Source organism: Amblyomma mixtum, chromosome 5, assembly GCF_055824585.1.
Source record: "Amblyomma mixtum isolate Tamu chromosome 5, ASM5582458v1, whole genome shotgun sequence".
NCBI lineage: Eukaryota > Metazoa > Arthropoda > Arachnida > Ixodida > Ixodidae > Amblyomma > Amblyomma mixtum.
This window is the reverse complement of record NC_143016.1, coordinates 185,340,260-185,411,803: the sequence shown is the minus strand read 5'-3', so window position 1 is coordinate 185,411,803 and position 71,544 is coordinate 185,340,260. Positions and strand designations below refer to the sequence as shown.

At 47.1% G+C, this 71,544-nt stretch overlaps 2 protein-coding genes across 4 annotated transcripts; one reads left to right on the top strand and one right to left on the bottom strand.

Annotated features, from left to right (window-relative positions):
* Positions 1-54,465: 54,465 nt before the first annotated feature.
* Positions 54,466-61,310, top strand: LOC149345107 (uncharacterized). 2 transcript variants are annotated; one of them, XM_089546435.1, is made up of 2 exons: positions 54,466-54,828; positions 59,378-61,310. In XM_089546435.1, the coding sequence occupies exons 1-2, from the start codon at positions 54,603-54,605 to the stop codon at positions 60,715-60,717; spliced, it is 1,566 nt and encodes a 521-aa protein (XP_089402561.1). In that variant the 5' UTR covers positions 54,466-54,602; the 3' UTR covers positions 60,718-61,310. The 2 variants fall into 2 exon arrangements, with proteins under 2 accessions (XP_089402561.1, XP_089402562.1); XM_089546436.1 differs by lacking the exon at positions 54,466-54,828 and having other exon boundaries at positions 59,309-61,310.
* Positions 61,311-61,316: 6 nt separating this feature from the next.
* Positions 61,317-68,280, bottom strand: LOC149345106 (uncharacterized). 2 transcript variants are annotated; one of them, XM_089546433.1, is made up of 4 exons: positions 67,699-68,280; positions 66,786-66,915; positions 66,578-66,712; positions 61,317-66,435 (listed from the first exon to the last, which is right to left on the bottom strand). In XM_089546433.1, the coding sequence occupies exons 1-4, from the start codon at positions 68,124-68,126 to the stop codon at positions 65,416-65,418; spliced, it is 1,713 nt and encodes a 570-aa protein (XP_089402559.1). In that variant the 5' UTR covers positions 68,127-68,280; the 3' UTR covers positions 61,317-65,415. The 2 variants fall into 2 exon arrangements, with proteins under 2 accessions (XP_089402559.1, XP_089402560.1); XM_089546434.1 differs by lacking the exon at positions 61,317-66,435 and having other exon boundaries at positions 66,560-66,712.
* Positions 68,281-71,544: the final 3,264 nt, after the last annotated feature.

The window sequence follows — 71,544 nt, the reverse complement described above, 5'->3', positions numbered from 1 at the left end:
TGATCCAAACCAGTTTGCAGCATCTGGCTGTCTTTTCTGCAACTTGCTAATGAAATATTGTTCAGTAAAAGAATTATTGCACTAATAATTGCTTTCGCTCAACATGATTTATGCGGTTTAACATCCCAAAGCGACTCAGGCTATGAGAGACGCCGTAGTGAAGGGCTCCGGAAATTTCGACCACCTGGGGTTCTTTAACGTGCACTGACATCCCACAGTACACGGGTGCCTTGCGTTTCCGCTGTGGCCGGAATCGAACCCGCTTCTTTCGGGTCAGCTGCCGAGCGCCAAACCGCTCAGCCACTGCGGAGGCCCTTATTGCTCAACACGACTGATTAAAAACAAAATCCCCAACACTTTTCTTGTGTGTCGGTGACATGTCGCTTCCTTTATATGTATGTCATGGCAAGCCGCTAATTTCCCTTTCCATGTCTGCTCTGGGTAATTCATGTGATTTTTGACAACACGGGAGAGATAGGGTCAACTATACTGGACTTCTTGTAAGTCGCAACCAAAGATCCCTGTCAGGTGCTTCTTGATTGCTTCGTGGGTGTACCCGTAGTCCACTGCTTTGTACCCACTTGGTTCGAAGACCAAGCCTAGCTGGTCCTTGTTCTCGCTGGCAAGCATCTGCTTCCACTGCACTGCACTCAGTTCCACCACAGAGTTCAAAGGCACTTTGGCGCACTACCATGTGGTGTGGTAGAGTGGGGGTTTGCCCCCGCACCATGGGCGTTTGTCCTTGTATTGTGTTGGGCACTTGTATTGTGTTGGGCACATTTTACTTCGTCTGTTTAGGCACAGGTACGCATCGGCTCGGAGTCTTTTTTTTTGTGAAGTTCCAGATACCTTTCCTGCTCCCTTTGTAATAATCCAGAATGTCTGTTGTGTATTTTGCCGGCATTGGGTTCAGGTTGCCCTTCGGGTCTTGCAGATGTTGCGGCTTGCTGCATATCCTCATGCAGTGTCATAAGCCCTTTGGTTGCCTCTGACCTCTGCATGTCCTGGCATCCATACCAGCACATGGCTGGTTTTCAATTTTGATTCTCTGATTTCTGTATTTCTTCCCGCTTGCCAGCCTACCATACCATTGAGGTAGTTCAGCATGCTTGCTTGGAGTCCGTTAGTACCGTCAGGAGTGTCCCTTCTGATGCCGTCAACTATGGCCATTGCGAGGCAACTTCCTTTGCTTTGGTTATGCTGGCTCCCTTGATGGTTGCACTTGGCACTTGCATTTGGTATTTCACTACTGCTGCAACTGCTTAGGCCCCTTTTGGGTACTCGCTGCATCCATGTGTGCGGTGCCTTTGCTTTTCCCATGCAACCTCTGTAGTTCCTCTGCTCGTGCCGTTCTCCTCTCTTTATGGAGCTTCGGGTCTATGTGCTTGGGCGCAGTCATGACCCTGAGCAGACACGTGTTCATCTTTCAGGTTCCTCATATAGTATTCTCCTTCTCCTGTCCCCATCCCAAGTTTGGTTAGGAGAGCCCTTCCTGTACTCGTTTGCATCACCCGTTGCCTCTGCATTGCTTATAGTTTTTTTGTAACTGCTTAAAAGTGTTGTGCACATCCAGGGCCATTCATTTATCATTGGGGGTGTTTTGTGGTATTTTGAGCACATTTTTGTCCACATTGTGTGTTACGGTCTCTTCCTGCTTTACCTTGGTCTTTCGAGTTCCTGATACAGCAGGCTGTATTGCACCCTGCTGACTACTAGGCTATCCACAAGACTTAGCATGTCTTTTTCCTTCAGGCTGCACTTCCTGTTCGCTGACTCTGTTTATCATTCTCGCGACTTGTTCTGTGGTTGCCTTGAGTGCTGCGATGCTTCGACTGTGGTGCATTTCTTTAACATAACAAGGGTTTTAATTCATACTAGCTACATTGCTGCATCGACCAGCATCTGGCTTTGCACACCACAGTCCGGGTCTTTAGGGAGCATCTCTGTGTCTCTGATTTAGTGTCCACAAGTATAAGAAGCATTTTCCCACCAAATGGTGCGGCATAATCTAGGTGCACACTCCCAGCATTCACTTGGCTCAGGCCATGACACTGGTTCTGTCTTAACATTGGAGAGTTGTGCAAACACTGTTCGCATTGTGAAGTGCACTTTTTTCTTTCAGCTACTATTCCTAGCCATCAAACCATACGCCTTGCCATTCCTTTCATGACGACAGGGATGAGCGGGGCTTAAAAGTGGCTGCTTAGAGTTACCATGAGTTCTTTAAACTTATTCTCCTTTGCCTTCACGGGTGCTAGCAAACTGCAAAGCATTGCGCACGTGCTTGTGCTGCAGTTGACAAAAATATGCACTCTTTTTTTCGGCACCGTCAATGCCGTTTGCATTGAAGAGCGCGTTTGCAGATTATCAATCGAGCTTAGAAAAGGATAGCTGGTGTACTGTAGCAGACAGGAAAAACAAAGTTGGGAATTGCAATTGCGCTTTACTACCTTTCATCCTGTCTACCTGTGACTCATAGCATTTAGCAACAAGACAGTGCTATTATCTGCTGTTATTGTGTGTCATGAAATGCCTATTTTGTGATGAATATAAGAGTTAGCCTCCATAGCATACTTTAGACATGCCCACTGTCTGTGGGCCACTGTCTGCTCATGCAAGGAAGCTTGGTTCCTGTCGTTTCTGAGCAGTGCATTGGCCGTGCTTTAGCTGCTGGTTCTCCTTGCACCTTTTTGGCAGGGGTTTATTTTGCCCCCAACACTGTGTATTCAATTCGACAGGGTGCTGCTGGAAATGTACATTTATTCTGCATCATCAAATGTATATTTGGTTACAAAAGCAAGCAGCTCAAGTTCCATAGTCTTCCTAAGACTTTTTGGGCACGCTCGTAGCTTATGTGCCACTAACTGGCCATACACTGAGGCCTGATCTTTATCATCTGCAATGAGGGCATCCACCCTGTCCATGTCCTCCTCCCACCGCGACCTCTGGGTCTCCTTCCTTCTTCTTTTCTGCGGTGGTTTCACAGCATGAGGGGCGGCCGCGGTGGTGGAGGGCTGCAGGACGCCATTTGAAGTGGTCTGCACTGGATGGGCATCCTCTTGTGGGGGCTCTACCAGTGTGTCTAGAGAAAAATAAAAGCAAAGCTGAGGCACTGTGAACTTTTTTACATTATGGTATAAATGCAGTTCAGGAGACCAATATGGCTCTCCGAAAACTTGCTGTACAATGTTTTTTCATAATGCATGCATGTATTTCAGAATTGAGGCCACACTGCTGTGGCTAACACAGAGTTCAGAAGTCAGTACTGCAGTACTTTGCACTTTTGTAATGGTTGTTGCTGGTACTTATGAAAAGCAGAACTACATTTTGCATATGTGTGAGGCTTCACTGTTGGCTACTTCTAGTGTTGGCCGATAGTACACACTTTTGCAACTGGAATGCAGACTCTTACCTTCACCTTCTGTGTCGCTATAAATTAAATTAAATAATGTTTCGGCCATTTCTTCAGCTGGGCTCTGGCTGTTGGAGATTGTGCTGAAAAAAAAAATTGTCAGGCTGGTTAGCACACACTGCTTTGCTTTTCCCATATCATCTTCATAAACACTTCTTTTGAATGTTTGGAAACATAGGACTGTTGTGGGAGTGCAAATAGTTACATAAGTTGTGCTGTACCAGCTTTTGTGTGGCCTTGTCATCAGCTTTTGTGTGGCCTTGTCATCCCAACAGTTCTGCAAACACTTGTTCACCCCAACTTTTCTGATCTCATTGTGCCTAAAATGAGGTACCCAAGTAGCTTCATTGTGCAACCTGAAAGTGACTGACATTTTCGCCTTGCTGGTACTGGAACTACTACTGTAAACTTGCATATTTTACCTGCTCCTGCATTGTCTGCCGGTCTCACTTGCCATGTGCTTTGACCCCTGCCCCACACATGTTAAACCTCTTCTTGGCTCCAAAAGAAAAATAAATGATTTTGAAAGATGAGCATTGACCAATGATAACATACCTGCAAACATCCACCTGGTCCTTCAAGAACATTAGCAGGTGGAAATATGGCCACCACACCTGTTTGCCATCGCTCGCACCTGACCCACTCGGTGCACCATCTTTCCAGGCACGGTGTTTTTTTGTAAAAGTGTCCCGCAGGCTCTTCCACCGTGCCTGGACATTAGAGCCTGCAAGTAGAGTTTCACAGCATTGAACTCTGTTCACCACCACATTTCCTATCTAGCACAGCTGTCAGCATGCCAGCCTAAAGCGCTGGAACGCTGCCCTGCCACACAAAGGCAGTGACATTTTTTGGCAGGTGCTCTGCTCTAGAGACTATGCTTGTAGAGGAGAAGAGGTACAGGGACTAAATTTGCCGTGCCAGTTGCAGAGTGCTTGTTATAAGAGACCAACTGGATTCAACTTTCTTCGCTACAATGTCCACTGCTACAGTGCACAAGCCAGTTGTGCCAGCAGTTGTACAAAGGCCAACATGACCATTTCTGGTATCACTTTCAGCAGTAGTTGCCTCACTAGCGTGCCACTAATTTGACTATTGACTCACCGTGGTATGGTTGCGAGGCCTTAAATTGCAATTCATCTAAAGTGTAACAGATTTCTGTGGTCAGTTCAGCACCCCAAAAGTAATTGATAACTATTATGTTATTCTCATTTCCATTTTTACCAGCGCAAAACATGAAATCCATGGAATGAGCCAGTGTGGCTTCCAGAATCCGTTGCCAGTTGCAATTTGTACGCTGTTAATTTTCATCACAAAACAACTTATAAAAGCTGTTCTCGTCTTTATGCACCAGCTCGGAGTTTAAAACCACACGAGAAGCAGCTAAGCGTCGCGCTTCGTTGTTCGCAATCGCAAAAGAAATGCGAAGCGCGGAATATGGCGCTAGTAAAATGCAGGCCGCTCAGGATAGCATTTCCGGGCGTCCTCGTTCGCGCGGCTTTTCGGCAGCGCGACCGAATTCCTCGCTAGCACCAGTGTTCGCCAAGGTTCTAAAAGTTATAAAAGGTGGTTACAACCCGTTCTTCGAGTAGGAAACAGCTGATTACTGCTAATCGACTACTGAGCTATAAAAAACTGTTTCCGTGAATGTTACCCTGAACTCCAAGCGGCCAATCCAGCTCTACAAAAATGAGCAGCCAGTCTAGAGCGGTCAACCGCTGTGCTGTGGCACAAATGACATACTGCCCGCCTGCATGCTCACTTTGAACCGCGATGCTCGGACCGCAGTCTCTCGTATGTCTATGCGCCCTGGTGTATGTGTAAAAAGCTGCATCTCTATGAAAGTAGCTCTCCAAACAAGTAATCTTTGCACTGTCACGAAACGGCACGCCGCTGTTCGTTCTTGCACTGTGGAAGAATTCTAGAGGCCACTACAATGTGCTTTCGGGCGAGGGAATACGCGACGAGCAGCTCGGGAGACGGGCACCGCCGTGCATGCTGCGAGCTCAGCGGCGCGGTTGAAGCTCATTGACCACGGCCAGCAACACCATTTGCCAGCTTTCTTTCAAGCAGGCGCAGATGGCGCATGAAGGGTGCCCTGCTTTGAAAGGTACACTCGTAGCAATGTAAACATACCTGGGTCGCATCCAAGCTCTCTGACGACTTCGGCCCACGCCTCCGTCTTTCTCTTGCTGTCTTTATAATCGCTCCTCGAACTGTCCCACAAAATGGGGCGCTTCTGCACCTCGCAAATCAGCCGGTCGTTGAATTCCACACGAGCTGACTTCGTCGACAGAGCCATGCTTAAAAAAGTGCCGAGCTGAGCAAGTAAACAAGCGCGCGCGCGAAAGGCATGCGCCGGCGAGGAAGACGGAAGTGTCGACACGCCAGTGAGCCATGATTGGCTGTCCCTGCTGGCCGCTTCCGGCAGCGTCCGACGACGCGCGTCAAATATCTGGTGGGTCCAGATCGGCGGCGGCGGGCGTTTTTTTTGAGGCCGGGCGTCAAATGCGCGCCGTCGGGCGAAAAACGCCGAAGAAAACGCTCCATGTATCCCGGCCGCGTGTTTATTTTTCAGCGCAAGCCCAGCCAGGCCAGTGCTCATTGGCTCGCTCTACTGTTTACGTCACTTCCGCTCCAATTAGTACGCAAGCATTAAAAGTAAATGGCTGTTCTAAAGAACTATCTAAACAAACGTTTCATATGCATACAAAATATAATGAATCTTTGAGAAACTAGATTTGAACGTTTAGTTTGGTCACGTGACATGACGTCACTTTTGTCAACAGTCAAAATGGCCGCTTTAAAGGTCGTCGCGGCAAGTCACGGTAGAGTGTCATGGTTACAGATTCTAGAGCACTGTATCAAGGTGTTTTCGGGCAGTTGTACGCAAGTGGTTCCAAGACCAGTGCAAGCCGCCTAGTTGGATCCAGGATACTTGCCTCTGAATGGTTAAAGTGCGCCGATTCCAAGGTGCTTTGCAAGCCGCGCGGTTGCATGCTAGATATGCGTATTGCGAACCGACGTGGACCTACGCGGTGGCGATGTAACGAAGCGTTTGTGGCCGCGTTGCAAGCGTTTCTAATTCCTGTGAGGATCACCACGGACAGCGACGAGTAACACCTCACCTTGCTCATCTTGGAGAAAGGATGCTACTCATGGTGAATTTCCTGTGCGTGCATAAGCTACGCAGCACAGTGACAGTGTCCGAGAAGTGAAAGTGGTTGCGGTCGGAGCAAGTGCTTCTCCGCCTAGGCAGAGAAGTGCGCACGTGCGAAGGCTCACTACGCATGCAGTGTGTTCCGAATGCTGAAATGAACTTGGCGTTGTGCAGAATGGTGGTTGCATTGATCGCGACCGAAGCGAGCGTTGTTATACGCATATCTCTTTTGACTCAAAAGAAAACATTCGACAGAAGTCTGTCTGGTTGGGAAATTTAATGTTAGGAGAAGGTAAGTGACGCCAACCAAGTAAAATACAGGAAAAACACGACGTTTCGGGACCGGCTCGGCCCCTTCTTCACGGTGTGACTACGGGCGAGCGCAGCTTGGCTTTTTAAGCCCCTGTGTGGAGGACCTGCGGGTCAATGGCCGCAGCCCATGGACGTAGGATGAGGGGAGAGTCCCCAGGGAACGATTAACATTCTCTCGTGTTTGCTGTATGTGCCACGACTCGAGTAGAAGCCTCCTGCGTGGGTTAGCTTCCGTTTCCAATACAATGGTGCTGTCGAAGTCAATTGGGTGGTCACACCCTTCACAGTGTTCGGCCACGGCGCTGCGTTGACGATTCATGTGACGGACGTCCGCTTTGTGTTGGTTCATCCTTTCCGCGAAGTTCTTCGTTTCCCCTATGTACGACGCCGGGCAGACGGAACACGGAATTTTGTACACGACGCCCTGGGCCTTTTCTCTGGGCTGCCGGTTTTTTGGGCGGGGGAGAAGGCGACCGATAGTGCTGGTCGGTTTGTGCGTTGTCAGCACCCCTTCTTTTCCGAGAATGCGACCGAGCGTCTCGCTCACGCCTCTCACGTAGGGGATGCAAACACGTTTCCGCTTCTGGCATGCGTCTGAGGAAATAATAGACCGGATTTTGTTTTGCCTTTCTTGCTTCCTGATAATGCGCCGGATGAATGAGCTTGGGTAGCCGTTCTTTTGGAGGTCAGAAATGACTCGGTTCTTCTCCTTCCTTTTATCTTCACTTGAGGAACATATGGAGTCGGCTCTCTTCAGTAATGACGTCACGACAGATGCTTTGTGCGGGATGGGATGGTTCGAATCGAAATGTAGGTACCGTCCTGTGTGGGTTGGCTTCCTGTGCACCGAGGACTGCAGGCCTTTGTCGTGCCTTGTAAGTAGGACATCCAGAAAAGGCAGGCTGCCCTGCTGTTCATGTTCAACAGTAAATTGTATGGCCGGTTCAACTGAATTTAGATGACTCTGGAGGTTTTCTATCTCTGAGGTTTTCACCACACAAAAGCAGTCGTCTACATAACGGAGGAATAACTTTGGCTTGGGATTAAAGGAGGAGAGGGCCTGTCTCCTCTGCGACGTCTCTCTGACTACCTGCACAAGGTACTGGCGCCGCTCGCCGGCAGAACACCCACGCATGTACAGAATTCGCGGCATTTCGTCCAACTTGTCTCGAACCTTACCGTGGAGGAAGACGAAAGCCTAGTCTCATTTGACGTGGTGTCGCTATTTACCTGCGTACCGGTTCCCCTTGCTGTGTCCGTCGCTCGCCGCGCACTCGAAAACGACCAAACGCTGCACGAGAGAACTCCACTCAACGTCGATGAGGTATGTCGCCTTCTCGACCTCTGTCTGCGCAGTACCTTTTTCACCTACAACGGAGAATTTTTCAAGCAAACAACCGGAACTGCTATGGGGGCATCAATTTCAGTCACAGTGGCTAACCTAACCATGGAGGACGTCGAAAGCCGGGCCCTCTCCTCCTTTAATCCCAAGCCAAAGTTATTCCTCCGTTATGTAGACGACTGCTTTTGTGTGGTGAAAACCTCAGAGATAGAAAACCTCCAGAGTCATCTAAATTCAGTTGAACCGGCCATACAATTTACTGTTGAACATGAACAGCAGGGCAGCCTGCCTTTTCTGGATGTCCTACTTACAAGGCACGACAAAGGCCTGCAGTCCTCGGTGCACAGGAAGCCAACCCACACAGGACGGTACCTACATTTCGATTCGAACCATCCCATCCCGCACAAAGCATCTGTCGTGACGTCATTACTGAAGAGAGCCGACTCCATATGTTCCTCAAGTGAAGATAAAAGGAAGGAGAAGAACCGAGTCATTTCTGACCTCCAAAAGAACGGCTACCCAAGCTCATTCATCCGGCGCATTATCAGGAAGCAAGAAAGGCAAAACAAAATCCGGTCTATTATTTCCTCAGACGCATGCCAGAAGCGGAAACGTGTTTGCATCCCCTACGTGAGAGGCGTGAGCGAGACGCTCGGTCGCATTCTCGGAAAAGAAGGGGTGCTGACAACGCACAAACCGACCAGCACTATCGGTCGCCTTCTCCCCCGCCCAAAAAACCGGCAGCCCAGAGAAAAGGCCCAGGGCGTCGTGTACAAAATTCCGTGTTCCGTCTGCCCGGCGTCGTACATAGGGGAAACGAAGAACTTCGCGGAAAGGATGAACCAACACAAAGCGGACGTCCGTCACATGAATCGTCAACGCAGCGCCGTGGCCGAACACTGTGAAGGGTGTGACCACCCAATTGACTTCGACAGCACCATTGTATTGGAAACGGAAGCTAACCCACGCAGGAGGCTTCTACTCGAGTCGTGGCACATACAGCAAACACGAGAGAATGTTAATCGTTCCCTGGGGACTCTCCCCTCATCCTACGTCCATGGGCTGCGGCCATTGACCCGCAGGTCCTCCACACAGGGGCTTAAAAAGCCAAGCTGCGCTCGCCCGTAGTCACACCGTGAAGAAGGGGCCGAGCCGGTCCCGAAACGTCGTGTTTTTCCTGTATTTTACTTGGTTGGCGTCACTTACCTTCTCCTAACATTAAATTTCCCAACCAGACAGACTTCTGTCGAATGTTTTCTTTTGAGTCTATACGCCAAGACTTCGGCATCGAGACCATGCAGCTAGTGAAGCGATACGTCAACATCACCAAGAGTATTGCTGTCTTCCGGACACATCTAAACTTCAACAAGACCTGCAAGGAAAAGGATGTGATACCCGTGAGCCTTCGCCTAAAGCGCCCTGTAACCACCGCAGAAGGCCTACGGCTGGTGTCCAAAACGGAGCAACAGTTATTAAGTGCGCGGATACACGAGTGCCATTCCGTTCTCCGCAAAAAGGAGCTGGACCGGTTCTTCGCGCGCCGCCAACTAGAACACAGGATGCCTGAGCTCTTCCCGCGGGTGGACGCCTTTGCCATGGAAGCGGCCTCCACTGCAGCCAACAAACATCGTGAGTGTCAAAACAAGAAGTTGTTTGCCCTACAGCAGCGGCAGAAGAAACAGCCTGACCCCCATAACTCTGGCTTTGTAAAGAACCTCTCCTCCCGTCGCTTAACACCGCCCGAATCCTCTGTTCTCGCAAAAGGACATGGATTCAACATATCATCTGGTCCCGCCCTCCCAAAACTAGTCGCGGCTGTTGAAGATGCGATCCAGCACCTGGAGCCGCACGTCAGGGAAGAGGTCCGCCTGAAAGCGATTGGTGTCATCGCCAAGGTACCCCCCAAATTTCCGAGCAATCTGTCTCAACTGGAACGAAAAGCCCTACGCGGTCTCAGGGACGACACCGACATCGTCATACTCCCGGCAGACAAGGGCAACTCTACAGTGGTGATGGACCGACGCGACTACGAGGAGAAGGCGTCAGCCCTTTTGAGCAGTGGGGCGTATGAGAAGGTTCGCAAGGATCCGACTTCAAACACTCAGGCAACACTCAACAAAACCCTGGCAGAGATGTTCAAGCGGCATCCTGATTTCAAATGGCTTTACCTCCGCCTCATCTCCAGAAACGGCTCAGCTCCAGGTTTTTACGGGCTACCTAAAACTCACAAACCTGGCGTCCCCCTTCGGCCAATTGTAGACTTCACCCTGTCTCCTCTGCGACGTCTCTCTGACTACCTGCACAAGGTACTGGCGCCGCTCGCCGGCAGAACACCCACGCATGTACAGAATTCGCGGCATTTCGTCCAACTTGTCTCGAACCTTACCGTGGAGGAAGACGAAAGCCTAGTCTCATTTGACGTGGTGTCGCTATTTACCTGCGTACCGGTTCCCCTTGCTGTGTCCGTCGCTCGCCGCGCACTCGAAAACGACCAAACGCTGCACGAGAGAACTCCACTCAACGTCGATGAGGTATGTCGCCTTCTCGACCTCTGTCTGCGCAGTACCTTTTTCACCTACAACGGAGAATTTTTCAAGCAAACAACCGGAACTGCTATGGGGGCATCAATTTCAGTCACAGTGGCTAACCTAACCATGGAGGACGTCGAAAGCCGGGCCCTCTCCTCCTTTAATCCCAAGCCAAAGTTATTCCTCCGTTATGTAGACGACTGCTTTTGTGTGGTGAAAACCTCAGAGATAGAAAACCTCCAGAGTCATCTAAATTCAGTTGAACCGGCCATACAATTTACTGTTGAACATGAACAGCAGGGCAGCCTGCCTTTTCTGGATGTCCTACTTACAAGGCACGACAAAGGCCTGCAGTCCTCGGTGCACAGGAAGCCAACCCACACAGGACGGTACCTACATTTCGATTCGAACCATCCCATCCCGCACAAAGCATCTGTCGTGACGTCATTACTGAAGAGAGCCGACTCCATATGTTCCTCAAGTGAAGATAAAAGGAAGGAGAAGAACCGAGTCATTTCTGACCTCCAAAAGAACGGCTACCCAAGCTCATTCATCCGGCGCATTATCAGGAAGCAAGAAAGGCAAAACAAAATCCGGTCTATTATTTCCTCAGACGCATGCCAGAAGCGGAAACGTGTTTGCATCCCCTACGTGAGAGGCGTGAGCGAGACGCTCGGTCGCATTCTCGGAAAAGAAGGGGTGCTGACAACGCACAAACCGACCAGCACTATCGGTCGCCTTCTCCCCCGCCCAAAAAACCGGCAGCCCAGAGAAAAGGCCCAGGGCGTCGTGTACAAAATTCCGTGTTCCGTCTGCCCGGCGTCGTACATAGGGGAAACGAAGAACTTCGCGGAAAGGATGAACCAACACAAAGCGGACGTCCGTCACATGAATCGTCAACGCAGCGCCGTGGCCGAACACTGTGAAGGGTGTGACCACCCAATTGACTTCGACAGCACCATTGTATTGGAAACGGAAGCTAACCCACGCAGGAGGCTTCTACTCGAGTCGTGGCACATACAGCAAACACGAGAGAATGTTAATCGTTCCCTGGGGACTCTCCCCTCATCCTACGTCCATGGGCTGCGGCCATTGACCCGCAGGTCCTCCACACAGGGGCTTAAAAAGCCAAGCTGCGCTCGCCCGTAGTCACACCGTGAAGAAGGGGCCGAGCCGGTCCCGAAACGTCGTGTTTTTCCTGTATTTTACTTGGTTGGCGTCACTTACCTTCTCCTAACATATCTCTTTTGCAATAACTGTCAGCAGGGAGGAAGCCTGTTTACATATTACAGTGACAAATACCGTGCACTGCTAGGGAAACGCTCGTCCCATCCTGTCTCTTCTCTCGTGATCGTCCTTTTTCGCGCCTTCCCTTGGCCAATTTTTTTTCTATCACAAATGCAAAACCACTGCTGTGTGCTATTTTGAATAACTCACTAATAATTTAAAATATATAACCTTAGCTATTTGAAAAATGTGATTTTGTAATTATGACGGTTGTTAGCAGCTTGTACTGCAGCCTGGCTTGTTCCACTCAGTGTGTTCGACCCGATAGAGGATTCGTGTGCAGTGTGCAAGTTAGCCTGAATGCAACTACTGTGCGCATATATTTATTTATTTGGAACACTGCCAGCCTCTGGTTAAAACTTTAGCAGAGGGGCATTACATGTATCATAGTAAATGATAACATTTCTAAAGCAGCTGTGCAAAGGACATATTTATATGCCGTGATATTACTTGAAATAGAGGAAAGTTCTCGATGGCCACATTATGCATAATAGAGCATTTTATTGGTTTGCCCAAGTGAACGAGTCAGTAGGCACTTTATTTGATCAATTTATTTTAATATTTATTATACCTAAACGGTCCTAAGTGGCAATACATGAACGGTGAACTTTGACATGGTGAGGCAAGTAGGAGCTTGATGAGTTCGCAATGTACTGATAAGGGAATAATTACTCATTAGCATCCAAGCGCAGCCATACAGCTGCAAAGAAAAGCTTTGTAGCTCTTTTTGTAGCCGTATGGCCGTGCTTGGGTGGATGCCAATGAGGAATGACTGCCTTATTAGAAATCATTTCAACCTTGAGGGATTCGCCTAAAATATTGGACCAACACCGCTCCCATTTCGAGCTCGCCCCATCATATGCTAGCCATCCCGGTTCGCGCACTTGGTAGGGCAACTGCCCCGGTGAGGCAGCAGTCCCGGGTTCGAACCCCAGACTAGGGTAACTTTTCCTCTAACTACAAAGTTTCTGTGGAACCTGAGTAGCTTTCTTTTGTAGCCGTATGGCTACGCTTGGGTGGGTGATAATGAATTACTCCCTTATTACAAACGTTCTCCACACTGGGGGATTCCTAAAAAATATTGGACTTGCATTGTGATTAACTGCATGGATTTCTACAGTGACCAGTTCGAAGGACAAGAGGTTAGCAAGCATAGCCTTGCGAGATGGAAGACCATTCTAGCCTTTCGTGGCAAAAACAAAATTGAATCTTGAAATGCAATGGCATAAGCTAAGGAAGGGACAGTGCTTGTACAGCTAGTGCAGAAGGAACCATGAGCAGGAAAACATTAGTTGGTTATGTGACAGTAAAGAGCAAAAAAAACCTGCAATTTCTACATGAGACGAAGAAATTAGAAGATTCATCTTTAGTGTTGCGACGCTGGAGCTTCTACAATAGTCCGAGAGAATAAAACAAGCAGCTCAGTTCTGAATTCATCCCAGGATCTGCGAAGAATTAAATTTATGCCATATGGCATAACAATATTCTGCTGATGCCGCACAGGAGTTTTGAATGCAAGCAACATGGAAGACGGTGATAAGGACATGCTATGGTGTAAATATCCTGGGCTGTGGGTAGTTGTATAAGTTTTATAAGGTAGTTGTATCAGGAATTGCTCCAAAGCGACCTAAACAGGATTGAAAGCCGGTGTTCCACATGGCTAATGACGCTCAATGTAACAAAATGCAAATACATGCAGGTATCACGCAAGCGCACTAATATCGACTACACATATTCACTCAGTTCAACCATCCTCACTAAAGCCGAATCATACTGGTATCTTGGAATCCATATCACGAGCAACCTCACTTGGTCCGAGCACATCACGAAGATTGCTGCTGATGCATCGAAAACACTCGGCTTTATCAGACGTCACCTCAGTTTCTCCCCTTCTTCCATTCGCAGCCTAGCCTACAAAACTTTCATCCGTAGCAAACTTGAATTTGCATCCCCAATATGGAACCCCCATCAAGCCTACTTAATAGCCAGCCTAGAAGCCGTCCAAAACCGTGCAGCCCGCTTTATTTCCTCCAACTATGACAGCCGCTCTAGCATTACCAAAATAAAATTATCTGCCGACATCGAGCCTCTCGCACATAGGCGTAAAATTGCCCGTTTATCATTTTTGCATAAATCGTACTATTGTTTTCCCTCACTTCGAGACTCCCTTCTGCTCCCTCCCCTCCAAACATCACGCCGTCTTTTCAACTCCATGAGCATCCCAAGACTTCATGGCTCCTCAAACGTATTTAACAAGTCATTTCTGCGTCTTGCCATTGAAGAATGGAATTCACTACCCGAATGTATTGTCACTGAACGCGATGCTCTTAAATTTCGCCAATTGCTGTCATTTCACATGAAATCCCAATGTGGGTAACTGTTGCCTTTGCGTTTTATTTTTATGTTATGATTGTTTGATCTACTACTGCACCTGTCTGCCTGATTTATAAATGTGTATTTCTTTTTGTCTCTTCCCCAAGCAACGAATGTTTCACTGTATACTTTTTTATCACTGTTTCACTGTATTTTGTTTTACCTAATAATGTCATTACTTGTTTCGATGTTTGCCCCCCCCCCCCCCCTTATGTAATACCCCTCCAGGGGTCTTTAAGGGCCAATAAATGATGATGATGAAGGATTGTAAGGTGAGACCATGTTACATTGTCAGCCAGTTCGGGTATCTACCGAGATATGTGACAGTTACTACGTCATTTCCTTTCCTCAGAAACCAATTTTTTTTTTCAGTATGCAGTGAATATGCCTTTCTCAGTAAGGCCTTAAGTAGGCAAGATGTAGTTATCCTGAAAGTAAAAAACGTTAGTGCATTCTTAACAACATTAGCAAACAGGCTAGTCGAGAGCATCCGAAATAGTGTTCTGAGAACTGAAATACTGTTATTGATTGGAGAGGGCAGACTCCATAGTCGTCAATGAAGGCATGTTAGGAAACACTGAAAGGAAGCTCATATTGTATTTAATAAAACCTCGGGCCCAAGGGCAATGCCTTAGGGACGCCCGAGATTGCAGGAAAAAAGCAGGACGCGTAAGAATTAGTATGGGAATTCTGTCGACGGCTGGCTGTTAAAGCTTGGAATCAGTTTATAGCAACTGGATTCAAGTTATAGCATGAGAAATTACGCCTATTTTATATAAATGAGGGATTTTATCACACGCTCTTTCAAAGCCCAGAAAAAAAAGCATTAAGGGGGATGTTGCCGTTGAGGGAGAATGAGAGCAAGTTGGCTATCGCAGGAATGCTTTCTAAAGCCTTGCCAATTTGGATGAAACAACTTAATTGGCCACAACATTATAGCACCACAAGAGTATAAATTATGTTTACAATTGGGCGCACATGCCAACGGCACAAATTGGGTCATAGGTGTTGGGTGATGATTGGCAAGACACATACAGGGGCGAAGCTATGATGAGACAGGAGGCTATCTTCATGGCATGCACAAGATATATGTGCACACTGTGTCCTGTCCAGCTGTTGCATTCTCCAAGTTTCACAGGGCTTAAGTGTGCTGTCGGGTGAACTGCTGGAAAGACGGCATGTCGACGATGTACTAAGGATGAGAATGACAGAACAAGAATGGCTACTGGGTGCGGTGGTGGTGATGTTCTTTCCTGTCGTCTTTGTTCCTTGTAGTTTCACTAGCTCCACAGGCCTTGTTTTCCTATCCCCTGTTTCAGAGTGGTGTCAGGTAAAGCCAGTTGTTATTCTACAACCACGAAACTGCTGTGCCATACTTTAATCAGCTTTCATAATTTGCAATGGCAAATTTACTTCATAAGTCGTCTAGGCAAATAACACAGCTGAATAACTTGTGTCATCATCAGGACTAAAAATAACTAATTTCATTTATACGGTCATGCCTCGTTAATACAGACCCCATTATGGATTCAAATTATGGACAATATTTCTGGGGGCAAAACTTTTTCAATGCACTCACACCTCAATAACATGGAAACTCGCTCATAACACAGTGGACAGAGTGAAAATAAATACAGCTCTTTGTCGCATAATTGTGCAGAGTGCAAAGACTGTTAAGACTTCTTGAATTTGAGTAGATAAGTCAAGCACAGCCTGAATCATATGCTTTTTTTACACACTGTAATTGCCATCATACTGCTTGTCGCACTGTGTGCAGAGAGTTTTGTGTTAACCCGTGAACTGCCAGGCCCAGCGACTCCTGCTCAAACACTTTCTGAATGCCAAAGCACTTCTTTTTCTGGTGTCAAAAGCATTGTCAGTGCTCGGCGACTCACATCCTGGCTCAGATTACTCATTGCACAAAATAAATTAAGCTGCTTAACAATAAAGAACAGAGTCGCAAGCTTACATTATAGACTCACAGATGCCTCTCCGCAGCCCACAATGCTATAGCACTTTTTAAACGGAGTGCACCATGTCACAACCTAAACCGAGAACTACTCCTCTGGCTCAGCCCACCATCATGCAGAGAAGTTTGTGTTGTCACCAATTCTTCATGCAAATATTTTTGCAGACATAGGTCCACACAGCAGGCAGGAAATAAAAAAAAAACGACGCTCCACAAGAGACCACTGCACTACACACCGATGTTTTCGCACGTCGTAACCCGAGCATCCATAATCACAAAATGTACTGTATGAAGCAGCAACACGCCGAGAATGGCGACGCTGTTGTTGTCGCGGAAAACAGTTCGACGGCCGCGCAGCCAAGATCGTGTCACGTCGCACACAGCTGTTTCGAAGCACAGTACCTACACGAAGCGCGATCAAAATCGGTGATGGATACGTAACAGAAACAACGTCGTATAACAACGCTCGCTTCGGTCGCAATCACTGCAACCAGTACGACTAGCTGCAGAACGCCAAGTTTATTTCAGCATTCGGAAAACACTGCTTGCGTATTTCTCTGCCTCGGCGGAGAAGCACTAGCTCCGACCGCAATCACTTTCACTTCTCGGACACTGTCACTGTGCTGTGTAGCTTATGCACGCACAGGAAATTCACTATGAGCAGCCTCCTTTCTCCAAGGTGAGCAGCTGTTACTCGTCGCTGTCCGTGGTGATCCTAGGCGGCTTGCACTAGCCTTGGAACTACTTGCTTACAACTGCCCGAAAACACCGAGACACCGAGCGGCCATTTTGACTGTTGACAAAAGTGACGTCATATCACGTGATCACGTCGTCTGCTCGTGTGCGCCTAGTCACGTGACCAAACTAAACGTTGAAATCTAGTTTCTCAAAGATTTATTATATTTTGTATGCATATGAAACGTTTGTACAAATAGTTTTGTAGAACAGCCATTTACTTTTAATGCTTGCGTACTAATCAAAGCGGAAGTGACGTACACAGTACAGCGAGCCAATGAGCAGTGGCCTGGCTGGGCTTGCGCTGAAAAATAAACACGCATCCCGGCCTTTAGAGTGGACCACCCTGTACATAGAAAAAACCCTTGAAGCCATCGATCGGTTCATCCTTCGATGAGTGCAGCAATGTGTCGTTAAAGAAGGTAAAGAACAGAGCAAAGAAACTGTGTGAACAATTGAACCTAGGAAAGTTATGTAGTGCAATGCAAAGCAGCAAGTACTTGAGCTTGGATATGTTTTCTTTGTAAAAACCCATAAGGTAGATCGTACATTCCGTGTCATTGTTTCAGAGATGGGGACATGGCAGAAGTCTGTTGCATCATTTTTACAAAGGCAACTGAAGTTACTAACAGTTGATGACCCATTTTTGGTAAAAAATGCAGGACCTGTGGTTGACTTTCTGAAAGATAACTTCGAAATGACATTGACAGGATATTCTATCGACATAAAGGACTTATATTATGCCATCCGTCATGACGACTTGAACTGCATCAAGGACTGTATAGACCAGCATGGAGCTGTAAAATTTCAGAATGCGAGTTGCATCTCCACTGCCGGCTTCCTTGAACTCCTGTCTACCTACCTGAGATCGACCTTCGCGGAGTGGAACGATTCGCTTTTGGTTCAAAAGAATGGCATTTCTATCGTTTCATCCATTGCACCCATCCTCAATGATCTTTACTTAGCCCATGCAAGACAGGGCGTTAAACAGGTCCCTTCAAGGCAGCAATGCGAAGAAAATCTTTATTCGTAGATGATTACCTTGTTTTGTTACAGTGCGACCAGCACGCCCTCCCTTCCGGAGCTTCCAAAGTTCTCAGTAAATTTTCAAGCATTCTGAGCCCATTAATTGTCACTCATGAACTATCAACCAACGGCTTCTTACGGTTTTTAGAATTAGGAATATATTTTAACCACAATCACGTCTGCTGGGCCTTTGAGCCTCGGGCCAACAAATCTCTTCTCCCTTTTGACTCAGCGCATTCAAAGCTAGTTAAGCGCTGCATCATCAATTCATACTTTAACAATGCATTAAAGGGTCAGTCTACTGAATTTTATCGACCATATTTTCTTTGCGGCAACCGATAGCTCTTTACTCAAATTACCGTTTAGCCAGCTGTGGTGCCAAGGAGTGCGGTAGAACATTTTAAAATAGAATTTATTAATGTGGGAACACATGTGTATGAGATGGTAGTCTCATCTGGCAACAATCTGGATTTCCGCCGCGCGGCGACAAACATGGCGGCGCCCGTCGAAGCCGGACCTCTCGCTTCGGACTGAATTCTCGTTGTTGCTGCCTTTTTCAGTGCGTTCACTGGCCATAAATGGGGCGCCTGTCTTTCGCTTCGTCTCATCTTGCCTATAAGAAAACATATAAGAGATAAATTTGCTTTATTTTAATAATTGGAGTGACGATTCTGCCGCTCCTAGGCTTAAGTGGAGAGTCGGTTTGTTTACAGCAATGGTTCCCGTCCTGACGACCAGATGGCGCCACTATAGGCTGAGTTTATTTTGCGTCTCTGCTAGCATACGCTGAACTAAAAGTGGGAATGTGCCTGCGGTTTGCGTACGTGTAACTACAAATATTCATGTGATTTATAGAAAAAGCGAGCGGTACGCCTTCTACAGTTTACTAGAACAAAACGTGCGTTTCTCTGACATTGGGGCATACAAATGGTACGTAGTATATTCACTTATGCTTCTACAAAAAAAGACTACCACTTTCTTGAACAAAATGAACGTTTGGGGTCGCCACCATGCTTTTTTACGCGACTTTTAACGCCGAAATAAAATATAAATTCCTGCCTAAAACGGACGCAGACCCCTCGTTATTGATGTTATAGGGTGCCAACTACCAGAATATGCCATTATTTATACACTCATCTCGGTGAGTAGACTGACCCTTTAAATAAATCCTGCAACCACAAACTGGAAGATAGCTTTTTAGCTCAGACGCGCCGATTACAGCAGGCTGGTTACGCGCTGAACCTCTTATCCTCAGTGGCTGAGGGCTTGTTGAGAGTCAAAGAAAAAAAGAATAAGAGATAAGGATAAGTTAGTTATATGGGGTTTTATGGCGCATAAGCAACTATGATTATCATGCGCCAAACACAAGGTTAGATGATGTTATGTTAAGTGTACAGAGGTTACATTATAATAGGTTTAAAACAGTTTTAGTTAGTTATATGGGGTTTTATGGCGCATAAGCAACTATGGCTATCATGCGCCAAACACAAAGTTAGATGATGTTATGTCAAGTGTACAGAGGTTACATTATAATCGATTTAAAACATTGGCTTTCTTTAGAAACTTACAAACAAGTGAAAACTCGACAAGTGTTTGCTCGCCTAAAAGCAATGCGGGATGAAATGGAATGTGTTCATTGTAAAATATAGTAAAAATTTTTTTTCTAAATTCTTCGAGATGCGAACAAGAAATTAAAATGTGATTTACTGTGAGCTCCTCACCACACATTTCACACACAGGTTTGTCTTTTTTTGTTAATAAGAAGCTATGGGTGATGTGTGTGTGACCTATGCATAAACGACATAAAATTACCTCGATAAAATGCTCTTTATGGCGGCATGATTTCCATTTTTAAAAATGGGCTTTATGGTGTGCAGCTTGTTGTTTCCTTCATTTTCCCAAGAAGCTTGCCACTTGGCTCTTAGTTTGCTATCTACTAACTTCATGTAATCCCTAGGAGACAAATTCACATGTTTTATTTCCATGGTTCTGGCTTGTACAGCACACATGTCGGCTCTCTCATTGTCCCTAATGCCAATGTGACTGGGAACCCAGCAGAATTTTATAACATGTTTTTGTGTTGTGACCTTTACTATATTGTGTATGATGCTTCCAATCAGTGGCTCCGTGGCATTTTTGGAGTTTAGTGCTGTAAGGACGCTCAGTGAATCTGTATAAATGATGCTGTTTTTGATGTTTTAATTTGTTATTTTCTGTACCGCAACACAAATGGCATAACACTCAGCGGTGAACACTGTAGCACATGAGGGCAGTCGTACTGCATTTTTATTTTTTCCTTGTATTACTGCGCTTCCTACATGAGCATGAGTTTTTGACCCATCAGTATAAAATGCAGTATTATTTCTGTATTTTTGTTGTAGTGCTAGATATTCTTGTATTATATGGTCGTGTGGTGTACAGGTTTTCCTGAGGCGTGTTAGTGTGACGTCACACACTGTAGGGAGAGTGTACCACGGTGGTAGCGCTTCGTGTCTTGGGGCAATATTTTTTATTTCATTTAGTATGTTCAGAGTTTGACATTTTTCTTCGAAGCGCAAGAGCAACGGCTTAATCGCATGGGGCTTGTTGTTGAAGAGTATTCGGGATGGGCATTTCGTGACAATTGGGTAACAGAGATGTTTGGGCTGAGAAAGGATTTTAAGGATGTATGTACAAGTTAGTTCAGTTCCTCGATCTTCTAAGGAAGGTTCATTAGTTTCCACATACAGACTTGCTATTGGGGAAGTTCTTTAAGCACCGGAAGACAACCTTAAGCCAAGATTGTGGACAGGATCCAGTCGTTTTATGTAGGACGGTCTTGCTGAGCCATATACTATGGACCCATAGTCTAACTTAGAGCGAACCAGAGAACGATATTTATTTATTTATTTATTTATTTATTTATTTATTTATTTATTTATTTATTTACAGGGTACTGCCGGCCTCAGTTTGAGGCCTTAGGCAGGAGTGGGCATATCAATAATACATCAGAAAACTAACATAACAACAACAAAAAAACAAAAAAAACATCGCAAGAATTTAAGTGAGAAGAAGAGACGAAATCCAGCAGTCATAATAGTAACGAAAAGTAAAGCGCGACAAAAACAACAAGGCGTGTACACAGCAGCATGACACAACCACGCATGCTCAGTCCCTTGAGCAAGAAACGAAATGTACAAACAATGAAAGCAATCATGCATATGAAGCACTCAAGGCATTGCGCATAACGACACGATGGTAATTCTATTTTGCTTCAATACTGTAAGAGGGAAACCCTATCAGACCCCCAGCGTTTTCTTGATAGTATTTTCAGCCCATTGAGGGCCTGGGAAGCTTTTTTCTTTAAGCTGTTTATATGTGCCAAGAAAGTGAGCTTTTATCGAAAGTTATCCCTAGGAATTTATGCTCTTGTTTGACAGGTAGTGGGGTTTGGTTTAAATATAGTGAGGGGTCGGCCTGTAGGCCTCGTCTCAAAGAGAACCGAAGCGCTACTGTTTTCTGAGGGGAAAATCTAAATCCGTTTCTATCTGCCCAGGTAGCCAGTTTATTTATTGTTATTTGTATTTGCCGCTCACAGGTAGGTATGCTGGAAGACGTGCATGCTATTTGGAGGCCGTCTACGTAAACTGAGTACATTATGGATTTTGCGATTACTTTTCCTATGGAGTTCATTTTGATGAGAAATAAGGTCGTGCTGAGGATGCACCCTTGGGGTACACCGTCTTGGAGAAGGTTGCGCCTAGGCGGACTCTGAACGTGCGATTGGTCAGGAAGTCGCTCAAACAGCCCAGCATCCTGCCGGGGATACCTAGGTCCGCTAGGTCATGGAGGATACCGAACCTCCACGTGGTATCGTAAGCCTTCTCCAGGTCGAAGAAGACCCCGATACAGTGTTGGTTGTGGATGAACGCTTCCCAGACTGTGTTCTCAAAGCGTACAAGGTGATCGGTTGTGGAACATGTCTTTTTAAAACCACACTGGTGTATATCTAAAAGTTGCTGGGACTGAAGTATGAAGGTTAGTCTGATGTTTAGAATGCTTTCGAATGATTTTGCTACGCAGCTAGTGAGTGCTATTGGCCTGTGACTGGTGGGACTAGTTGGTGGTTTGCCAGGTTTTAGGAAGGGTACTATGATTGCTTCTTTCCATGCATGGGGGATTTCTCCACTCATCCATATTTTATCGAAAAATTTTAGGATAGCCTCTATGGCAGTCTCAGAGAGGTCAGTAAGCATGGCATAATGTATATTGTCTGGGCCTGGTGCTGTCTTTTTACCGGATGTTAGTACTGTGTTTAGTTCCTGCATTGTAATAAGCTGATTATAGTCTTCATGTATGCATGTCCTGAAGGAAAGTTTTTCTTTTTCTACTATTGTTTTGTGCTTTTGAAATGTGTGTGTGTAGTTGGATGAGCTAGAAACTGTAGAGAAATGCTCACCCAATATGTTGGCCTGCTCTTCTAATGTTGTTTGAGTACCGGGTGTTGTTAGCATTGGAAATGTAAAAGGAGTAAAATTTCCTATGAATTTCCGCACCTGCTCCCACATTTTCTTTGATGATATTGAGCTATTTATGGAGGATATGTACTGTTGCCATGATGCCCTTTCTGCGTTGCGTCTAATGTATCGTGCTTTGGCTCTAGCCCTTTTGAAGGTGAGCAAGTTCCTTGCAGTGGGATATCTGCGAAGGTTGCCCCAAGCCTTGTTTTGCTGCTTTTTAGCTAATGTGCTCTCATTTGACCACCAAACTTTATGTGTTTTTCGTGCAATTTCCGATGTTTGTGGGATTGCTTCTATTGCTGCAGATGTTAAGCATGTCAAAAATTTTTCATTTATTTCTTCTATCGTAAGGGTTTTGGCATATTCTTTTTCCAGTGTGGCCTTCGTTCTGAAAAGTGCCCAATCGGCGAGGTGCATTTTCCATCGCCGAGGCTTCGTAGGGAGGATGGATGTAGCTGATGTTAGATTTAAAACCGTAGGTAAGTGATCACTTTTTTTTATTTTTTTTATTTATTTCATACTGCAGATCGTCTTACAGATCCAAGCAGAACAAGATAACACAGATACACGAGTAACAAGTAAAATAAAAAGAAATAACAAGTAAAATAGAAAGAAAAACTAAAAATAAAAATAAAAAAGGCATGCAGGATGACTATGCGCTTACATTTTATCATGTCAGAGAATTCCACTCACTGATGGTACGCGGGAAAAAGGAAAATTTAAAAGTGTCAGTTCTAGCAAAGTACGGGGTAAGTGAACCGGGATGATGGTGACGTGTGATGCGTGTAGCTAAAAACGATAAATAGGGTGCAGGATCAAGAGCCAGTTTGTTATTTATGAGCAAGGAAAGAAATTCTCGTCGAATATTTTTTCTTATCTCAAGAGGTTGGATACGGTTAGATTTCATTAGCTCAGACGGAGAATCAAAAGGTGAAAATTTAGAATAAATAAATCTTATGGCTTTTCTTTGGATTCTTTCAATTTTCTTAATATTAGTATTAGCATAAGGATCCCCGAGGGTCATCTAAAACATCCCAAATAAAATCATTAAAAACCGATGGTGATGCAAACGCTAAATCGAGGCAGGTCATTTTTCCAGTGCTGGGGCAGCAGTACGTTGCTTTTCCTGTGTTCATTGAACATATGCTATTTGAAAGAGTAAAATCCTCGATGAGCTGACCCTTGGAATCAGTATGCTCACTTCCCCAGAATGAGGAGTGTGCGTTAAAATCCCCAGTTATCACATATGGCTCAGGCAACTGTCCCAGAAGTTCTTCTAGGTCATGCATGGTAATTGTTTTGTGTGGCGGTATGTACACAGAGCATATTGTTATTGTTTTATGGCTAATGATGCTTACTGCGACCGCTTCTAAGTTTGTCTTTAATGATACCTCTCTTGCAGGGACATCGCTTTGCGTAATGATAGCGACGCGTCCCGAGAGTCGGCTAGCTTGTACTCGGTCTTTCCGGAAAATATTATATTTTTTCAAGATGTTTGTGTGCTGTGGCCCAAGGTTCGTTTCCTGCAGGCACACAGCTGTAGGTGCCATTGTTTTGAGCATATCGGTTATGTCTGTGTAGTTTCTGTGTAGACCTCCACAGTTCCATTGTATTAGATATGCCATTGTGATAAGCTGGGGATTGGGGAAAGTTACTTATTTTCAGGAGCAGTGATTCGTGGTTTCCCTTTTTTTTTCTAGGGAGTCTCGCCGCCGCTGCAGCGGTGGCGAACCAGGAGTTAAATCCGTCGCCACTTTCATGGCGCCGGATTTCGGCGGAGACGCCGCGGATGTGTGAGTTTTAAATGTCGGCGACATCCGTATCCTCCACGGTGGACGTGGAGGATGCTTCTTGGTTGCGGTGGCCCGTGGCCTTCGCATTCGTCTTTTTTGCTGCCACCGCAGAACCAGGCCCTGCTCCAGCGGCAGAGTCTCTTGGGCCAGCCGTTGCCTTCTTAGAGGGGTGGGGCGACAGGTCCAGTTCAGCAGAGCTGTTCTGGGTGTCTGTCGCCGAGGATGCCGCTGCTGAAAGTTGGGTCTGAGGGCCTCCGGCGAGGATGGCGTGGTCTTCCCGCGAAATTTTCAGCCCTGTGGACTGTGTCACCGACTTCTGTGGTGGGGACTTGGTTGTCGACCCCAGGTCCTTCGGATCGACCTGTGCGCCGACAGAAACCGAAGGCGGCAGCGCTTCCCGCGTCACCGCTTCGGAGTATGTCCCTTTCTGTTGGAAAGAGACGCGTTTTTTTGCTTCAAGGTAGGACAGGTTTTCTGTGGTCTTCAAAGTTATGATTTGTTTTTCTGTTTTCCAGACTGGGCACGACCTGGAGTACGCGCCATGTGCGCCATTGCAGTTGATGCATTTTGGTGTGCGTTCGCATCTTTCCTCTGTATGTGCGTCTTCTGCGCATGTGACACAAGTTGGTTTACCGCGACAAGCCAACATGCTGTGTCCAAAGCGCTGGCACTTGAAACATCGTCTCGGGTTCGGTATGTATGGGCGGACTTTACAATGGAGGTATGCGGCGTGGATGGAGTCAGGCAGAGTTGTGGTATTGAAAGTTAAGAGAATGCGTTTTGTCTTGATTTCAACATTGTTTCTCCGGATGGTTATTCGTCGGGCTGCTATTACTCCTTGTTGAGGTAGTTCTTCTTCCATTTCCGCATCGGTACTCTGTAGGAGTTAATATTCAGATATGACGCCCTTTGAGTGGTTCAGGGTGCGGTGCGGGGTTACCTGTACACTCGTTTCTCCAAGATTCTGTAACGACATCAGTTTGGTGCTCTGTTCTTTTGTGTTTATTTCTACAAGGAGATCTCCGGTTCGCTGCTTGTTTGCTTTGTAGTCTTTGCCTACACGCCTTTTTAGGGTGTTGGCGATCACAAATGCAGAAAAGTTTGCTACAGGTTCATCTGCATTTGAGTGAACCATGAAAAACTTCGGAAACATTTCGGGTTTCTGTGGCATCAATTTTTTCGCATCGGCGCGAACCTTTTTGGGGGCTGATCAGATTTTTTTGCAAATTTTTCCATACGGCATGTACTGACTAAGGGTTCCCAATACTTTGTCGCCTCTGATTCACCCTTATACACAGAGGAAGGTCCCGGGACTCCCCGCCTGGTAGACAGACGAGGAGCCCATCGGCCGAGGATTGACCACTTCCTCGACCGCCACCGTTCAAGGTTTCTTCCCTCCACCTTTCAACCTATCGCCACGGTACGGATGACAGCTTCGGTATGGGGGCTAAGGGTCCGTGGTGGCGCCAAGCACCAACACCTCGTTACACAAGGTGCCCCTGCGGGAGATAAGGATAAGATTGCAGTCATTCCCTACGCACACGGGATCTCACACAACTTAAGCAAGATAGGAAAAAGAGTAGGAATAGATGTTTTATTTTCAGCTCCGGATCGCTTGTCAAGCCTCTGCAAGCGCGTTAATCAAATGGGTCGTGAGCACACAGGATGCAACATAAATCATCGCGACCGGTTCGTTTCCTGTGCTCAGGGCGTTGTGTATTCTATCCCCTTGTCTTGCGGCCATGCATACGTAGGCCAAACCGGCAGATACCTTAATAAGAGATTGTCCGAGCACAAATACAATGTGACGCAACGAATCTCACGCCGAGATTGTAAATGTGCCCCTGAGCTGGGTAACACGAGCGTGCTGGGCAGGTGCCATGACAAAACCACTCCAGAAATCACTGAAGCCGTGAAAATCGCGCATCTTAAAGAGAGTTGTGTCAGCACCCCCTCCATAGTCCTTATAGATAAGGAATTGCAGTTCTTATCGGTAGCTGGATGATCGGAGTTCTCCTGTGTGATTTCTGGTGGCGATGACTGTTTATCAGACTCGGTTGCTTTTATTTTTTTGAAGCTGCTGTTTATTTACCGACGTGTCTGGAAAAATAAACCTTCAGTTGTAAGTCAGCGCTGTGTGTGTCTTGTCTACTTTGTTGTCCGTGTGTAGCTTCCACTGTTCTGCCTTGTGATGAACCAACTAGCCCACGATGTGTTATCCAACTAATTAGATCGATTTTTTTTTCAGTAACCCTGCAAGAGTGCACTGCAGCAAGGCGCTTTTGCGAGCAGAGTAACGTTGCCCTGAAGTGATCACGTTTATTTATTATGGCTCTATGCCTACATAAGGCCATCGTTTAGCAGACTGCACCGTGTTGCCTGTACTGAGACCGGAATCCGTCGGCATGTCTGCACAGGCACAGAGCAGTTAAAGGCTTTTCATTCATTTCAGATAAAGTAGAGGGGCTGCGACAGAAAGCAAAAACCCTGAGGGAGCCCTTCCCTCGCCTAATTAACGCAGAAGACTGCTAAGCTGTACCATCCAAAAAAAAGGGCAAGTATTCTCTACATGTCCCTTTTTCCAGGAAACCCATAAGTTTTAGTTCCAGCTATGAATGCAAAACATTTCTCTTGGTTTGAATTTACATCAGAGCTCTTTTTCTTGCAAAGTGCACTGCACATTAGGACAAGGAAACAAGCCACCTCTGTCGCTTTTGAGCCTTGAATTGTACACCCACTGGCTAGCATGAGCGCGAATCCATATCTCTTAAAGAAGTGCAATCACTATGTAGAATTAAAGGCAGAGTAAAGAAAAATTTGAAATACTAAGGAAACACCGATAATGAACTCCGAGCAGGCAATTAGAGTGAAATGTAGTTGGCTCTAACGGCGCTTTTTAGTGGGTCAGATAATTTTTCACATTTTATGAGCGGATGCCAAATAACCTAGATAACCCAAGCTGGAGCATGTGCTGTCGTGACAACCTATCGTCAGACATCTGTCTGACAGTAGACAAAAGCGCACCGTTTTTTAGCTTGAAACATTTGTGCCTGGCTATGGAGTTTGCTTCACGCGCAACATATACTGCTCTTTGGGTGCAGCAAGCTTTTCATCCTTCAAAAAAAAGAGGGGGGGGGGGGGGGACTGTGAGGATCACATGCCTGCACCTCATAGCCTGCAAGGATGTGCAGTTGGGAGTGACAGAAGTACCGTTTCGTCTGTTCGGGGTAGCCTGATAGCATAGGCCTCTTGCACACTCGACATGCAGTAGCAGCAAAAGTTGAAATAAAGCTCTTAATTCTTTTCTTTGTGCAAATGGAAGTGCATTCAAAAGCGTGCATGAATATGAAGGCAGCCGTAATTCCACATTACTGCAGTGCATTAACCCTTCCACAAGCCGTTATTTCCTATTGAAAAGGAATAAATAATATATGGAGATCGAAGGAAAACTGTGTCGTGTCTGGGATGTTAAAGGACACGGCTTCACAAATATCCTCCAGCAATATTTTTTTTTCATGCGTTTTATGGACAGCTGTGATGCATATAGCATATACATATGCATGCGCAGTAAAAATTTGAACGTCCACTTCTTTGCTCCTTTCCGTCGGTGCTCCTTCACCGGCCCTACCCACTCGGACACTCTCCTACCTCTGTCGGCTGCCGGCACGCGCAGAGTGGCCACGGCCATGGTAGCTGCGTGACATCTGAAAGAACTTGGCGTGGGAAACCAATGATAGCTAACCCCCGGCTGTTGATGTCACTTGCACAATATGGCGTTGTGTGCCTAGGCTTGTGGTCTTTCTTTATTAAACAGCTTGTCATATTAATAAAGAAAGACGACAACTCCCTTTAAAGACATTTCTATTTGATTAATAATGAATAATGCTACCTTCCCTGAACTTGCAGTGCTTGCCGCTACCAAAAGACGTGAAGAAAAAGAAAGCTATGGTTTCCAGTGCCCTTCACGAAGACATAATAGACCCTTTAGAAAATTCAGACTGGCAACTCGGCAGGCATCATCATCAGCAACTTTCGTCGGCGCCGTGCGCCATATTTTGGGCACCTTTGCACTAGTTTCCACCTTGTGGCATGTCTGGTTGCATTTGTGAAAGCGATGGCGGAAAATTTGCAGTGGTCGAGGGACCTGACTGTCATTCCGGGCGGATTTTCGGAAAGGCTTTTGGACTCCTATTGTCCGGCCGCACCTCTAAGCGCAGCTACAAGCCGGTATTACTGCGATCCGTCGACAGTGCGCGTTGCCGTGTCACCCTGCAGGTCGAATCTACTGTCGATAAAGGAGGGCTAACAACACTTGGGCCGGACTCGACTACGAGCAGGCGCACTGCAGGGCGAAATGCATGTGGATCCGGATACGGGCGCTCGATCAGCAGTGCCGGTGCGCTAGCCGTCTGTGCGAAATCAGTCACACTATCTAGGCCTAGCGACGACTAGGGCAGTCGGGGACCAGCGCGCAGTTCGTAGCCCGGCGTGGCCGCAGGCGGTGTCGTTGCCGAAAGCTCCACTCTAGCACAGGCATGCTGTCGTTGCTAGAATCTAGCAAGCATCCTTTCTGGTAGCATGGCTGTTTTGTATTTTCTTGTGCGAACGTGAAGTAAGGCGAGCCTGCCTTCCGGCCAGCCTGGATCCCGTCTGCCGGCGTCATAAAAACGAGCTAATGCGTGTTCTCGACGTAAATAATAAACCCTGGGATAGGGAAATGAGAAAATATATCATTTTTCTGGGTCATTGGTCGATACCGAGTTGCTGGTAAAAGTGGCAACTGTGGTACGAGCGGATTTGTTGCGAGAACCGCCTCGAAGCTGCCGCTGGCCCGACGCTCGGGTCCGGCTCGACTGGCGCCCGCTAGCTCCGCTGCTGAAGGCGCCGTAGAAATTGACCATACTATTATTTTATTGTGAGATGATGCTGTTGACAGCAAAGCGGAGTGAAGAAGAGGCCTTCGATTATAATGCAAGCGACTTCCGAAGCGCCGGCCCCTGCCGCTTCGATGCAAAGCAGGCTATAGGCCTAGCGACGACCACGGCAGACAGGCAGTCGCAGAGCTCTTCGCCCGGAGCGCCCGCAAGCGGTGCCGTTGCCGAAAGCTCGCAACATGAGCAGGCATGCTTTGTCGCCGCTCGAGTATAGCTGGCAGTCTTTCTGATAACAAGGCGATGCCGTCTTTTCTTGAAATATTTGTACACCAAGCCAAGCAGCGCTCAGGCACTGCTGCGCTGCGGCGAAGTGCGACACCGGTTGTGGGCGGAGCTTTTGTAGAGCGGCGCAGCAGTGCTTGCCGCTGCGTGTGTCCCTGCTTGCTGTGGTGTGGCAGTTCGGAAGCGGCGACCGGAGCGGCGCGCCGGACGTGTTGCCGGACATGCCTCCTGCCTTAGCTAGAGTGCACAGGCACTGACCGAACGAAAACACACAGCTGCTGCTGCTGCACTCCGCCTATGTCGCCGCCGTTTGCTGCATGTTCGCAACGAAGAGAACGACGGCGCTCCTCGCGGCGCCGCATCGTCGTGCTCTTTTTCGCGCACACGGAACTCTCTATGAATGGACGTGGATGCTTGAAAATCCAAAACAAGCGCGTTTGAGCTACGTTTTGATTTTGTGACGCGCCGAAACAGTCGCCAGCATCGGAATGCATGTCCTCGAGTGCGCCGAAGGTGGCACCTTTATTTTTGTGCTCACTATACAGCGGAGCGGCTACACGGTAGAAGGAACTTTTCGCTGCTCTTTCAATACTTATATAATTTATTTTAATGTGAAAACGAACAGGTCACGGACGAGAAGAAAGAAGCATGCAGCTACTCCATACGCTCCGTGCTCTGGAAACACAGCTTGTTTCTTCGCCGCGCTGGCTGCAGAAAGGCACACAGCAGCATGCCGGCATCGCGACTATAGCTTGGTGCAGAGAGGCAATGTCAAGGAACATGTCTAGGACACAGAAACAAGAAAAATCTCTGCGTCTCCCGTAACCGAGAGTAGAGTAAGCATGAAATGTTTACGGGCCTAATGTCATCTCGGTGGACACCCGAACCGCACCGTACAGGAAGGGAGGAACGCCACCACCCGTTCAGAAAACAGCCCGGTGAGAGAGCGCGCGGGCGGCTGCGTCTGCTGCCTCGTTTCCTGCCAACCCCTGATGAGCAGGGGCCCATATGAGGTGACGGTGTGCGGGGTCCGTATCCCGTATGCAATTTTGGTATATTCGATAGGCTAGGAAGGGAGTGCTGCCTTGTTCGACGTTCCGACAGGCCCCTCGCGAGTCGGTAATTATGTATTTTGAATTGGAATGTGAGGCCGCGAGAGCAATCGCGACCTCTTCTGCTTGTGTTGCACTGCGGGCTCTGAAAGTCAGGCCGTTAACTGTGTTGCTGTTGTGAACTACCGCGGCCGTGTACCATCCCCCGTGGTGAGGGCCGGAGGCGTCCACGGCATACACCTGTTTTGTTGCCATAATATCGGGCTAGCGCTTCCGCTCGTGCCAGGCGCCGACCATTATGGTCTTCATGTGACATGTTTGCTGGAAGAGGCCGCACGTGGAGGGCACGTCTCCACAGTTCCGGGATGCGAAACCTGTCTTCCATTGGAGGGGTGTGTTGTATATGGAGTCGAGCAAGAAGGCGGCGACCCGACTCCGTTAGCGACAAAGGCGTGTACTGGTTTGTAAGGTGCGCCTCCCGGAGCTCCCGGAAAGTATTCACCACCCCAAGGGCCATAAGCCGGCTGTACGAAGTAGTGATGGGGAGGTCAAGGGCACGTTTAACAATTTTGCGAAGGATGACCTCAAGGGCATCCTCCTCTTGTTTCCGTAGGTGGAGATAAGGAGTCGAATAGAGAATTCGACTAGTTACGAAGGCGTTTGCCAGCCGCAAGGCATCCTTACTTCGTAACCCTCCGCGTTTGTTGGAAACCCGGCGGACCATGCGGCCCACCTGGTCCCCCACCTTACGGAGTTTGGCCAATGTAGTGTCTGGCCGCCTGTGTTTGTGGATGTAGAGTCCGAGTACCCGTATCTCATCACTTTCGCGTATGGGACCACTCTCGAGAGAAAGAGATATTTTAGTTGTGCACTTCTGTGAGGGGCGGAGGTGCACAAATTCCGATTTTTGAGGGGAACATTGAAGACCGCAGCGGCGGGCGTAGCGGTCTACTATCGTCGCCGCTGTTTGCAGGCTGGTTTCAATATCCCCTGTGCTGCCCTGCGTGGCCCACAGAGTGATGTCATCGGCGTACAGGGCGTGCTGCACGCCGGCGACACCACTCAGCTAGGCCGGCAGGTGCATCATGGCCAGATTGAAGAGCAGCGGGGAAAGTACCGCGCCTTGAGGGGTTCCCCGCGTGCCGAGTAGGTAAGGACCATGGTCTCTATCTTGAATTCGAATGTAGGATGACGATCCATTAAAAATTGGCTTATGTATCGGAATGTGTTGAGGCCAAAGTCGGTGTGACTTAGGTTAGTGAGTATGATCTCATGTGTTACATTGTCAAATGCCCCTTTAAGATCCAAGGCGAGTACGACCCGGTCATTATGGGGGCATTCGAGGGGGTCAAGGACTTCCCGATTGAGTTGCAGGAGGACATCCTGTGCGGATCTGTGTGGGCGGAATCCGAACATGGTGCTCGCAAAGACATGTTTGTATTCAAGATATGTAGATAACCGATCCCGCACCATCGTCTCCATTAGTTTGCCCACACATGAGGTGAGAGAGATGGGGCGGAGGTTATCTGTGTCAATTGGTTTGCCAGCTTTAGGAATAAAAGCGACCAAAGCCGTTTTCCATTCGATTGGCAGGGGGGTGTCCCCGCGCCAAATCGCATTGACGTATTCCAGGATGGACTGGTATGCCAAGTCGGGCAGGTTCGTCAAAACCTTGACGGTGACCTTATCCCGTCCTGGCGCAGTGCCCCGTTTCATTTTGGCGAGAGCCGCCCGCAGATCATGGAGCTGGAAAAGTTGATCCAGCTCCGTGTTCTCTCTGCCTGCATAAGAGTACGCAGATCCACGGGGGTCTTGGGCTGTACACAGATACTGGTCCCGAAGTTTCTGTGCCAGTTGAGTCGTGTTGCCAGGAAAAGCGTGCATGGCTCGCTGCAAATGTTTTTGTGTTTCGGTTCGTGTTTGGGTTGGGTCGATTAGGGCTCGAAAGAGACGCCACGTGTTTCGGCTGGACATTTGTCGCGCGGCCGTGTTGCATCTATCTACCCAGTTGGAGTCGGCGAGTTGGGCCGCGTACTCTGCCGCTTTCTGGGTAAGCTGTTTTCTCCTCCCCACCTGATCAGGAACCCGATTTTAATCCGGTTTATACGTTAAAAAATATCGCAACCTACTTTTGGCAGCAGTGGCAGCATACCAACACCCTGTGCACAACGTAACCAGCATACTCTGCCCTTTTTGCAGTTGTGAATCGGCTCAAGATATCCTGCGATACCCACCTTCGTCACCAAAAAGAAAAAGAAACAAGGGGGCGTCGCCGACTGCCCGAAAGCCTACCTGCGCATGCGAATTCGACAAGTGACAGCGCCGTAGCCAGCATCGCACTACAAGAAGGGACGCACGGACATCGTGGGACCTTTTGGCAGCAGTGGCAGCATACCAACACCCTGTGCACAACGTAACCAGCATACTCTGCCCTTTTTGCAGTTGTGAATCGGCTCAAGATATCCTGCGATACCCACCTTCGTCACCAAAAAGAAAAAGAAACAAGGGGGCGTCGCCGACTGCCCGAAAGCCTACCTGCGCATGCGAATTCGACAAGTGACAGCGCCGTAGCCAGCATCGCACTACAAGAAGGGACGCACGGACATCGTGGGACCTTTTGGCAGCAGTGGCAGCATACCAACACCCTGTGCACAACGTAACCAGCATACTCTGCCCTTTTTGCAGGTTGGTCTTGAATTTGTCATTTTTTGCATAACAGATCGTACTTAGAGCCGCTGCCACTGCTGCCCACTATGCCTCCTTCTGAAAGTGTTACATGCTTGTGTTGTGATGAGGAATGTACGGAGAGTGAAGGGATACTTTGCTCGGAATGTAGTTACCGATATCACTTCGGAAACTGTTCGAATGTGTCTGAAAACACATTTAAGTCAAAGGGCGAGTCTTGGAGAAACGCATGGCGTTGTCCCACTTGTAGAACTAGTCGGTCGAGGGGTGCGCAAGAAAGCAAGCCCAAGACCGAACCCGACTTTTCAGCTCTTTTGGTTGCCCTGCATGAAAAGGTGGACGGACTCGTAACACTCAAGCATACTGTTGAAAGTATCGAACAATCAGTTCAGTTAATGTCCAGTCAGTATGACGAGATACTGGCACACATCCGTCGTCAGGACAAAGAAATAGGCGAGCTGAAGAAACGTGTTGACAAAATCGAAAACAGCGAAACAACAAGTGATAAAGCTGATATCATGAAGGAAGTTGATCAGCTAGAATGGCAGACCAGGAAACTTAACCTTGAGTTTCATGGCATCCCCGTAACTGACAGAGAAAACCTGCTGTCAAAGGTAAATGAAGTAGCAAGAAAGATTAAGGTCCCGGAATTAACCGATAACGACATTGCTGCCATCCACAGGCTACCCGCGGCAAAGGGTAAGGTGCCAGGGATCATCGTCCGTTTTGTTAGGCAGTCGGTAAAGGAAGCAATTCTAAACCAAAGAAAGGAACTGAACACTCCAAATGAGCCACGCCACATCCTTGAGAACCTAACGAAAAGAAACAGAACATTGCTGTCCAACGTGAAAAGCTGGGCACTGATACATGGCTTCAAGTATGCGTGGCATCGAAACGGGAACGTCTACGTTCGTCAGACAGACGGTCAAAACGCTATCATCATTCGCCATCAAAGTGATTTAGATAAGCTTGCTTAGGTCCCTCGATCCCCGATTTTAACCATGGCTCCAAAGTTCACCATGGCTGACGCAAATTACGTTTTGCCATCAGATGTTTTGACGTTATCTGCCAAGGAATACTCTAATTTTCTTAAGTTTTTTCATCTCAATGTGCAATCCGCGAAAAATAAAGTCGCTGAACTTGAAACATTGTTCGCCGAATTCCAGTCCCAATTTGACTTTGTGATGTTAACGGAAACTTGGTATGTTGACAATTCAAACACCTTGAATTTGAATTTGTACAGTAATTTTCATCTGAACAGAACTGTCGGTCGAGGCGGTGGAGTTTCAATAATGGTAAAAAGGGAACTTTCGTGTGAACTTTTGTCGGCCTATTCATGCATCCATCCAGATTATGAAATTCTGTCATTAAGATACGACAAAACCATTGTTTCTGTTGTTTACCGCCCCCCATCTGGAGACCTTCGCAATTTCTTTGCCTTGTTGGAATCTTTTCTGGCCTTCGTTGGTGATAACATGTACGGTGTTGTACTTGGCGGTGACTTTAATATCAACATGCTAGCTGATACAGCAGCTAAGCGAGAAATGGAACAACTCATTCAGTCCTTCGGATGCACAAATGTTATCAGCTCTCCTACCCGCGTTACCACCACGTCTGTGACGCTTCTTGACTTATTCATAACAAATAGATACACATCATCATGCAAAGCCGGTGTAATATGCACAGATATTAGTGACCATAATGCCATATACTTCTGCGTTGAGAACAACAACGCACGTCCCAAGAGCGCACCTGTTTTTTACCAAGAAATAACACCTAAAACTTTAGAACTTTTTAGACACGTAATAAACAGCTTCGACTGGAGGAATGTCCTCCGAGAAACAGAACCGGATTCTGCATATAACTTATTCTTGAGTAATTTTGTGAGATTATATAATTCTACGTTCCCTCAGAAGCATCTAAGGCAGTCAAAAAAGATCCGTAAGCCATGGATAACACCTTGTTTGCTCACCAGAATCCTAGCAAAAGATAGGATGTACAAGAAGTTCCTAAAAACACGTGATCCCAATTTCTTTAAAGCATACAAAACTGTGCGTAACAAATTAAATAAAGACATCAGAGCTGCTAGAGATGAATATTGTCGCAATTCCTTCTCTAATCCAACATCAAGGACCGACATAACTTGGAAAAAGCTAAACATGTTACTAAAGCCTAGCAATCCAACTCAAGTTAAAACACTTATTCACCAAAATGAAGAATGGTCTGGCAAGAAGTTAGCAGATGGATTTAATGACTTTTTTGTGGAACTGAAAAGAAATGAATATGATGAAATGGCTTTGAATTACATAAAGTGCACCGTGGATCACACCTGTTTCTTAAGTCCTGTTACAGAGGCTGAGGTAGTGTCAGTATTTCTGGCATTAAATAACAGCGGAAGTAGCGATGCTGACGGTATTAAGATTAAACCTGTGAAACATGTCCTCGACATAATTGCACCCTATATCACACATATATTTAACCTTTGTCTAGTCAATGGCGTGTTTCCACAGAAGATGCAGACTGCGAAGGTAACAGTTGTATACAAAAAGGGAGATAAAAATGACTTTGCAAACTATAGGCCATTGTCAATATTGCCTGTTTTCTCCAAAGGGTTTGAAAAAATAATTTTGTCCCGGATGAATAACTTCTGTAATAAGCATAATATAATGACACCTTCACAATTTGGATTTCGGAAAAATCTGTCAACGGAACTCGCTTTGTTAGACCAAAAAGAATTCATTTTAAACTCTTTCGATGACAAATGCTTAGCTTTAGGAATATATGTAGATTTTTCGAAGGCCTTTGATCATCTTAACCACATGTTACTGCTTAAAAAGCTTCAGGTATATGGTTTCCGTGGACAATCCTTGTTACTTTTGAGCAGTTATCTAAGACATCGACAGCAGTATGTAGAATTAAACGGTCACCGATCAGATGTCAAAGCTATCTTATCTGGTGTGCCCCAAGGCAGCATCTTGGGCCCATTCCTTTTTAATATATATGTGAATGACATAACACAAATAGACAAAGAAACAAAAATTGTAATATATGCAGACGACACCACCTTGCTTTTTTCCGGGTCATGCGCCTCATCTATGATTGCAAAAGCAAACACAACGCTTACTCAACTTGAAAAGTGGACAAGATTTAATGCCCTCAAGATTAATACCTCAAAAACTAAAGCTATTATTTTCCGCCCCAAGAACAAGAACATCCAAAATAATGATGGTATATTTCTTGATAATTTTAAAATAGATGTTGTTAGCTCTTTCAAAATACTAGGTGTATTTTTCAATGAGAAAATGACTTGGGACGAGCACATAAATTACATAGCATCTAAACTATCCCGTGTCATAGGAACAATTTACGCTCACAAAAACATTCTCCCTGTAAATGTGAAAATGCTTTTGTATAAGTCATTGTTCTGCTCGCATCTAAATTACTGTCACTTGGTATGGGAAAATACATCTTTCACAAACCTCCGAAAATTACTTACCCAACAAAAAAGAATTCTTAGAATAGTATATAATGTAGCATATGACCACCCATCCAAACCACTTTTCGAGAAAGGGGACATAATGCCAATTAATGATTTATATGCATACTACTTACTCTTTAAATACAAAACCGAAAATAAAAACAATACTCCTTTCATTGCCACACTGGCTTCATTATGCAAAAAACACGCATCGTACAAAACAAGAAACAACGAAATATGGCACATTTATGCATACAGAACAGGGTATGGCAAACAGATGCTTAGGTATAGTCTACCGCACTATCTCAACCTCTGCCATAGTCACAACATGACTGTTGAGCACTCGAAAAAAAAAGAGTTGCAAAACTTTGTTTCAAGTATATGTAACCGGGTGTAACTTTGAATTGTAATTTCTGTAATTTTGTATAATTTTTGTGGTTGTTATTTTGTAACTTCTAAATTGTAATTCCTGTAATTGTGTTTAAATTTATGTTATTACAATTTTGCAATTTGTAATTTTTGTGTAATTTTGCCTTTACGTTTGATTTTTACGCGTTACAAAGTGTTACAGTTGTGTCAGAAAATAGGTTCTGTTCATGCTTCCTTTATTTCGTTAGTATTACTGCCACGTTTTTCTTTTTTTTCTTTTTTTTTCTTTCTTTTTTTTAAGTTTTGCCGGTATGCTGTTATGTTGTCTGCATATTTTCCCTGTACAAGTTATATCTATTTTTGGGGAGGCGAGAGCTCGTCAAGCTACACCCCTAGCTTTTTCTCTCTGCCTCCCTCATCCTTGTGATGAAAAATAAAGGCATTATTATTATTATTATTAGATAGCCATCGCCTTTACCCTAGCCCATGTAAAGGCCTTAAGAAGGCGGATGAGCGGCTTCTTCTCCGCCTCTTCACCAATACATTGCTGTGCCCGGCAGCACTAAAACATTTTGACCCCTCCTTTAGCGGCAACTGCCCGCACTGTGGTGCGGTGTCTTCGGACACCTATCACATGGTGTGGGCCTGCGCCTCCAACCCGGCCATTCCCCCTATCCCCAACCCAACCCGAGAGGACTGGGAGGCGACCCTGCTCGGCTGCCACGACTTACAGGCCCAACAAGCCTTATGGTGAATTCCAATGGCAGATCGGGATCAAGTTTTTCTGCTCGGTTTGGATCAGTCGTATTCCAATGGTAAAATGGGAGCGCGAGTTGTATGTTCCAATGGCAGATCGGGATCAGGCGTAAATCCCGGATCGCTCCGTGGAGCAGCGATTCTTGATCTGCCGAAATCGGCGGATTTGACCGGAACCTCGCGTGACGTTTTCTTTTCCGCCGCGTCTGCTTCCGGTCGCGACCGGCAGCAGCCGCTTCGTTCCTGTCGTCGCTACGTGGTGAGCCGGGCGAGCCGGGACAGACGGGCACTTTCCAGTCAACAGTGGACGGCAATGATCTTGCTTCGAGCCGTGCGGCACTAATTTTTCTTCATGGAAGTGACAGTTCCGACTCGGGCACTGAAAGCTCAGAGTCCAGCAGTGAAGATTCGTCTGAAACGGACAGCGAGTGTGAAGCTGCCGGCCTGTATATGCCTGCCGCCGGCGTCAGAAAAATGCGCTAATATTCTTTGTTCGCGTTCATAACAAGCCCTGGAGTAGAGGAATGTAACAAATGAATCATTTTTGAGGATCGTTGGCCAATACCGAGTTGCTGGTAGAAGTGATAACTGCGATACAAGCAAATTTCTTCCTGATGCCCAGTACGGCTGGCCTGCTGTCTGCTAGCTCCGCTGTTGGAGGCGTCGCAGAAATCGATCATGTCTTTATTTTATTATGAGACGAGAAGCACAGTAAAACGGTGACGCGAGTAGCCCCTTTACTACAGCGCTGGCCAATTCCGAAGCGCCCTCAGCTGCGGCATCGATGAAAAACAGTTAGGCTTAGCGACGACTACGGCAGCCAGGGAGAAACGTTGGACGGGGGGCAGCGCAGTTAGTCGCTCGGCGTGTCCGCGGGCGGCGTCGTTGCCGAAAGCTCGACTGTCTCGCTGATTGGTTCAGCGGCTTGCGTCTCGCAGTCGCAAGGCTGGAAAATCGAGCAGCGAGCAAATTGCCTGCGCGTCGTCCGCCACTTCTTTCGAGAACGGTAGGGACAGGCTCACCGGCTCTCCGAAGACCGCGGCCGCATACTCGCGTGTTCACGGAGAGTGGACCATCCTGTATACATACGCCTTTGTTTTGGTTTTACATTACGGCCTTCGTACTACCTCCTTTTTGTTTCGCCGAGACGGCGTCTGTCGACGCGGAGATCGCGCCTCGCGCAACTCCTGTCGCACTCGAACACGAAGCTAGCAGGGCGTCCGCTCCGGCGGCGCGCCTAGTTTCCGCGGTCGCCGCTGCGGCGCTGGCGTCGCGCTCCCGAGGGATCACTGGCATTCCAATCGCAAACTGGGAGGTGGCAAATCTACGCGCTCCGACGCGCTCCGTACGCGATCCGACGGAGCGGTCTCGATCTGCCATTGGAATTCAGCATTAGTCGGGCGCGCCCGGGCGGCGGCTACCGCCACTGGGGTACCAAACTAGGGACCTCCACCTAGTATTTGTAAGGATCGGTCCCTTACGGGCCGATCCCAACACCTCCTGTTCTGAATAAATGTTTTCACCACCACCACCACCCGTTCAGCGCGATGCCTTGCCATTTGAACGCAAGGTTTTTTGAGGAAAGGAAATGGCGCAGTAATTCTCTGCCATCTCGGTGGACACCCGTACCGCACCGTAATGGAAGGGGGGAATGCCACCACCCGTTCGGCGCGATGCCTTGCCCTTTGAACGCTGCGCTTCTCCCCCGGGCCCCTGTGCGCTTGCGCGGCTTTGCTTCGATGCGCGAAGCACGTATGACAACGAAGTGTATCGTGGCATTTATGTGCTTTTTGCACGCGTTATTAGAAATCGGAAATTATAATTACGTGTATTATCAAACGCACAGAGACTGATATCTTGATAAACATTGAGAAGGCACTGGCAGCAGTTATTTTTTGTGACTCCTTTGGAGACCAACCGACGCTTGCATGCCGGTCGCGTAGGAGGGCTTAGAGAGTCTCGTTAAGTCTCGTACGGTGCCCGGATGTTCTCGTTTCAGAGCCCGGATGTCTGGAATTCAGTGCCCAAGTGAGTGGATTTCAGTGCCCGGATGATGGCTCTCGGTCTCGGCGTGACGTCACCACACTGCCGACAACGGGGGCTAAAAGCATTTCATGCTTAAAACTGCGCTTCTTGTGGCTTCGCCGGGCACCGTACTTTTCAATCTGGCTCGAGCGCTGTTGGGTTTGGGATGCCCCCCCCCCCCCCCTCTTGCCTGGGTGGATTAAGGCAGCGGACCCTGACCGGCGAAGGCCGAAGATGCGGCGGGGGCCGGCAAAGACGGCAGCAGCGGCAGAAGCAGCGGCGAAGGTCAAAGAGGGGTGCTGTAGCGCCTGTGATGCCTCCCCTCCTGCCTAAGTGTATTAAGGACCGTGGGACCACGGTGGCAGCGGCGAAAGTCAAAGACCGCCGAAGGCCGAAGATGCGGCGACGATGGCGGCGTTCCGTGGCCGAGTCGACCCTCGGGTCAACGAACAGAGTGGTGGTGTGCTGAGTGAAAGACAGCAGTGTTTAATTACTGAGCCTCTACCCTCTCCCATCAACCGAGCTGCGGGAGAGCCCCACGGCCCAACGCCGCCCTGCGGTACCTCCGGAGTGCACGTCTGCTCATGCTATTGGACGTCATCCTTCGAATTATATTCCCCAGACAGGGATCTGGGGAATCCGTGCGTTATTTAACGGGTGTCGTTTTGAGGACTCCAGAGCTCTCCTGCTGACTCCTGAAGACGTTCTCTTTCACTGAGAATCCCTCTCAGTTACCCTTTTTGTAAATAATGTAAAATTCCTGCATAAACTTCTTCCTTCCTTGTTTTCTACTCGTAACCACGTCTCCCGCCTTCCTCGTCCCTTCTCCGGCCCGACCACGCTCACCCGATCCTAACAACTGGTTGCCAGCGGTGAGATAGAAGCTACGTCTCAACAATTGGATCGCTCGACGAGATGCTCAAGTCAAGTCACCGGCTCCAACGGACCCCGGCAGCTACGTGATTGACGGCATCTGCTACGCTTCCGAAAACCTAGAAATGGACGCGTCAGGTCACCGGCTCCAACGGACACTGTACTGTTCCCGGCGGTACTTAAACATTTCAACGCATTCTTTGATGGCACGTGCCAGTTCTGTGGGGAGGTGGCTGACACCTTCCACATGGTTTGGGCGTGTCAATCAAACCCATCCATCCCCCCCAACCCCAACCCCACCAGAGAGGACTGGGAGGCGGCCCTGCTCGGCTGTCAGGACCTAAAGACCCAAAAGGCCTTGGTTCAGCGGACGCGGGCGGCGTTGCTTGCCAATGGGGCCCCGGAATAGGGGCTCCACCTAGTATTGTTAGGGGAAAGGGCCAATAGGGCATACCCCAATCACCTCTCTGTAAATATTTATTGCATTATAAATGTTTTTCACCACCACCACCCCGGCAGCTACGGGACTGACGGCGTCAGCTGTATCTCGGCAGGGTGAGTGCCCGATGTTTGCCACTCGTTTCGCCAGACCGCACTAGCACAGGCAGATGTTAGTAGTGGGATTTTGGTTTTCTGGGAAATGAAAATTTGGCAGTTTTGTGTTTTGTTCGCTTCAAGTTGAGGGTTGTGTTTTAGTGGGAATTAGCGGCACGAGGTGCGTTCCGCGATGGACAAGTTCAAGGTAGAGGACCTCCTTGAAATTTTGGAAGAACTGGGCATTTCAGTGTACCCCGCTAAAACGAGAGAGGCGATTTTGGATGTCATGCGGGCGGAGGAGGTGACAGTCGAGGAGGCAGACGAGACGTGGGAGACGATTGTAGAGCGAAAATCGGAGCGAGAAATGCGAAGGCTTCTCCAGGAGAGAGAGAAGCGAGAGGAGCAGGAAAAGCGATAACTCCGCGAGGAGAAATATAAGAGGGAACTGCTTCAGCAGCAGGAAAGACGAAGGCTCCGAGAGGAGCAAGAAAGAGAATGGCAGGAGCAGTGTCGTACGAGACGCGCTGAGCTCGACGAACTGCGTAAACGAGAGCAGCAGGAGCTAGTGCAAAAGACTCAGTTTCTCAGATGGCGAAGGGCCCGAGATCGTCTGAGGAGTTACCGTAGAGGCGAGAGCTTCAGAGCTTTCCTCGAAAACTTTGAGCGAATTTGTAGGGAGGAAGAGCTGGACCAGGGCGAATGGTCGATGATGTTGGTGGCCGTTCTCCCTGGTGACGTCGGCGCCGTATTAGCGCGGCTGTCCGATGCGGATGCCGACGACTACGCTAAAGCGAAAAGTGCCCTCTTTCGCTTCTTCGGCATTCGTTTAGAGGCCGACTCAGATTGTAGTGATGGCAGCGGGCAGCGCTCCCATCAGTGCGTCAGCGACCAGCCAACGAGCCCTGCTTGGTCAGCTGCGCACAAAATAGTTGCTCAGAAGAGCAGTGACAGGGCAGCTGCAAGCCCAGAAATAACTGCCAGTTCCTCAGGAACAGGGACCGAATGTATAGGTCTAAAGGCAGACAAAAAGAGTAACAACGCCGCCAGTCGTAGCAAAAGCACCAAGAGTGTTTTGGTAGCAACTGCAGACAGTCAGGAAGAGAGTGACTTGGCTTGTTCTAGCCCTGAGACAGTTGCCGCTATGGCAAATGAGGCGGAGGTTCGGCGGAAGAAATACGGTACTGAGCTTGTAGGCCGCCGCACTGAAAGACAGCTTTCCGGGAATGAGCGCCACGGAGAGTTACCAGATATCAACGTTCAAGCGCCAAGTAAGAGCGCAGCGTTAGATATAAAGAGCGATGCCAGTCAGATTGTCGCTGGAGTCTGGAAGGTTGATGACGCCGCCCCAAAACGCCAAATTCAGGACAGCGAGCTGTTGTGCTCAGAGGAAACAGCAGAGGTCACGGGAGCGAGCGGTTGTGCAGGTGAGCCGTCGCCTGGCACTGTGAGCGAGGCACAAGTGGCTTTGCTGCGAGAGAAAGATGGCGAAACCGATCAGCCTCTGAAAATTGATGGCTCGACTAAGGCGAGGGCCGGCAGCTTAGCACCTGTTGGCCACGCGAGAACTTTCGACAGGCAAAGAAAGTCAACGGGCGAGGTTTCCGGGAGACGGCTACGCGTGAAGGCAGCCAATCTGTCTGCGAGAAGGGAAAAAGCGCGGATCAAGCTTCTGCATTTGAGGACGCCGCGTAATTCCTCGAAATTGCCACCGCGGCGCTCAAAAGTTCGCAAGCGCTGCAGAAAAACCCAGGCGGCTAATCATGCGCCCTCTGGATGTAAACCACCTGCTCCATCGAGAGACCGCAGAGGGGATTACAAGGCATGTGACGCGGGCGGCGTGCCAGGGAGAAGGGTGCGCGGTCGCCGCACAAAAGAGCGCCACAGAGGACCCGCGAGTCAGAGGGGGACGCAGCATGCAGGCAACCAAGAGAGGGGGAAGCGCCACTCTAGCACAGGCGGAACTAATCAGCCCCGCGACTTTTTGGAGACCTCGGCTGGTAGCCCGGCCGTCCGACCGCGACCACGCAGGGCGCGTCTGAAGAATAGGGATCAGGGGATCCCTTGAATCGCAGGACACTTTTCAGGCTTATTCCCGGGGCTAAGTGCTCCATGTATTTACTGTTTGCTTTTTTCATTTAATCAACTGTATAAAAAAAATGAAAGCAAACCAAGTTTTGAGCTTTTGTACCTGAGTGAATTTTGTACTTTTCGTTAGCTTTCATTGTTGTAATGTTACCTTGAATACTCTTGTTTTACGTAACCTTTGTATAGCGCAGTTCACTGTAGCGCGAACGATTTCCTTTGTGAGCTGTAATCTCACCCGCGCTATTATCTATGTTTTGTTCTTTGATGGCATCACTTAGTTGAGATTTGATGCGAATTGCCGTGCAGCAGGCATTTGTATATAAGTTTAGCTGCGCTGCGAAATGTGAGAGTGCCCGCTGAGGCACGAAGGTACAGCGAAGTAACTAATGGGCGAATGTGGCGCAGTCCCTCGCGTGGGTGCTGCGAGAATACTTCGAGCTGTAATTTTGTTGGGTCCGTTTCGTGGTTTTGCACGTGAACTTGAACTGCTCCGATTATTGCGTGCTAGTGTCCGCTGACACTCAAGCACGAGCGAGGCCACTTTTGGCCATCATAGCTTAGGTAGCTCGTGTAAGCTCCCAGAGATGCTACTGTTTAAGCCGAATTGAGTTTTGCACAACGTATTACTTCGACAGTGTTTGTTGTGCGATTTTGCAAGTAGCGTTACCTGCAGTATTTGTTACACGCTAGTGTCCGCTGACGCAGAGGCGCGAGCGAAGCCTCTCTTGGACATTGTAGCGTAGCTCGTGTGAGCTCTTAGAGGTACTACTTTGTGTAGCCGTATGAAGTTGCGCAGAATGTTTCTTCTGCGAGGTTGCTTGTGCAAGTTTCGCACATTTATGTAGACTCTGCAACTATGCAGAACGCAAGGAAGACGGCATGGGCAATTGTCGTACTTGAGAATAGAGGATAGCTTTGGGGCAAAATTGAAAGCCTCTGTCTGACCTCTCGGCTGATCCTTCCCTGCCCGGGTGACATCGAGAATCGTTTCAATTTGTTCGACCGATTCTAGACCCATTCTAATTTTCCCTCTGTTTCTCTAAGTGTCATGCATTATGACGACACTTTGAAGAGGTCCGAACACCTGAACCGTGCATCGGCTACGCACTTCGGGTTCGTTCAGAAAAATTTTGTTTCATTTTAATTTTTACTTAGAGTACTTAGAGGGATGGCTAGGCATAAGCAGTTTTGCTTTGGTTTTGGTCTGGCGGGGCGAGTGGGCTACAGACGGCACTTGCTTTTGTTGTGTGCGGCTTGGCGTTTGTGGTTCCGTTTGGCTCGCCTTCCAGAGAAATTCCGAGAACGGGACATCGACAGCCGATGAAGAGAGGCCTGGAATAGAGTGGAACGAGTGCCCCTCTTGCACGTCCTGTCAGCCGTGCTGCGTAGGAGCGGCTCATCTTCCGGACGCGTTGTCTGGTGGCGGGAGTGCTGTTGGGTTTGGGATGCCCCACTCCCCCTCTTGCCTGGGTGATTTAAGGCAGCGGACCCTGACCGGCGAGGGCCGAAGATGCGGCGGGGGCCGGCAAAGACGGCAGCAGCGGCAGAAGCAGCGGCGAAGGTCAAAGAGGGGTGCTGTAGCGCCTGTGATGCCTCCCCTCCTACCTAAGTGGATTAAGGCAGCGACCTTCCAGGACCGTGGGACCACGGTCGCAGCGGCGAAGGTCAAAGACCGCCGAAGGCCGAAGATGCGGCGACGATGGCGGCGTTCCGTGGCCGAGTCGACCCTCGGGTCAACGAACAGAGTGGTGGTGTGCTGAGTGAAAGACAGCAGTGTTTAATTACTGAGCCTCTACCCTCTCCCATCAACCGAGCTGCGGGAGAGCCCCACGGCCCAACGCCGCCCTGCGGTACCTCCGGAGTCCACGTCTGCTCATGCTATTGGACGTCATCCTTCGAACTATATTCCCCAGACAGGGATCTGGGGAATCCGTGCGTTATTTAACGGGTGTCGTTTTGAGGACTCCAGAGCTCTCCTGTTGACTCCTGAAGACGTTCTCTTTCACTGAGAATCCCTCTCAGTTACCCTTTTTGTAAATAATGTAAATATTCCTGCATAAACTTCTTTCTTCCTTGTTTTCTACTCGTAACCACGTCTCCCGCCTTCCTGGTCCCTTCTCCGGCCCGACCACGCTCACCCGATCCTAATAGCGCATATCGGCAGGCGTATGCCCAAGTAATGGCGGAGGCACCGCGGTTTGTGCACCACACACCAGATGGTGCTTAATTTTCTAAAGGGTCTATTAGATAGCATGAAGGGAAGAATGAAGATTTTGAGATGTGTGTGCTTTATTTTGTATATACAAATGTGCACACACTGAGCCATTGAGATAAAAATTTTGGAGTGTATAACATTTTGTTTTCGTAAATGTTTTGTGTTTTTTTGCAATTTCTAGGAACTGACAACTGTACAGCAACTCAAAGATTCCATAAAAAAGATAAGGAAATCAAACGCGTTCGGGAGGAGCTGCAGGGATGCCGTCAAAAAAATGATCGGCTAACATCCGCACTTGTTGAAAAGATTGGTGAGCACATATTTTTTCTCCACAAACCTGTTTGCAATGAACTTTTTCGTTCGTTTCTTGCTTCCATTGAAATGCATGTATTTTTTTCCTCAATTAGTAGAGTAGTTTAGCACTGTGGTTTCGATACAAGAAGTTTTAATGAGCACAGAAAGAAAATTTGGGCAAGTTCAACCACTTTGTAAAGTTAAAAAATTTTATTTGCAAAAATGTGAAATAACAAGAAGCAGTAGCTTTTTATTAGCACCACATAACGCTGAGGCCCTGTAGTAAACGTCAGGCAAACACCACAGGTACCGCAAACGGCACAGTTCATCCTCGTATATATGTTGTTTTGTTTCTGATCCTGTCTCCGGCAGATGAAATAGCTGCCAGCATCAATAAAAGCCCACAGCCAGCTGGCACCGTCATTGCCGAGTATGTAATGCCGGCCTCTTCGGATGCAGGTAGTGCTGTGTCCCTGTACAAGGATTGTACCATACTGACTTACTTTGTTCATTGCACCTGTCATTAGTAGTAGGGGCTGTGTTCCACAAGCAGATGGCAGAATCAATTGGAGGTTTTCATTTTCCAGTTGCTAGCGCAGTTGATTCTCGTGGATGTCAGTAGCTGAACAAGAAGCATAGAAACTGACCAGCAAGGGCAGTGCTGGATGGGGCTTTTCAGAGGGAGAATGTTAGCTTTGTGCAGATTCACTGGCAACTTCTGTTAGTGTGTAGTGGGCCTGCAGCGTCCTTTAAGACTGTCTACTGCTTGTAACGGATGTGTGATACCGTTCTGTATGCGAAGTGAAAAAAAAAGTGCAAATCACTTCCTTCTTATCATCCCACATTAGTTTAAACTGTAATGTCATCTAATCTCATGCTTACATACACAGGCCTTTCACCAGAAAGCGTCACCTCAGAAATTGGAAGTGCGCCGGGTATGTAGGAGAATGGTAGTTGCCGCTATAGAGTCCTAGTTTTGTCAGAGCAAGCAAATAAAACTAAACACCAATCAAACTCGGCCGAAAAAAATGTGCAATGCATTCGTGTCATTCCGTAGTGCAAACTTCAATGAGACCTTATGTTTACAGGCTCAGGTTTTCCACCTCAAATGATGGTGTTGGAGCATGGAGATGTGCCAGGTATATACATGAATGGTAGTTACTGCCATAGAAAACTAGCTTTGCCACCTAGCTTTGCCAGGGCTAGTAATTAGGGGGTAAAAACCGTTTAAAGACAGCCAAAAAAATTAAATTTAGTCTGATACTGCCCTCGTTATCATCCCACTGTGCAAACTGTAATCTAGTCTCGTGCTTACATCCACAGGCCTGCCACCAGAAATGGCCACGTCAGAAGTTGGAACTGTGCCAGGTATGTAGGTAAATGGTAGTTATTGCCATTGAATCCTTGTTTTACCATAGGAAGTAAATAGGGTACTGAAACCAATTAAACATAGCGAAAAAAAGCGATATTCACTGTAGTGTTGCTCTTCTGTTATCCGTTCGTGCAGACTGTAATCTAGTGATGTTCACGTATACAGGCCTCCCTCCAGAAAGGACCTCCTTAGAGCTTGGGACTGTTTCAGGTATGTCGGTGAAAGGTAGTTACTGCGGTTGTATCCAGCTTGTTGTGGAAAGGCCTACTTGTGGCACGGTTTTGACATCGACTAAAATGAAGATCCAGTGGGAACATGTAAAATGTAGTCTCTTGTTCCGCTTACTCTTGGTGGGGATAAAGTAGAGACAAGTGCAGCTGTTTCATCAGCGCAAAGGTCTTGCTGGTTAATTGGTTTGGGGGGTTTAGCGTCCCAAAGCAACTCAGGCTATGAGAGATGCCGTAGTGGAGGACTCCGTAAATTTCGACCACCTGGGGTTCTTTAACGTGCACTGACATCGCATAGTACACGGTCCTCTAGAATTTTGAAAGGCCTTGCATGGCTGCCGATGTACGAGTGGCGGCCTTTTCCGATCAGCCCATCGTGGCACGTTGCCGTTGATAGAATGCCACATTGCTGTGCTGTGACGTCACGAGTGGCCACTAAAGTAATTCCAACGTTTGCTCTTTATTAATTGTTGCGTTTGCAATGGATCTTCATTGTGAGAAAGAGCATTTAGAGATTGTTTAGAGTGGAAATAAAATATCTTTTAAATATTTGATCAGTCCAGTACATAGCTGTGAGTAAACATTTATGCAATGGAGGCATGTAATAAGTTTTTATAGCCTCGGAATTAGGTGTCTCAACCGCCTTAAATTTTGCTAACTCTGGTACTGTTCAAGGTGCAGATCATGCACGCGCATTGCAGTATACTTTTATTTATTCTGATCTTGTAATCTTTACAGATCAGTTCAGTGGACCAGCAGCAGAAACGTGTCATGGCGCATCTGCTGTCCTCCCATCACAAGCACATGCCGGGTCAATGGCTGCTGTTGCACGGAACTTCGACGTTGGTGGGCAGGTAAGCGTGACATGAAAGCAATTTGACATGTCGATGCCAACAGCTGCTGAACTGTCAATGGCAATTAGTTGAGCTGAAGTCATTCTCCTTATTGAATTGCCCAGTTGAGACGTAGGCAGACGGATCTTTTTCTTAAGGACCATGAAGTGAACAGTATACTGCAATACACGCAGCAGGATGACAAAAAGTACTGACATAGCACTAACAGCTAAACATTTATATCCGCGAGGTCGTGAATGAGTACACGGACAGCGTGACAGAGATTCAGAACACATGTGGCGAAAGCAAAAAAAAAAAGAACGCTAAAGATACGAGCAAGACAGTGTTTTTAGCTTCCCTCTGAAGTGGCAGCTCCTTGTGCACTATACCTGGGATATTGAAGACATGACAAAGTTAGCCAAAAAGAACACGCGCATGAACGAGAGTATGCGATTTATGTGCATCCTCTTTACTGTCTTATGTGCGTTCTTTTTGCAAAATTTTGTCATGTCTTACAAATTATGCCATCTACCCTGACAACATATTCCACATATTCCGGCTTTTAGGCTTTTATTATTCTTGAAAAATGCTTGCGACCAATTTTAATAACTGGAGCTGCAACTGGGGCCAGGATTATCCATCCCAGAAGAAAAGTGGATGTTTTTACTGAGGAACTCAACTGATACGAAATTCACTCAGGAGGCAGCCAGGATGCTGTGGAATCACGAAGAGGTTGCCGCTGTCCGTGGGCTAACTGGCCAAGCCTGCCGCAGCGTGCCTGGCTCCTCAACGAAGGTGCCCACTACTCCGGAAAAGGGGGACATATTGAAAAGTAAGTGAATTTTAATAGTAGCAATAATGTTATGTCGCAGATACAACTCAAGGATGAAGCAGCAATGCAGCTTAAAGGAGGCCCTCAAGCCAGCAGAATCGACCAGTTTTCATAACGCAACGGTTAATTAAAGAAAGCCATTGTTATTCCCCTTACATTTGCCACACACTGCGATTTCATGCTAGCAGGTTCAAAGGGATCGGTCAAGGGGGAGATCAGTCAAAGGGGGATGGAATCGGACGACGCCATTGGCTGGAGGGGTTCCTTTGAGGGGCATTTGCTGGTTGGCGTTTGAGTTGTGTCTGATTACGGTATACTGATTACAGTGCCAGTAATTAAAACTAATGTAATCTCAAATTAAATTGGCGACTAAGCAGACTTTAGTCAGGCGTACCCATTTCATCTGGAAAAGTACTTTTCCAGATCACTTTCCAGCTGGAATTGATTTTCGGTTTAATGTCATCACAGCTGGAATGGATGGTTGTCAGCTGGAAAGGCACGGTTTCTTGCTAGAAAAGTAAGGCTACGAGTTCAGTAATCCAGCTGGAAACGTGTGCTTTTCCGCCTGGGATTGGCTTCAGCTTTCATGGCATCACTACAAATTAGTCAAACTTCGGTGTAATGTACGTCAGTGTAATGAAGTATTTTAGTTTTCATAACTTTGTGTCTATAGAACATCATGTTCTTCCACTCAAAGGCACTTCTTTCTTCTGGATTTTTGCATGCAGTCTCCCTTATTTTCGCATGGTCAAGAATGGCTCTCCTTAACGTTAAGATTTCGCATTAGAATTGTAATAATTTATTTTCTTTTTCTTCTGGCTGCAAAGTCCCTTCTCGCGTTATATTCGTTGTCTCGTTATTTACGTGTAAATATGGTATTTCCTCTGCTGTTCTGCGCTTTCAGACCAAAGCATGTCAAAAATGAAATGACGTGGGCACGCATAGGTGGCGTAGCCACGAAGCGCTGCAACATACTGAAATGAAACTGGCCAGCTGTGTGCAGCTTCAAATATAGGTTTCTTTTTTTTTGTTTCGAACATTAAGGTTGTCTTTTTTTTCTGACCTTCTTATGTTTAAAAAATGCACTAGCAGTTACAAAACAAACCTTATAATTCAGTATTCAGATGTGTAATCTTGAAGCACCATTTATGAACTTCACAGTCATGGCTTTGGACTGTTTTCATCATCACACTTGGGCTTTCGAGTTTGACCTATGATGGCGATGCCTGTATTATTGGTTTCTCTTTTTTCCCTTATTACAGCCTTGTTTTCAGTAAGGGTTGTACTTTTGTGAATAGGAGCCAGTATTCTATAGATACAAGCAAACTTAAAAGTACATCGAAGAGAAATTGAAGTTGGCATGTATATATAGAATACCGCTGCCTGATCACAAAAACACCGCTCTTACTGGAAACAAGACTCACGTAAGGTGGACAAGAGCCCAAAATAAAACAACTGTATTGCTGCCACAGGCCAGTCTCGCAAGTACAAGTGTCCATGCGTGATGGCAAAATAGGCAAAAAGGTGCCACAGCCACAAATCTGAGGCCGAAAAACATGCGTGAAGGTTACATGTTTCTTGAGTATTGAAAAGTATAGAGGTCTTGTTTTGAAACCACTAGTTCACATTTATCACATGAGGAAGATCGAAGAAAAGCCAAAGACAGCCTGAATGTTAGAAGCCATAGAAAACCTGTAATTGGTCGCGCAGCAGGTGACCACCTGAGTTTTGGTATATTTTCTGGTGCCTTATGGCTATGTGCTTTCCACACCAACCGCAAAGTGCCTAAGCGCTCGTCGGAAGAAATTCGTGCAATGGCATGCACCTGCGACAAGGAAAACAGCCCTACATAGCTAATGTTCCATGCGCCTCCATGTTAGCAAACACACCACTCGGTGTGTTCGCTTCGTCAACATACCACAACCACCTCTATGACAGTGGCGGTTCTAAGGGGGGGGGGGGGGGGCGGTCACCTCCCCAAAAGCAGCCTTTGCACATCTTCCCGAACGTCCGTTTTCGGGCTCTCACAGGGCGAGATGTGATTTTTGACGTAGAACTGGAAAGCATTTGCGTCTGTGAAGAGTCAAGTAGTCTCCTACTTGGTGCGTTCACCGTGTTAGTGTCTGTCTTATTTCACACAATTCTACGTTCTACAGCTTATACGAGCAGAATTCGTAGTTATTGACGAGGTATAAGGGTCATGTCGTGCCCCCATCGTTGTCTTGCCTTAGAGCCAGCGCACCGACGATTGCGGCGCCTGCGGCGGTGCCATTCAGCAGCGGTTGAGGTGGCCAGCAACCTCCTCGGGGCGGAGGGGAGCCACTCATTCATGCTTTTATCCCACCATGGGTGAGCAGGCGGGCTTGAGTTCCCGCTTGCTCATCGCCAGGTAGTGTACGCGTGACATAAACGCTCCGTGGGTGCTACCTCGGACGTTACGCGACCGGGCGCCCCACCTCGGCCGCTCGTGCAGTGTGCCGGGCACGCAGTTAGTTCGAGAGATGACTCTGCGTACAATATGTCGTTTTTTGTAAATGATTTTGCTTACTGGCCGCTCGCGTGCTCTTATTTTCAGACAGAGTCTGGAAATTTGCGCGCGAGCGGCACGAACTTGATTACTTTTTGTATTTTGTAAATAGCGCACAAAGCTCTCCCCTGTCCTTACTTGCTATCGCTCCCCTCTATACTTCTCGCTATCCTCCCTTTCACCTCCGCCAGCTGCAGCTTGCGTGCTTAAGATATTATATAGCAATTTCCGCGGCCGCAACTTTCTTTTCTTTCAACTTTTTTTTTTAATTTTTCCTTTAAAATAAACCATTACCACCTATCCCATCATGAGACACAGCGACGCCAGCGGGGAGATTATCCCTTCTGTTGGCTTCACAAGGCGCACCGACCAGCTGCCGTGTCGAAGGGGACAAAGGTGGAGCAAAGCCCCTTCCCCGAATTTAGTAATGAAGGCCGCCAACCCCACTCGTGAAATGCACGGATAGGTGCCTTGACCTTGCTGGACCCACCGTGGCCGAACATCTCATTCGACGAACTTTCACCCTTTTATTGCTCCTCTCAGAAACACCCAGTCACGGGCAACACGTGAAATTTCTAATCCTACTCCCCGTGACAACCCTCATCCCCACCTTCTACGATTGTGGAAGCGGAGAAAACGTCTCCAACGCACATTAGCTACACAACCATACAACACACAGCTCCGCGACAGAATACAAGCAATCCGCAACGACATTATCTCCCACTGCAAGACACTCGACACCGAACACTGGACACGAACATGCGACCGCTTAGACGGAACTTTACATCAAAAATCATCCTGGTACCTTCTCCGCTCCCTTCTCGGACCTCAACCTCATCCCACACCCACTCTTGAACGCCTCTTCGCCTCCCATACTCCAACAGAGGTTTTCACTGACCTCCAACAACTTTATTTCGCACCCTCACAATCCTCTTTAAACTAACCATATCATGGTCCAGCCCTTCCCGCACTAGACATCCCCTTCACGCACACAGAACTTGACACAGCACTCGCGCGTTGTAACACACACTCTGCCCCCGGCGCAGACAAAATCACATACAAAACTCTCAAGAACCTTCCCCCTGAAGCCAACACATTTCTTCTTAATGTCATCAACGACGCCTGGACCTCTGGCACCCTGCCAGTGGACTGGACATCGTCCCTAGTCTCATTCATACCGAAACCCAATAAACCCTCCAGCATCAGTAACCTCCGTCCTATTTCCCTTACCTCCTGCGCGGGCAAGCTCATGGAACACATGGTGCTTGCCCGCCTCACTTCCCACCTTCAAGCCACCGACTATCTCCCCCACACCCTTATTGGATTTCGCCGAGCACTATCCACCCAAGACATTTTCCTTCTCCTTCAGCACACTTTCTTTAACTCAAATGCCTCAGACGCTGACATACAACCGTTGACATACGCAAGGCTTTCGACTACATATCACACGACCACATCCTCACCATACTAGCTGATACGCAGTGCGGACACAGCATGCACAATTACATAAGAGCTTTCCTCTCCCACCGCTCTGCCCGTATCCGCTACCTCGACAAACTGTCTAACCCAATCCCACTCACTCGTGGCACTCCACAAGGTGCCGTCCTCTCTCCCATCCTCTTTAACCTAGGCATGGTCCCACTCGCCCGGGCCTTAGCCGATATTCCCAACCTTCATTTCGTCTTCTATGCAGACGATCTCACCTTGTGGGTCACCACTGGCTCACCGGGAGAGGTCCAAACCACACTACAACATGCACTTAACACCATTTCCTCACACCTCTCCCAAGCGGGCCTGCAACCCACTCCGGAGGAATCAGAACTTTTACTCATAACACGCAGTAAATATCAACGGACGATGAACCCCTCCATCTCCCTCACACTTGCCGGACAGCGCATCCCCCGCGTCGAATCTTGTCGCATCCTGGGTATGCCACTAAACTCCAACACTTTCACCTCTGCCATCAATCAGTCCATACGCATATGCCACTCAGTAACACACTTACTGCGCCGCGTAGTTTTAAATCATGCCGGCCTCTCCGAGACACACGTCAGCCGCCTTGCTCAAGCGCTGGCTCTGAACAAATTCCTGTACTACATACCTTACTGCCCACTTACAAGTACACAACAAGACAAACTAACCAGGGCCCTCAATACACTATATAAAGCAACACTAGGACTCCCCCCTCAGGCTTCTACAGACACCCTGTACAGAACAGGCCTCTTCCACCCTCTTCAATCCCTCCTTAACCTGCACCGGGAGAGACAAATCATCCGCCTGTCCAGTACCCCAGCTGGACAGTGGATACTTTCCCAGACTCCCTACGCACCCATCTCTTTCCCAGACCGACCTCCAATCTATCCCCCTAACCTCCGCCTCGCACGCATTCCACGCAACATGTCCGCACACACACACGCAGGCCGTCGCCAGGCATACGCATACAACCACAAGCCACCTTTGGACGCTGCGACGGTGGCCTACACAGACGCCTGTCTCACGGAAACCGCGGGCTCCACAGCAGCCTTCTTCCTCCACCCTTCCCTCTCTACAACCAGCACTCACACAACCGGTCCATACACCTCCCCACCCTCCACGCTCGCCCTAGAAATACACGGGATCGCCGATGCCATCACACACTTTGCCACCCTACCCCCCGCCCCCCAATACGTTGTCTATACGCCTTTTCACGGGCTCATAGCCGCCAGGGGGAGCCACAGCGCCGCAAACCGGATGGACACCCAGGAAACTTCCGGTCTCCCCCGCGAAGCGAGCGAGCGAGCCGCAGGGTCGAGGCGTTTTTTTCTTTTGTGTTTGTAGCACGGCCAAAGTACGGCGCAGTCGCCCTGTTGCAATATGTTTTCGGGTGGAAAAACATCTTCCGTGACCCCATCACGACGTGGACCGTGCTGCTGTGTGCCAGGTTGCAGCTTGCGACCTGGAACCAACCTCCTGTCGCAGGTGCGCACTTTCAGGTTTCCGGCAGACGCCGAGCGTAGAAACACTTGGATAGCAGCAGTTCGGCGGGACCGATGGATGCCTACGAAAAGCTCCCATGTTTGTTCTGCTCATTTCGTTCAAGGTGAGAACAGATTTATGATGTCTACTTGTGCCGCAGCTAATTCCTGCACGTCTTATGTGCGCTTTGAGATTGAACGTTGCGGGTTGGAAATCGTCGCGACCGCATTCGCCTAATCAGCGGCTGCATCTCTAGCAGTAAAAATTGCACTGTGAGGTAAGGAAACACTGTTTTGCGGTTAGTTGTGCGTGCAAGGCGTCGTTTAGCCATTTCCAGGGCAATTAGCCAGCTTGTGACGCTTGCAGTGCAGTTTTGATCATGCTTCAATGCGAGTGTGTGTGATTTACGGGCATTTAAAGTCCCGAAGTAACTCAGCCTATGATAAACGGCGTAGTTCAGTGCTCCAGAATAATTTAGACCACCTGAGGGTTTTGAATGTGTACTGAATTTGCACAGCACACGGTCGCTTTCTAGACGCGTGTCGCGTCAATCAAAACTCTGCCGCTACGGCCGGGATCGAACCCAAGTATCCCAGCTTAGTAATCGAGCGCTTAGTTCATGCTTAGTTTATGAGCGGCAGTTTTTGCTGCGATGCGGGCCCAAGCATCTTATTGTTGTAATGCCTAACTCGGTTGGTGTTCTTTAATGCGCATATCTGGCGCGATTGCTCAGGCGTCTGTTGCTAACCTTCTGGTCGTATTTTATTTATTTATTTATTTATTTCAATACCCTAAAGGCCCAATGCGGGCATTACATAGGGGGGGATTCATGAAAGAAAACAACAGATATAAAACACAGAATACAAACGGCTGAAAACAGAAGTAAACAAGTTAAGAAGGCAGGTACAAGTTAATAAGAGGAACAAAAAATGAGGTATTTGAAAAAAATTCACATGTAGCAAACCGCGCAAAAAAAAAAAAAAAAACAAGAAAAATTCCGGCTTTGAAAGTTGCTGAACACAGCATCTAACATTTTGCGGAACGTTACGGCCAGCACACACACACACTAGAGCAACCAAGAAAAAACAAAAAAAAACAACAAAAAAAAAGAACGCACATCAACATACGTTAGAATTTTCTAAATAGGACCAAAGAGCTGTTTGAAATGAGGATGTTTCAGCGATAGTCGCAATGCTAGAAGGAAGCGAATTCCACTCTTCGATAGACAAGACCAATGGTGAGTATTTGTATCGTTCTGTCCGAGCGAAAATAGGTTTAATCTTCTGCATGTGATCTACACGAGCCGATGTGTGCGGTGCCGGGAGAAGATGAGAGCTTGAAAATGGTGTGTTGCTGTGGTAGATAGTATGGAAAAAGGATAAACGGCTGAATTTTCTGCGCATGACCAGAGGCGAGAGATGGAGCGATAGTTTCAGTGCTGTTACACTTTGATACCGAGAGTAACGGGAAAGGATGAAACGAGCAGCTTTGTTTTGAATAGATTCCAACATGTTGATGAGATAGACGTGATGAGGGTTCCAGATCACCGACGCGTATTCTATCGCAGGCCTGATCAGCATGTTGAATGCGTGTAGTTTTGTGTCCTGGTTGGCTTGGTGCAGTCGGCGTTTAAGAAGACCAAGTTTTTTTAAGGCTTTGTTAGTGATTTGTTCAATATGAGTGCTCCAGGATAAATTAGAGTTAAAATTTACTCCGAGGTATTTTACCGACGCTGCAGTTTCAATGGTAGTATTATTAACTGAGTAGGCATTAGGGCTCATGTTGGCAACGGAAGTAAACTTGAGGTGTTTAGTTTTATCGGCGTTAATTACCATTTGCCACCTGCCGCACCAATTAGTTAGCTCATCAAGATCAGTCTGGAGAGCAACGATGTCGCGAGGGCTAGATATTACTCGGTAAATTACACAGTCATCTGCAAATAATCGTATTGTTGATGTTATGTTCGACGCGATGTCATTAATATATATTAAGAAAAGCAGTGGACCCAGCACCGAACCCTGAGGTACTCCTGAAGCAACACCTGTACGTCTTGATAAGAAGCTCCCTAATTTAACTGACTGAAAGCGGTTTGTTAGAAATGCGTTAATCCACTGCGTAGTATGTTGATCCAGCTGCAAGTTGCGTATTTTTATCATCAGACGGTTATGAGGCACGCGATCGAAGGCTTTAGAGAAATCAATAAAGATGGAGTCAATGTATAGGGAAGAATCGATTGCTTGATGAAGGTCCGTTGTTAGCTCAAATAACTGTGTCTGGCACGATAAATGTTTGCGGAAGCCATGCTGGTTGTTGTGAAGCAAGTTGTTCTGGTTAAGATGAGTCATAATATTTGTGTATATTATGTGTTCGAATACCTTGCAACATATCGAGGTTAATGAAATTGGCCTGTAATTATTAGGAACGGATCTGTCTCCAGATTTAAATACCGGGATTACATAAGCGGACCTCCAATCTTCTGGCACACATGTTGTATCGAGTGACTGTTGGAAAATGAGTGATAGCAGGAAAGCTGTGTGCTGGCAGGTTATTTTTAACAGCTTCGCGTTGATACCATCGGGTCCTGGGCTAGTGTGGTGGGGTAGGCGGTCAATTGCACGAGCCACGCCAAGCGCAGATATGTGAATGGGTGAAAAAGGAATCTGGATATTGGCCTCAGGAAGCTGCAGTGGATTGCAAATGGGCAATTCATCTGTAAAAACTTGTGAGAAGTGGTTGTTAAATTGTTCTGCACATTGTTCTATAGGTAGAGTGCTGCCGTCTGCACCCAAAAGAACAGGAACCGTACTAGCGCTTTTAGGATTAACAGTGTTCCAAAATTTCCTAGGGTCTGTTGTTATCAAACTAGGAAGTGTAAAATTAAAATATTTGTTTTTGGCTTCCGAAATTTGTTTTTCAGCTATTTTAGAAATGCTTTTGTAGTTTTCCCAGTCTGTAGTTCCCTTTGTTCGAACGGCTTTCCTAAATGCTCTTTTCTTCCTATTTAGTGCCCTGTTGACATCTGTGGTATACCAAGGATCGTTAGTACGTGTGCTTATCATTCGTTTTGGCACGCAGGAATCTTCAACTTCTTTTAGCTTGGCACGAAACAACTTCCAATTTTCACTGACCGTGCGATTATGAAAATTGGCCTGAAAACTATTTGTGAAAGTTTCCAGCAACAGGTTCATTTTTTCAACGTCCGCGCGTGCGTAATTGTAGATAAGCTTCTTCATTTTTGTTTTGTCGCTCCGTGGAAGAGAAAGGGAACAGTGCACAACTTTGTGGTCACTTAATTCTTCCAAGACGTGGATCTCTGAGAGCTCAGGATGGGTTGTTAAGATGAGGTCCAGGATATGCTTACCGCGAGTGGGTTCGTGAACAATTTGGGTGAGCTGGTGATATTGAAGTAAGTGAAGGAAGTTAATGTTGTCCTGTCGGTAATTATTGGAGTCAACGGTTAGCGTCGTCCAGTTAATCGCAGGAAAGTTAAAGTCACCTGCTAAAAATAGGAGGCAATTCGGGTGCTTTACAAGGATCTGCTCGATAGCGTCGTTTAAGAGTTCAATGAATTCAGGTTGGCTACTTGGTGGTCTATAACAGGCGCCTATAATGCAAAGCATATGGCCAAGTTGAGCGGAAACCCAGACTATTTCTAAGGGTGAGTCGATAGGGATAAGAGATGCATGGAAGTCTTCGTTAATCGCGATCAGCACTCCTCCTCCTCGTCGAGAATCAGCCCTATCTTTCCTAAATAATACGAACGATGATGGGAGCGCGATGTCATGACATGAAACGTCTTCTGTTAGCCACGTTTCCGTACCCACGATGATATCAGCAGAGCAGGTATGTGTAATAGCTTTAAGTGCATCTACTTTGTTGTGTATGCTGCGGAAGTTTGCCAAGACCAATGAGATTGGTTTGGTTTTGATACGGTTGATTTTCTTTGCGGTAGACTGTCAATTCTCGGGGGGCATATGCCTTGAAGGAAGTTTATTCACGCTGTCTGTTGCAGAATCATACCGGTAAACACCATTTTTCATGTGAAGTTTGTCAAATCTTACGGAATAACGCTCGTTTTCTTTGATATTTGCTTTGGCGAAGTCGCGCAGCTTTTTTCGTGCATGAAGAACTTTTGGGGAGAAATCTTCGTCTAGCCAAACTTTTGGTTCCGTGAGATCTTTTAATTTATGTGCATTTCGAAATGCTTCAAGTTTAGATTTAAAGTTCAGGAACTTAACTATGATTGGTCGAGCTTGATCAGAACGCGGCTGGCCAAGGCGATGGGCACGTTCGATGTCACCGCACTGTATCTCGAGATGCACTGTATGTTCGATCCCGTTCGCTGCATCAACTTTTCTACAGGGACGAAATCCAAAAACGCTGGGGTGTCATTCGACGCACTTTTTGTTCTACTATTCTGAGCGGCTGGAGAAATTCATTCGATCGCCTGCAAGTGCTGGTAAAAAGAGTGAAATGCTTCCAACTCGCTTGATTCAGTATTTTTGTGCAGTTTCTTACTTACAAATGCCGAACGGAAAGTATGTAATCATACCAAGGAACCCTTAGTGTTTCTTCCTTTTCCTAGAGAAGTCCTGGGCATTTCAGCCAGTTTTTTTTGCATTTGGGAGTGCACGTGTGGCTACTAATTTTCAAACATTCTTTTCTTTCTTTAGGTAAACCATCATCTGACCCCACACATCCCGACTATGTCCCCTCCATATTTCCTTATCGTGCCTCGGGAAATGTGGCCCAGAAAATTTCTAGGTTCCAACGCGCTGCTCGAAAGGATGGATTGAAGGAAGCATCCAGACCTGCTGCATGCAATCCTGGGCCAAGTGTGCTTGACTGTGGGCTCAACAGGACTGGCTCAGGACAAGACGCGGATGATACTGCACTATCTGCGACTGCAACTGTTTCCGTGGTAGAGAATTGCCACATGGAAACAGAAACTGATCTCAGCATGCAGAATATATCCCACCTTATTGAAGAGAATGGCAGGCTTAAGCAGCGTTTGGCCTCTCTGGAGGAAGAGTGTTCAGCAGCTAAGCAAAAGGCTGCTGAACTTGGAAACAAGCATACAAACCATGCTATTATAACCAAAGAAGTGGTAATGCAGTCGGCCAAAACAGTAAAGTTTTACACAGGGTTTGTATCCACAGCCATGTTCACTGCTTTCCTGCAGTTTGTGCTGTCAGCATGGAAGCCGTCATGTGCCACATGGCTTGACGCAGAAACACAACTCATCATGGTACTCATGAGACTTCGTTTGGGTCTGCTTACCCAAGATTTGTCATGCCGATTTGGCATCTCAAATGGCACTGTCAGTTCAATTTTTCATGCATGGCTTGATGTTCTTGCTGCAAACATGACAAAGTTGATAATCTGGCCTTCCCGACAGACACTCCAAGCTAATCAGCCAGCGGCGTTTCAGGACCCTTTTTTTGATGGTGTAGCTGGCATCATTGATTGTACCGAAGTATTCATACAGAGGCCGATATTAATGACAGCAAGGAGCCAGACATATTCTCATTACAAACACCATAATACAGTAAAAATACTAGTTGTAATATCACCTCCAGGAGCAATAACTTTCGTATCAAAAGCATGGGGAGGCAGGACGCCTGACAAGGAGATTACTCTACGCAGTGGTCTCCTAGACAAGGTCAAGGAAGGGGATGTCTTTCTTGTTGACCGAGGATTTAGATGCGGTGAGATGTTTGCTGCACGAGGTGCAACACTTCTCATGCCATCACTGACTGAGAATCGTGCCCAGCTACCTGGTGCTGAGGTCACAACGTCTAGGAAAGTCTCTAGCGTGCGCATCCATGTTGAGAGGGCTATACAAAGATTGAAAGTTTTCAGAATTTTCCAGACTGTGCTGCCTTTGAACTTCGTGAAGAGGACTGGCGACAAGAATCTCGCAACCATAGATAAAGTGGTGGTGGTGTGCTCTGCTTTAGTTAATCTGCAAACCCCTATCATTAAGAATTCTCAGCGCAGAAGTGCTTCATAACTCTCTTCCACGAAAGTGCAGTGCTGTGAGGAAACATGAATACAGACATGCTGTGATGGAACAGCAAATGCTCATGTGTGTGTGACCATGCTGACAATCATTGCATACAGTTTCATAGCATGTACTTATGCTTTCGACTACTTCCAGGGTGTCTGCACTACGTGTACACATACTGTGATAGAACAGCAAGTGCTCATGTGTGTGTGACCATGCTGACAATCATTGCATGTGTTTATCTTTTCTACTACATCCAATGTGTCTGCACTGTGTGTACACAATAAGTCCTGTTGTTGATGTTGCCCACATTGATCTTTTCACATTTGTTTATTCTATTTTCTTGCACTCTCTGCAGTCAATTACTGCATATTGTTTGACTCAATTTTTAAGTATTTCCTGTTGCTTGTTCTCACATGTTGAGAATTGGGCTTTTTGTTTTCTGCTTGTATAGATATTCTGTCCTCAGAGCAGGTGTTCAAAGTTTTACTTGCTGTTTGCTTCTGTATCAGTGTTTTTTTATATGTTCCCTGCTTGGGACGTGAAGGCGTACTGTATTTAAAATCTGTACTGTACTGTATCTGTACTGTATTACTGTACTGTACTGTATCCGTACTGTATTTAAAATATTTGAGTTTGCACATCCGACAAATGCATCCGACATTAGTCCTTGAAGTGAACATATTTTGTCAAACAAGCAGTGTTTATCTGCCTTTCGAATGTGATAAAATATAAGACTTGGAGTGTTCAGCAAAAAAAAAGCTTGTGCTTAAGTTGAGATGCTGTAAGCTACAGGGTTAGCCTTGAGGTTTCTGCCTACAACTGCTCCACCGTAGCGGCACCTACAGTAAATAAATTACATAATCTGGCGCCAAAATCACAAACACAAATAATAGCCACTCATGCTGTCACCATATGGAGACTTGGTCCGTCTCCAGGAAGTACTTTAAAAGAAGACGTGAAGCCTCTTTTATACAGAATTGGTTCCCAAGTGGAGAAACAATGTCTTGAAGGGAGCTGTGAGGGAGTCCTGCCTTCTTGAGAGAGCTGAACACTAACCTTTCCGCGCCGTGAAGAGTACAGCACATTAAGTAATGTCCTATATCACCGCACACACCACACGTTGAACATGATGGAGACGACTCCAGGCCCGTCTTATACATATACGCAGGAGAACGAGCAGAGCCCGTGCGTATGCAGTGCAGTAAAGCTTCTTGGGATCTTTGGAGACCCTTGGTCACACATGGCTTGTTGGTTGAGCCCCACAAAGAAGTGAAGTGACTGAACACTGTCTCCTGAAGTGTCTCTTGTCCTCTTGAGCAACTTTTCTCGAAGGGTTCCCAGACAGCATTCTAAGGGCGAGGCTCTCCGCCATCTCGTTGCCTATGATACCTGTATGTGAGGCCACCCATTGGACATTGGAAGCGTATAGAGAAGCCTCTGCTGCTCAGATTATGCAACAAACTTAGACCGCTAAGACACAAAGCATCAGTAGGGAACCCACACTCTAACCTTTGAAGGGCAGATTTTTATTCCCCGCTAGAAGTGCAAAAAGAGCACAAACCCAAGTCGTTCACGGCCATGCTAGTGCAAAGAAATCTAACGGCAACGCAACACGCACTCGAAAACACAAGTGAGGACTACGTGATGTTAGAAATAATCCCAAACAAAAGGGGACAACAGTCTCTTTATTCTGAATATATACAACTCACCGAAAAACCGGGGCAAAGGGCTGGCGGACCTATTACGTAAAGCCATTAGACTATCTTATAAGAAGGGATTAGTAATCACGGGGGACTTCAACGCCCCGCATCCGGCATGGGGATATCGGACGGCCTCCCCTAAGGGAAACAAACTAGTTCAGTTCAGTTCAGTGCATTTATTTCAGTCATGTACAATGGCTGAGGAGAAAGGAAAAAAAGCCGCGCACGCGGCTTGACAAAGCTCCCATCTCCCGTAGCGGCTTGGCACGGCGATGACAGACAGCAGTAAAACAATAACAAGAGAATGCATGAAATAACAACTATGTACAATATCCTCATAACAGATCACCAGAATAGTCTCGGTACTGTTACACACACGCAAATGATAGTTTAATCACAGCACATGGACACTTTGTTTATTTTACAGTTGGACATGATTCATTCTTTTGTAAGAACATATTTCTGACAGCGTTATATGAAACGGAAAGAATGGATTGATTAGTGAAAGCGTTACTATTAAGGAAAGATGGCAACACATACCTGAGAGTTTGAAAACCGTAATTTGTGCGTGGACAAGGTACATACCAATATTCGTAGTGTCTTGTGTTGTGAACAGCGGTATTTTCCCGTAGATTCGCAAGGTCAGCAAAAAAGATGGTGTCACTATGTACCTGAGATTTGTACTGCTGAATTACACGGTACTGATGAATAACCCTTGCATCCATAATGCGGTATTTTGCAAATAGAGCACTCGTATGTGCTAAGTATGTGGCACCCGCAATTGCTCTGACTGCATTTTTTGTAATGTCAAAACCTTCTGAATATTAGTTTGCGTCGTTGTACCCCAGACCAAGTGGCAATATTTAACATGAGAGTCAAAGAGGGCATGGTAAATAACAAGTTTTGTCCTAGTAGGTATCATGCACTTTAACCTTCTCAGTATGTTATGGACCGAAATCCAAAACTTAAGGCTCACGCTACTAAACAACCCGCAAGACCCCACGAGGATAGGCAATAGCGTCAGCGTAGACACGTCCCCAGACTTGACCCTAGGCAAAGACCTCGAGGGTGAAAGATGGTCAAACACAGGACACACCTTGGGTAGCGATCACTACATCACAGAGATTGAAACACAAACGTTGAAGAACCTACCGCCGCTATTGAAGACTGTCGAAGGTATAAACCATACGCTATATGCGGATGACATAACAATATGGACGCATACAGGAAACGATGGGGAAATAGAACAAAATCTCCAACACGCGATCAATATTGTCCAGGATTACGCGGAATGGGCAGGACTAAAATGCTCGCCAAGCAAATCCGAACTTCTGGTGATCCGGGGGGCTAGGAAACGCGATACCAACGCAGGAGACATTCACGTACTGGTAAATGAGACTCCGGTAGCCAGAGTTGACAAAATCAGGGTCCTAGGACTTATAATACAGGACAATAGAAAGAACACAGAGGCAATAAACAGGCCTAAGTCCACAATTAACATGACAACCAGGCTCATAAGGCGAATAGCTAACAAAAGACGGGGAGTCAAAGAGAAAGATCTCTGCCGAATGGTTCAGGCTTTCGTGATAAGCAGAATAGTTTACGCCGTTCCCTACCTAAAGCTAGGGCTGGCGGAACAGAACAAAATAGATGGGATCATAAGGCAGGCATATAAAGCAGCATTGGGGCTGCCCCACTGCACTCCTCCGGAAAGACTTCTTAAACTGGGGATCTACAACACCACCACGGAACTATGCGAGGCACATATATTCGCGCAATTAAGGAGGCTTGCGACCTCACCCCCGGGGAGAAAGATCCTGAGCAACCTAGGATTACATGATAGAATTCCGGAAAGAAACGCGCAGGCAAAATTAAAGACCAAAGTTAGAAAATTACTCACTATTAAACCACTTCCAAAAAACATGCACCCTGCTTTTCACGAAGGCAGGAGGAGAGCCAGAGCAAAGGCCCTTGAAGCCAAGCTCGAAGGCTCGGAATACACAACCTATGTAGACGCGGCGGAATACGAAGGAGGCGACCATTTTGTGGTCGTGGCCGTGAACGACTCGGGTGAAACATTAACGGCCGGTTCGGTCAAAACAAAAAACTCAGGGACAGCGGAGGAGGCGGCTATCGCCATGGCAATGGCCTGCACCAAAGCAGTCACCATAATTAGCGACTCCAAGGTGGCTATCAACAATTTTGCGCGGGGTATGATCTCCCAGGAGGCAGAACGAATCCTAAGAGATAAAGACTGGGACCAAAGAGAGGTGGAACTAATATGGGTGCCGGCACACTCGGGGAACAGGGGAAACGAGTTGGCTCACAGTATAGCTCGAGGTTATGTCAGCCGAGCAGTGAGCCGGGTTGAGTCCCCAAATTTCACGAGAGATGCATTCATATCATTTCACGAATACACCAATCAGTTTAAACTGGAAAGGAGGATCTATCCGCCACCAGACAAAAAGCTCGACAAAAGCCAGGAGGTAACGTGGCGTCGGCTCCAGACGCGAGCCTTCTTTAGCCCGTCGAGACTAGCACACATGTATCCAACACAATTCAATGCTACTTGCAAACAATGCGGCGAGATAGCCGGATATGACCACATTTTATGGAGCTGCAAAAAGGCGCTGCCACCGGCGGACCTACTACCAGTCCCTTCTCTAGAGCGGTGGGAGGCTATACTGGCCAGCTCAGACCCGTTGACGCAAGTCCGGGCCACTGAGTGGGCTCACAAGGTCGCCAAGAGCCATGGGCTCGATGCCACCTAGTATAATGCCCACTAGGGCTCAGTGCTGACAATAAACGTTTTCCAATCTAATCCAATTCCGACAGGATAACAACAGGTTGAGCCGTACAAGACCCTAGCTTCTTGAGAGCTGCCTGAATGGCAACGCTTTCAGCTGTTGTGGAGGACACGACTTCAGTAAAGCGAACAGAGCCGGTACACTTCAAAGAGGGAATGGGAAAAGCAGCAGCACTAGCTCCTCTGGCCTTGTCCTTACTCATCAGCAGTCTGCCCATTATGTTGACATGCAGTGCAAATCCATTGTCGAGGTGTGCGCCTAAGTTTTACACACTTGAGGTGAAACGTTTCCTCACAGAGTGAGCATTCCACAATGTGGCCCAACTTGGTGCCTCGGCAGTGACATGTCTTCTTTGCACGTTCGATTTGACTGAAGATGTGCATTGACTGTAGTTCCGGGAATATGTGGGTAAAAAAAAAGTTTGCTGCCTTGAGTTTAGTAGCTGCCCAAAATGTCTCGTCAAAGCTTATGATTTCTTTTGTTAGAGAGGAACTTGTATATACCACAAAATATGCCTGACACAGCCCAGTAAGAGCCATTTGAGCCTGAATTTGTGTGTAATAGGCATGGTTGTGCTTGAGCTGTAAGTCTTCATTCAGGTATGCCAGTTTAGTTAAGCCCTTCGTCAGTGAAGCATCTTTCATAGTTGCAGGGCATTTCACTTCTAGTACCGACTTTGGACAGCATGAACAAGACACTAGTGCATCTGGAGATGCTCCTATAAAAGGCATGCTCCTTTCAATAAAAAGACCACAGTCTCGAAGACTGAAGTCCACATGTTTTTCAGACTCCGTTTCTATAAATGCCTGCGCAGCTTTCTTCTCTGTTTGGGAGCCCCACCGCAGGTTGGATACTTGAGGGGTCTTCACGTACCCCATAATCTCCGCAACAAGGCCTGCTGCACCTGTGCTGCATGCTGCGACACGGTGCATTACAGAGGCAGTGATCCTCCCTCGACGTTCTTTTAACCACCTCGGTGACCTTGCTTGGCCTCGAGTCGCTTCCTCAATTTCACTACAGCATGCAGCTATCAGTTCCACTTTTTTCCCCTCGTCTATGTCGAGGTCTTGGTATATTTCAGCAAGGGGCGGTTTCGCAGAGAGTTGCTTTGATCTGCCCACTTGTACAGGTTCCAGGGCAGCTGTCTCAGGGGCAGAGTCTGTGTCTTCGCTGTCAGAGATTGAAGTCAGGATCAAAGTGTTTGGTGCAATTTCCTGAAAAAACAGTATTGGAATTAGTGCCCTATTTGCAATGTCAGTGGATCTGATTCTTTACAGTTGCACAAACAGTGAGCATCTTTTGTGTGTGTCCTTTCTCTACGTATGTATCAAAATTTATTTAATGTGAAGTCCTTACCTTCACTTGATGAAGAAACCTTGACACTTGCTCATCCGTGAGCACTGGTACTGAGTAGTCTGGTGTCTCGCTGACTTGGGGTGGTGCACGGCCTATTTTGGGCTTAAAAAATTCGATCTCCGAGACTGGTGCTGCCTGTGGAAAGTTCAGTGTCAATTACAATTTTGCTCACAACTCTGTTCATGGCAGAATGAAAACAAAGACTTACTGTGCTTCCCTTTGATGCCTCAATCCATTTACATGCAACATCAGTTGGGGACGGGTCATTCAGGCCATACTGCGCAGTTGCCTCAACTCTAAACAAGAGTGCAGCCACGTGTGTGCAGCATTCCCCAAGGCTGAAAAATAAGTAGGAAACATGAGAACTAAAAAGTTCACAAACAACTGTAATTATTGGTGAGAAGTGTGGCCCTAGAAAAAGTTTAAATGCCTTGTACAAAAGAATGCTGGAGGGTGAGATCTGACGACTTTTGTCATCCACAAGGCAACACGATCAGGATGAATGCAACATCATGCAGTCAAGCATCGACAAATGATCTGGCTATGACATGAATATTGTCGCAAAGTAGTGGCTTTAATAAAGCAGACTTGCATGGAGACCAATAACAGCTGTCTGAACAAACGGATTATTGGGCTGAGTTGCGCCCCACGAATGAATAATATGCGTCGGTGATCACAAGCGCTCTCGGCGATCCTCGAAATAGACTACTGACAGCACTGGGCCGAGTTGAATTTAAAGACAGTATGGAAAGTTACAGATAACATGTTACAAATGACATGTACAACCTAGAACAGCCCAGATGCGGCAGCGTGTCACAAACAAAACGAGGTAATTCTGGACAAATCTGCATGCGACGAGCAAAGCGATAAAGCCGCGCTCCGGCGGCTGTTAGCACAGCAAACAAAGTTTACAATGACGAATTACGGCAGTATGGCAAACATTTCATTACACGCGCATAGTTATGCGAACAGTAGCGCTTTTCTGCGCTGTAACGCAACTAGTACAGAATTTTCGAAAACGGGAAAGTCTCCATTCTTTGTGGTTTGATTCGTAAAAATGAAAAATAAGGCAAGGTAAAGGCTTATCGCATTGTAGCTCTTATTATGATTCGCCTACTTACCCGGCCATGCAAGTGCAATGCGCACTTTCGACGGTTCCATCCTCCTTCGCAATGCACCACGCCTTGTAGGACTTCGAAAGCGTTTGACTGGCTTCCACAGTCGCCGCAATAACAATAACGCCGTCTCCGTGCGCTCCCGCCTTGAAAGATTTCACTTGCTTCACCTTTCCGCATATGAATGCGTTGTAAGCATCTTCAAGTTTATAAGACTTAAATTGTTCGTTCGTGTAAAAACACACGCCTTCCACAAGATACAAATAAATATCTGCTGCTGTCACAGGCGGCAGATTTCGTGGGCCCGATGTAAAGGCGAACCGGACAACGTCGTCGTCGAGAGCGTCAGGCAGCTTCTCGCCTCTGAACGAAAGTTTCGCGCGGTACCGCACTTGCGCCTCGGTGTCCAGCTTCTTAAAATAATCACTTGACATTATTTTTGTACAAGCGACGCACAATGAACGTAAGCACAGCCTCAAAACACGCACGGATAGTCGAGGTCTCCGTATCGCGCCGCCTGAAAAACACTGCCGGAAGTTCTTCGCCGGAAGTTTAGTGGGAGCAGCCAATGAGCGCCAGAGGCGCGTGTTTGTAAACAGTGAAAAGGCGTATACAGACTCGCAGGCAGCTCTGCGTGCCTTCCATGAAAGAGCCCTCCCTTTCCCTACTCGATCGGCCTTAGATGCCGCCCTCTTAGCATTAAGCCCACGACCGGTGACCCTTCGGTGGATCCCTGGTCACATGGGCATCCCCGGCAATGAGCTGGCTCACCAGCTTGCCTGCGAAACTATACACCGGGCGCAGGGGATCCCATGGACGAGCCCACCGACGGAGCAGGCGGTCAGGGCTTACAAACGTACTGTCGACGAATACTACGCGCAGCAAAAATTAGATTTAGCTGATTTACCACCACCGCACCCATCCTTATCGATCAGTGAAGCTCGCATTCTTCGCCGAATACAGTTTAATCTCCTACATACACCAGCCAAACTTTACCCATACCGGTACACTTCCACACCTCAGTGCCCAAACTGTCCACACACATATGCAGACATAGAACACTCCCTTACACAGTGTCACGCAGCCTTCCAGTCCCCCGCCTATCCTTTCCCCCCACCCCCACCGTGGCCCATCTGGCTCGCCTCCCTGGAACTGAGACTGCAACGTATTGAAGAAGCGTACCTTGTTGGGCCAGTTGGTGCATGGTATGTAGAAAACCAGCGAAAAGGACGCATTCACAAGGAGGAGAAGTACACAGGACAACGCTGGAACGCTGGAGACTGCAACGTGCCCTCGTCGCCTTGGCCCAGGATGTACTGAACGCCTAACAGAAAGGATGTTCGAATAAAAATGTCACACCACCACCACCACCAGAAAAGGTTAAAAAACATAAAACAAAGAGAGAGGGTGCCCGGACCAGCAACGCTTTGCCAGGCTTGACGCCAATTCAAGAAAAATGAAAAAGAAGTAAATGCTCCAAAGAAAAAAATAATTTAAAGAGAAAAACAGACCAGTAAAAAGAATAAAAACTCAAAAGAAGAGGAAACAAAAGACAAATCACAGTCAAAGTTACAGTCACAGGCAGACAGCCAAAGCACAGCGTGCAGTGCGCGAAAAAAAAAGAAAGATGAAAAAAAAACCAGTCAATATAGTCATGGTCACAGTAACAGTCAAAACAAAGCACCGATCGAGTGCCGGTCACAACGAAAATCAGAGAAGTAAAAACATAAATCAAAACACGACAAAACCAAAGTCACAACCCATTCAAGGGTAGTCACAATCACACAGACAAAGCACAGTATACAGGCCACTACAAAGCGCCTATGCCAACGAAGGAGCACGGAGCTCTCCTCTCTGCAGAGCTTGAGGATGAGTAATTAAAGGAAAGAGAGAAATCAGCGTGAATGACTAGGAATTGTGTTACTTATGAGGTGGACCATTTGAAGGAGGAGCACAAGCAGCAGGGCAACGAAATGAATATTGCTCACGTAACCGTTAGCATTCAAGGCAAGAGTTATGGTATAAAATCTATATCGTTCGCCATTTATTTTTCAACAAAAACGCACAGAAATTTTTGTACGAATAAAATGTAAAAAAAAATCTTTCTACTTTTTTTCTTTTTTTTAAATACGGAAGTCCGTCCGCCCCCCCTAAAACCAATCTCTGGGACCGCCACTGCTCTATGAAGACTGTTTTAAGAGGTTTTAAATGTGGCCGCATGTACCAATCTCTGCTCATCAGTCATGATGGTGGCTCGGCTGTGACTGCATTGCTGCGGACTCCTCAGTGCTTGGATTATCTTGCCAGACTTGCCACCTTATGCCTCAAAAGCATCGCACATTGTGCAGAGAAGAGGTCGCTGACGTGTGGGCTGCTGCTCTTTGCGAGAATTTTATTGTTAGTACTGAGTACGGGATTCATCGTAATGTTCGTGCAAACGTAAATGAAGCAATGACAACTGATAGAGGCTTTAAGATCTTGCCGGTGGTAGTTTTGATTTGGCTCCTGCTGGGCGGCGTCACAGTGCTCGCCACCAGCGATCACGGAGTCCGCACTTCTCTGAGGTTACATCATTTTTCTCCTATTTCGTCATCAGAGAGTCCCGAGTTTGAATCAGAGTGGCGGGAGAAAGGTTTGCAAGTTTGAATCCAAATATCTGAACAATAAATGCACCTTTTGATGCCGGACAAGTGACAACAGTGCCACGAAATGCCGAACTACCAGATTTTACTGACGAAAAAAATTGGTAGCATCATCCTCTATAAAATGCCGAACTGTCAGATTTTCCGACAAAAGAAATTGGTAGCATTGTCCTCGGTGTCCCTTTAACATGCACAGTACTGCACAGAAATGGAGGAGCTAGGTTTGTTTCCTGTGCTGGTACAGCTATATTTGTTTACTGTGCTATTATACAAGAAATATTCATGCATTGCATCTACTCACAAAGCAGAGTAGATGAGATATATGTGCTTCTTATTTTCTTTCAGACTGTTTGCCGAGGTGCATTGATGCCCACCCCAAAGCGGATGTGCCAAAAGAAGTGAGGCTGGCCGCATTTCGCCAGAACTTGCGGGGTTTCTTCATTGAGGCTGGCCGCCACGGCAAACGCAAGAAGGCCATGGCAGAGGATGCCAGCAAAGCTTCAGGGTCCACGCAGGCTGTTCAGGCCCCTGAAGATCCTTAGACAGTGAACATTCTTTTTTAAGGACCTTGAGAGTCCATGAATTTTTGTGGGTCCTAGAAAACCCTTGAATTTGTAGTGTATTAAAGGGCCTGTTATTTTTTTCTTCCCAGTGATTGATGTAACGTCAAAACACAGAAAGATAGCAGGAGTGAGTCAGGAAACAAATGCGAGTTCACAACATCTGAGCTGAACTCGAGAAGAAAATTTGGGCATGGTAAGATCTTGTATTAATGTAAAAAGAATATAACCAATGGTTCCTCGTGGTGACGGAATGGGTTCTAAGAAAATGCAAGTGTCAGTTAGGCAGATGGAATCAAAAGTTTGCAGCAGTAAATTGGCCACACCTGGCTAAGGGCAGGGTTAATGTGAGCGACAAGAGGAAGGCCATTGTTGTGCATTTAATATAGCTTTTCATAATCATTTATTTATTTAGTTACATATACTGCTGTCTCAGTGCGAGACATTGCAGGAGTGGTTACGTAGAAAAAGATCACAATACATAAGTAGGCACTTGTTTAACAAAATGTTCAGTTGGTAGGCGTCGCAACGAGTCATCAAGTTCATACCACATCTCAACTGTGTGCGGGAAAAAGAAAATTTATGACAATCGAGAAAAGACATGAATGGTGTAATGTTCATATTATCGGTCCGGCGGGTCACACGTGCAG

Excerpts from the sequence above, each read along its gene's own strand:
- LOC149345107 (XM_089546435.1), top strand. The coding sequence starts at position 54,603 with ATGTTTTCGGGTGGAAAAACATCTTCCGTGACCCCATCACGACGTGGA. Across the intron at positions 54,829-59,377 it reads TTCTGCTCATTTCGTTCAAG|GTAAACCATCATCTGACCCC; the intron begins GTGAGAACAGAT and ends TTCTTTCTTTAG.
- LOC149345106 (XM_089546433.1), bottom strand. The coding sequence starts at position 68,126 with ATGTCAAGTGATTATTTTAAGAAGCTGGACACCGAGGCGCAAGTGCGG. Across the intron at positions 66,916-67,698 it reads CATTGCACTTGCATGGCCGG|CCTTGGGGAATGCTGCACAC; the intron begins GTAAGTAGGCGA and ends CTTATTTTTCAG. Across the intron at positions 66,713-66,785 it reads AGGCATCAAAGGGAAGCACA|GCAGCACCAGTCTCGGAGAT; the intron begins GTAAGTCTTTGT and ends AACTTTCCACAG.